This window comes from Pleurodeles waltl, chromosome 3_1 (assembly GCF_031143425.1).
Source record: "Pleurodeles waltl isolate 20211129_DDA chromosome 3_1, aPleWal1.hap1.20221129, whole genome shotgun sequence".
In the NCBI taxonomy this organism is placed as follows: domain Eukaryota; kingdom Metazoa; phylum Chordata; class Amphibia; order Caudata; family Salamandridae; genus Pleurodeles; species Pleurodeles waltl.
In genome coordinates, this window is record NC_090440.1 from 587,226,764 (window position 1) to 587,298,852 (window position 72,089).

Here is a 72,089-nt window from a genome sequence, read left to right on the forward strand (position 1 = left end):
CGAAACTGGACAAAGGAAAGGGGAGTGACCACTCCCCTGACCTGCACCTCCCCTGGGAGGTGCCCAGAGCTCCTCCAGTGTGCTCCAGACCTCTGCCATCTTAGAAACAGAGGTGCTGCTGGCACACTGGACTGCTCGGAGTGGCCGGGCCAGCAGGTGACATCAGAGACTCCTTCTGATAGGCTCCTTCAGGTGTTGCTAGCCTATCTTCTCTCCTAAGTAGCCAAACCCTCTTTTCTGGCTATTTAGGGTCTCTGCTTTGGGGATTTCCTTAGATAACGAATGCAAGAGCTCATCAGAGTTCCTCTGCATCTCTCTCTTCACCTTCTGCCAAGGAATCGACTGCTGACCACGCTGGAAGCCTGCAAAACTGCAACAAAGTAGCGAAGACGACTACTGCAACTCTGTAACGCTGATCCTGCCACCTTCTCGACTGTTTTCCTGGTGGTGCATGCTGTGGGGGTAGTCTGCCTCCTCTCTGCACTAGAAGCTCCGAAGAAATCTCCCGTGGGTCGACGGAATCGTCCCCCTGCAACCGCAGGCACCAAAGAACTGCATCACCGGTCCCCTGGGTCTCCTCTCAGCACAACGAGCGAGGTCCCTTGAATCCAGCAACTCTGTCCAAGTGACTCCCACAGTCCAGTGACTCTTCAGTCCAAGTTTGGTGGAGGTAAGGCCTTGCCTCCCCACGCCAGACTGCATTGCTGGGAACCGCGTCTTTTGCAGCTACTCCGGCTCCTGTGCACTTTCCGAGGGAATCCTTTGTGCACAGCCAAGCCTGGGTCCACGGCACTCTAACCTGCATTGCACAACCTCCTGAGTTGTCCTCCGGCGGCGTGGGACTCCTTTGTGCAACTTCGGGTGAGCACTGTTTCACTCCACTTTGTAGTGCCTGTTCTGGCACTTCTGCGGGTGCTGCCTGCTTCTGAGAGCGCTCTTTGTCTTCCTGGGTGCCCCCTCTGTCCCCTGACGCAATTGGCGACATCCTGGTCCCTCCTGGGCCACAGCAGTATCCAAAAACCCTAACCGCACGACTTGTAGCTAGCAAGGCTTGTTTGTGGTCTTTCTTCAGGAAAACACTTCTGCACGACTCTCCACGGCGTGGGACATCCATCCTCCAAAGGGGAAGTTTCTAGCCCTTGTCGTTCCTGCAGAATCCTCAGCTTCTACTGCCTAGTAGCAGCTTCTTTGCATCCACAGCTGGCATTTCCTGGGCATCTGCCCACTCTCAACTTGGTCGTGACTTTTGGACTTGGTCCCCTTGTTCCACAGGTACCCTCGTCTGGAAATCCATCGTTGTTGCATTGCTGGTTTTGGTCTTTCCTGCAGAATTCCCCTATCACGACTTCTGTGCTCTTTGGGGAACTTTAGTGCACTGCACTCACTTTTCAGGGTCTTGGGGAGGGCTATTTTTCTAACCCTCACTGTTTTCTTACAGTCCCAGCGACCCTCTACAAGGTCACATAGGTTTGGGGTCCATTCGTGGTTCGCATTCCACTTTTGGAGTATATGGTTTGTGTTGCCCCTATCCCTATGTGTCCCCATTGCATCCTATTGTAACTATACATTGTTTGCACTGTTTTCTAATACTATACTGCATATTTTTGGTATTGTGTACATATATTGTGTATATTTGCTATCCTCATACTGAGGGTACTCACTGAGATACTTTTGGCATATTGTCATAAAAAAAAGTACCTTTATTTTTAGTATATCTGTGTATTGTGTTTTCTTATGATATTGTGCATATGACACTAGTGGTACTGTAGGAGCTTCACTCGTCTCCTAGTTCAGCCTCAGCTGCTCTGCTAAGCTACCATTATCTATCAGCCTAAGCTGCTAGACACCCTATACACTAATAAGGGATACCTGGGCCTGGTGCAAGGTGTAAGTACCCCTTGGTACTCACTACAAGCCAGTCCAGCCTCCTACATTGGTTGTGCAGCGGTGGGATAAGTACTTTGTAACTACTTACCACTTTTGTCATTGTACTTTTCATAAGAGAAAAATATACAAAACAAGTTCAGTGTATGTACACCTAACCAAAAAGTTTTGCTTTTCTTTTCTCACTTCTTTTCTAAAGTGCTGAAAAGTACCTCTAAACTTCTCTAAAAAGTTCTTAAAAAGTGTAAAACGTTTTTTTTCTGTCTTTCCAAAAGTTCTGAAAAAGTTTTTTTTTCTCACTTTTTCTATCCCTTAAACACTTTCTAAAATGTCCAAGCTTGCTTATGATCACCTTAGCTGGAAAGGAGCAAGGAGTCTCTGCATAGAAAGAGGTTTAAGTGTAAGGAAGAATCCCTCTAGAGAACTGTTGGTTAATATGCTTGTTGAACAGGATAAGGCCAGAGGTGCCACTTCTGTTGAGAAATTAGCTGATGGTTCCCAATCTGACCCTGGGGCACCCCTAGCAAAAGATTTAGAGAAGAAACTTCCTAGCCTGCCCATTATCAGACAACCTAGCATAGCTGGTACTGATGTAGAGTCACACCATACTGATAGTGTTGTCTCACATCACAGTAAGAGTATTCCTTCTCATCATAGTAGAAGTGATGTTTCTGTTAGCCAAGCTGTTAGGGTGCCATCTGTTAGGGACAGGTCTCCTTCTGTTCATTCTCACCATACTTCTGTTTCAAGGCATGTCCCACCCACCCACCCTGATGACAGAGTGTTAGAAAGGGAGCTCAATAGATTGAGAGTGGAACAAACCAGACTGAAGCTCAAGAAGCAACAGCTGGATTTGGATAGACAGTCCTTAGAAGTGGAAAGAGAAAGACATAAATTGGGTTTAGAAACCCATGGTGGCAGCAGCAGTATTCCCCATAGTCATCCTGCAAAAGAGCATGATTCTAAGAATCTGCACAAGATAGTTCCCCCTTATAAGGAGGGGGATGACATTAACAAGTGGTTTGCTGCACTTGAGAGGGCCTGTGTTGTACAGGATGTCCCTCAAAGGCAGTGGGCTGCTATCCTATGGCTATCATTTAGTGGAAAGGGTAGGGATAGGCTCCTTACTGTGAAAGAAAGTGATGCCAATAATTTTGCAGTTCTTAAGAATGCACTCCTAGATGGTTATGGCTTAACCACTGAACAGTACAGGATGAAGTTCAGAGAAACCAAAAAGGAGTCTTCACAAGACTGGGTAGACTTTGTTGACCATTCAGTGAAGGCCTTGGAGGGGTGGTTACATGGCAGTAAAGTGACTGACTATGAAAGCCTATATAACATAATCCTGAGAGAGCATATTCTTAATAATTGTGTGTCTGATTTGTTGCACCAGTATCTAGTGGACTCAGATCTGACCTATCCCCAAGAATTGGGAAAGAAGGCAGACAAATGGGTCAGAACAAGAGTGAACAGAAAAGTTCATACAGGTGGTGACAAGGATGGCAAGAAGAAAGATGGTGAAAAATCTCAAGATAAGCATGGGGATAAGGGTAAAACCAAAGATCCCACTTCAAATCTTAAACACTCTTCAGAGGGTGGGGATAAAACAAATTCTTCCTCTTCTTCTCAACCCACACACATTAAAAAGCCTTGGTGCTTTGTGTGTAAAAACAGAGGCCATAGGCCAGGGGATGAGTCCTGTCCTCTAGATAGATGGGGTCATATCAATAAATGCATTGCTTCCTCACGGTAATGGTGCATCGTCAATTTGTTTTAGAAAGCACTTGTGCCAGCATGAAACTTTGAGAATTCCAAGCACAACTCCGCAACACATTCTAGAAAGGACTCCTCCACCCTGCCAAATATCAATACTCCAACTCAAATATATTCATAATCCACTTTTACTGCAAAGCTGATAACTGATGGACACGTGCATTGCAAACCACAGTTTTCTGTTAAATAAAGATAATGACTTGCTAGTGTGATATCAGTAAAACACTCAAAGACGTTCTTATGTATCATGCAGCACCATGCAATGAGAAATACATTGTAACAGGGAATTCTTAAAAAAGGAAATACTGGGGTCACGTGGCCAAAGTAATTTAAGGTAACACGCACACCACTACACTGTACAGCTCACATGACAGTATTCCACTATAAATCGATCTAATTCCTACATATTCAAAGTACATTTTTACTGTAAGGCTGACATCTAGTGGAAATTTGTCGCATAAACCACATTTATCTTTAAATCAGGACGATAGCCTCCCATTATGTCAAAGACAAATCCGGTGTGCTAAAGGTGACAAGCAAGTTCGAAGTCCACTCTCACTACGAAGAAAACATCCAAACGAAGAAAACATCCAGTGGAAGTGTGCATTCTGAGCCACGTTTCCTTTTAATGATAAGATAAGATAATTGCATGCTAGTATAATACAATTAAACACGGAGTAACAAGGGATGCTCGATTAGTGTTTGGACTCATCTAATTAGAAACACTCGTCCGTAAATATTTTTTTAAAAGGGGGGTCCAAGACCTGACCTCAATAATTAACAACACTAAAAAGCAATACTTTATATCCTAACTCACCACTGTAATCAGAACCATAGTTCACGTAGCCATGATAAGCCATACTGCCAGCTCTTCAAACGCTCAATGCGACGCCACAGGAAATTACCCTTACCATCAATTTCTCTCCCTTTTACCACGAAGCGCCTAGGTCACATGGCCACAGTCATTTAAAGTCACAAGCACGCCACTCATTATTACAAAATTCTAATTACTTTGCCAGGCTGTATCCCACTATAAAGAGAGCAGCCTGAAACCATTTGTGAAAAAGAAAAATAACAAATATGTAGGGGGAAAGATAAATAACTAAATAAAAAAAATAAACAGAATCGAACTCCATGATAGTCCAGTAAAATGCCACGGCCTTAGGGCTAGTCATTCCTCACTCCACAAGCTCCCTCTATTATTGCACCATTAAACCAGGTGACTAGCCAGAAAAATATAAGGGACCAACGTGCTCGATCGCTCCTTATTCACACGTCTGGTGACACAAACCGTATCAATACCAAATCATATATGACAGTTACTATCATACAAACACAAATTAACATAATCTTGGATATAAAAATAAGAATAAGAAAAATACCAAAGAATAAATGCACAAAAGATAATATAAGCAAGATCTAAAATCCGATTCCAACCCTCCATAAATTTCGTAAACTCATGTGCGATTTTGGACTTGTGGCACCCAATTTCACAGTGTAGATTAACCACTATTTGCTCTTTTAAGATATCCTAAACACATGTCTGGGAGATGCAGGACACAATTCCACAGTCCCAATTGTTAACCCAATAAGTGTCCAAGAATTGCCGGGAAACACCATTATTATTTGCATTTTCAGACTCATGCTGGGTCACTACCTTTATTTTTACTTACAGAAAAATTCACATGAAGCACCAATATGGAGACCTAATGTCAGGTCAACTCAACTTCCCATATCGCCCAATCTTACCTGGGGCAAAGGAGCTCAAAATCAAATTAGCATACATCCAAGCAGCTGCGTTGGTCATAAGATCCCACCACTGGCCATAGGATACTACAAGACTCACTATAACTGGGTTATCCCATGCACACCTGTTTACATCTGACTATCTCCATATGCTTATTTCGTGCCCCTCAGTTTTAGCCTCCCTTTGGGTCAACTCAGTGGAATTTCACCAGCAAAAATATACAATATTTACTCAAGCTAAGATGCAGTCCACAAACTTTTTTTATAGGAGTAAAGTTTCCAGGCCAACTTCAGTAAATTGTTGTGAATTTATGAAATCATAAATCTCAACTAATGCAAGGATGTATACCATGGGTGCAGTATTCTTACTAAGGTAAATAAATGGCATCAGCCAAGATCTATATCTTATACATATTTCTCTCCTTCAACCCACGGATCCCCATATATATGAGGTTAACTATGCATAGAATTTTCTATCACGGGGTATGACACGTAACTGCATATACACCATCCTTCCGGTCATTCTGCAGTATCATGATCTCAAATGTATCAGGTGGAGGTACTGCCCCATCACAGTGATTTATAGCGCTTCATTGTACTGTAGGGAGATAAACATATCATTCCCTCTTTCCTTTATGCAGCTCAGAATGTGTAGAAGGAAAGCAGCTTCGAGCACAGCAGCTTCAAGGTCATTTACCCATAACCATCCATATACGCATCTAACTGTGCTCAACATCCCCATAAATCCATCCAAGATATATATATATATATATATATATATATATATATATATATACACAAACTCATAGATAACATATACACAGAATGACCAATAATGTACCCATACACACAAACTGACCATCACCCATATTTGAACAAATACTCACTTTAGGAGGTAGGCCTGGCTTATAGTGGGTACCTTGTGGTACTTACACCCTGTGCCAGGTCCAGTGATCCCTTATTAGTAGAATAGAGGTTTATCTAGCAGCTTAGGCTGATAGAAGTAGCTATGGCAAAGCAGCTTACGCTGAACTAGGAGACATGCAAAGCTCCTACTATACCACTTAAATCATATAGCACAATATCATAAGAAAACACAATACTCAGAGTTACTGAAAATAAAGGTACTTTATTTTAGTGACAATATTCCAAAAGTATCTCAGAGGATACCCTCACTTAGGAGGTAAGTAATATACACAAATTATATGTACACAAACCCAAAAGTGGAATGCGAATTCCTTCATAAGGGCAAGTGGACCTCTTACGCCCAAAGAGGAGTTCAAAGGGGCTGAAGTCCACTCCTTTTTGGGGTGACTCCCTGTAAGCAAAAAGCAGGCAAGGTAACAGGACATCCCATCTCCTTCTGAGTTTTTCAAGGAGTCCAAATATCATACCTTTGAGAGTTTTATTAAACCTCTCAACCAGACCGTTTGTTTGTGGATGGTAAGGGGTGGTGAACTTGTAGGTTACACCACACTCCTTCCACATTGCTTTTAGGTATGCAGACATGAAGTTGCTACATCTGTCTGACACCACTTCCTTAGCAAAACCCACCCTGGAAAAGATTCCCAGGAAGGCCTTTGCCACTGCAGGAGCTGTAGTGGTCCTTAAGGGGATGGCTTCAGGATATCTTGTGGCATGGTCCACTACCACCAAGATAAACCTATTGCCTGAAGCAGTTGGAGGGTCAAGGGGGCCAACTATGTCACCCCTACCCTTTCAAAGGGCACCCCAACCACTGGAAGTGGAATTAGAGGGGCCTTTGGACTGCCACCAGTCTTGCCACTGGCTTGGCAGGTCACACAAGATTTACAAAAGTCTTTTGTGTCCTCTGACATATGAGGCTAGTGAAACAAGGGGACAATTCTTTCCCAAGTTTCCGTATGGCCCAAATGCCCAGCCAAAGGAATGTCATGAGCCAGGGTGAGAAGAAACTGTCTGTAATGCAAGGGAATGACCAATCTCCTGGCAGCTCCAGGTTTAGGGTCCCTTGACTCTGTGTACAAAAGGTTATCTTCCCAATATACCCTATGACTATCACTGACATCCCCATTCTGCTGTTTGACATCTTGCGGTTTCAAACCCTCTAATGTGAGACAGGTCTGCTGTGCCATACTCAGCTCTTCCCTGGCAGGCCCCCCTGCACCTAAAAGCTCAGCAGTGTCTGCTGCCAGCTCCTCTGGTGTAGGTTCTGCACAGGGAGAGGATTCCTCTTCCTCAAAAGGGGAATCTTCTGTAGAGAGAGGGATACTAGGCAGGGATTTACCCTTTCTACCCCTAGCTTTTGGGAGCACTTGGTCCATTGTTCCAGGATCCAAGTTTCCCTGTCCTTTTTGCTTCTTGGCTTGAGCCCTTGTCTAAGCAAAAATATGCCCAGGAAGGCCCAGCATTGCTGCATGAGCCTCCAGCTCCACTACTTCCCAAGCTGATGTTTCCAAATCATTGCCCAGTATGCAATCTACAGGTAATTCAGTGGCTACCACAACTTTCTTTGGACCAGTAAAGTTGAGATTCACAACAGCCATGGGGTGGCTAAGAGTGTTGTTATGAGCATCAGTCACTTGGTACTGCTGACCAAGTAGGTGTTGATCAGGGTGGACCAGTTTTTCTATCACCATAGTTACACTGGCTCCTGTGTCCCTGTAGGCCTCAACCTCAACACCGTTGATTAGGGGTAGTTGCTTGTACTTACCCATATTAAGGGGACAAGCTACCAAGGTGGCAAGGTGAATGCCACCATCAGAGACTAAAACAGCCTCTGTGGTCTCCCTAACAAGACCAACCCCAACTACATTGCCAATAGTGAGCCCAGCTACACCCTTGGATTGGCTATTAGTAGTAGACTTCCCACCACCACTGCTATTACTAGGGGCACTAAAGGTTGCAGTTGGGGTTGTGGTGGTGGGAGGTTTTTTTCTTTTTCTTTGGACAAGTGGCATCACTTGCCCAATGGCCTTTGACTTTACACAAATAACACCAAGGCTTTTTCTGATTGTTTGAAGAGGATTTGGACCCACCACCCCCAGAGGATTTTTGTGGGCCTTATGAAGACTCAGAGGGGGTGATTCCGACCCCGGCGGTCCTTGACCGCCAGGGCCGGGGTCGGCGGGAGCACCGCCAACAGGCTGGCGGTGCTCCTAAGGGCATTCTGACCGCGGCGGTATGGCCGCGGTCAGAAATGGAAAACCGGCGGTGTCCCGCCGGTTTTCCGCTGCCCTGAGGAATCCCCCATGGCGGCGCAGCTTGCTGCGCCGCCATGGGGGATTCTGACCCCCTCACCGCCATCCTGTTCCTGGCGGTTTCGACCGCCAGGAACAGGATGGCGGTGAGGGGTGTCGTGGGGCCCCTGGGGGCCCCTGCAGTGCCCATGCCAAAGGCATGGGCACTGCAGGGGCCCCCGTAAGAGGGCCCCACTTTGAATTTCAGTGTCTGCTTAGCAGACACTGAAATTCGCGACGGGTGCTACTGCACCCGTCGCACACCTTCCACTCCGCCGGCTCCATTCGGAGCCGGCTTCCTCGTAGAAGGATGTTTCCCACTGGGCTGGCGGGCGGCCTTTTGGCGGTCGCCCGCCAGCCCAGTGGGAAACCCAGAATGAGCGCCGCGGTCTTTTGACCGCGGTACGGTCTTCTGGCGGTTCCCGCTTGGCGGGCGGCTCCTGCCGCCCGCCAAGCTTGGAATGACCCCCAGAATGTTTACTTGTGTCCCCACCCTTCTCAGAAGACTTACCATCCTTCTTCTTGCCATCCTTGTCACCCTCTGTATGAACTTTTCTGTTCACCCTTGTTCTGACCCATTTGTCTGCCTTCTTTCCCAATTCATGGGGAGAGGTCAGATCAGAGTCTACTAGGTATTGGTGCAACAAGTCAGACACACAATTGTTAAGAATATGCTCTCTCAGAATAAGATTATACAGGCTTTCATAGTCAGAAACTTTACTGCCATGCAACCAACCTTCCAAGGCCTGGACAGTCCACAAAATCTGTCCAGTCTTGAGAGGACTCTTTTCTGGTGTCTCTGAACTTAATCCTGTATTGTTGAGTGATTAAGCCAAATCCATCCAAGAGTGCATCCTTCAAAACTAATTATTGGCATCACTTTCTCTAACAGTAAGGAGCCTATCCCTACCCTTTCCCGTGAAAGCCACAAAATAGCAGCCCACTGCCTTTGAGGGACCAACTGTACTATACAGGCCCTCTCAAGTGCAGCAAACCACTTATTAATGTCAACCCCCTCCTTGTAAGGGGGGACTATCTTATGCAGATTCCTGGAATCTTGCTCTCGAACAGGATTGCTATCGGTAATACTGCTGCTACCACCATGGGGAACTAACCCCAATCTCTGTCCTTCCCTCTCTATGTCTAAGGATTCCCTGTTTAAGGCCAGCTGTTGCTGTTTAATCTTCAGTCTGGTCTCTTCCAACCTCAGCTTTCTGAGTTCCCTTTCCATTAAGTTATCCTCAGGGTGGGAGGCTTGGGATTGTTTGGACACAGTGGAGAGAGACCTGTCCCTAACTGGCTGGACCCTAGTAACCTGGCCTCTAGGAGTGAAAGATGCCCTACTAATGTGTGACCCTCTAACACTACCATTGTCACTGAGTGGCCTGCTAGGGGGCAGGACTTTGTAAGAACCCTCCCCAGCATCTTCAGGGAACTCCTCTGAGTCTGACTGGGAAGCCTCCCCTTTTTCTACCCTCTCCTGAGATGGGCCAGACTGGTTCTGGTCATCCTGTAAGAGCAGGTTAAAGAGAAACTCTTTTGTTGGATTCTTACCTATGCTTAAACCTCTATCCAGGCAGAGACCCCTCAAACTCTTGTAGTTTAAACTTTCATAAGTTGCCTGAACAACTTTGGAAGTAGCCTCTACTGCAGACATGATAGAAAAAGGTTTAAGACAGAGAGAGAATTTTTTTTAGAACTTTTGAAAGTACAGAAACAAAACTTTTTCAAACTTTTGGAAAACTTTTAAAAGTTTTCAAAACCTTTCAGAAACGTAGTTAAAAGTTTTAGAGTAGAAAAGTAAACTGTTTTGGTTAAGTGTACATATACTGAACTATTTGGTATATGATTTTCTTATGAAAAGCACCAAATGACAAAGTGGTAAAGCAGTTACAAGTACTTATCCCACCGCTGCACCACCAATGTAGGAGGCTGGCCTGGCTTATAGAGGGTACCTTGTGGTACTTACACCCTGTGCCAGGTCCAGTGATCCCTTATTAGTAGAATAGAGGTGTTTCTAGCAGCTTAGGCTGATAGAAGGTAGCTATGGCAAAGTAGCTGAGGCTGAACTAGGAGACATGCAAAGCTCCTACTATACCACTTATATCATGTAGCACAATATCATAAGAAAACACAATACTCAGAGTTACTAAAAATAAAGGTACTTTATTTTAGTGACAATATGCCAAAAGTATCTCAGAGGATACCCTCACTTAGAAGGTAAGTAATATACACAAATTATATGTACACAAACCCAAAAGTGGAATGCGAATCACGAATGGACCCCAGGCCTATGGGAGGTTGTAGACAGTCGCTGGGACTGTAAGAAAACAGTAGGGGTGTCCAAGATACCCCACCCCAAGACCCTGAAAAGTAGGAATAAAGTTACCCTAATACCCCAGAAAGACACAATAGGCGTGATAGGGGATTCTGCAAGCACCAGCAACACACTGAAGACAGATTCCTGGACCTGAGGACCTGTAAAAGAAGGGTACCAAGTCCAAGAGTCACGAAAGTGTCCAGGGGGGGCAGGAGCCCAGAAAACCCCTGATGAAGGTGCAAGAGGGCTGCCCCTGGGTGGAAGAATCTGATGATTCTGTAACAACGAAAAGGGCTAGGAACTTCTCCTTTGGAAGGAATATGTCCCACGGCGTGCTGGAGGTTGCAGACGTGTTTCCAGGCAGAAATACCACAAACAAGCCTTGCTAGCTGCAAGAGTTGCGGTTGAGGATTTTGGGTGCTGCTGGGGCCCAGGAAGGACCAGGATGTGGCCCCTTGGAGGAGGAGACAGAGGGTGCACTCAGCAACTCAGAGAGCTGCTGCAGAAGCAGGCAGCACCCGCAGAAGTACCAGAGCAGGCACTTGGAAGATCTGAGGACAGCGGTCGACTCAGAGTCACAAAGGAGGGTCCCACGGTGTCGGAGTCCAACTCAGCGGGTTGAGCACTGCAGGACGGAGTGCTGGGGACCCAGGCTAGCCTGTGCACAAAGGAATCCTTGGAAAAGTGCACAGAAGCCGGAGCAGCTGCAAATCACGCAGTACACAGGTTTGCTGTCTGGCGTGGCGAGGCGAGGACTTACCTCCACCAACTTTGGACAGAAGGGCCACTAGACTGTGGGAGACACTTGGACACAGCTCCTGTGTTCCAGGGCCCACACTCGTCAGGATGAGAGGGGACTCAGAGGACCGGTGATGCAGAAGTTTGGTGCCTGCGTTAGCAGATGGAAGATTCCGTCGACCCACTGGAGATTTCTTCTTGGCTTCCAGTGCAGGGTGAAGGCAGACAGCCCTCAGAACATGCACCACCAGGAAACAGTTGAGAAAGCCGGCAGGATGAGGCGCTACAATGTTGCTGGTAGTCGTCTTGCTACTTTGTTGCAGTTTTGCAGGCATCCTGGAGCAGTCAGCGGTCGATCCTTGGCAGAAGTCGAATGTGAGCTCTTGCATTCGTTATCTGAGGAATAGCCCAGAGGAGAGACACTAAGGGGGTCATTCTGACCCTGGCGGTCCATGACCGCCATGGCGGAGGGCGGCAGAAGCACCACCAACAGGCTGGCGGTGCTTCCTGGGCGATTCTGACCGCAGCGGTAAAGCCGCGGTCAGAAAAGGGGAGCCGGCGGTTCCCCGCCGGTTTCCCGCTGGCCCAGGGTATCCGCCATGGCGGCGCAGCTTGCAGCACCGCCATGGGGATTCCGACCGCCTTCCCGCCAGCCTGTTTCTGGCGGTGTCCACCGCCAGAACCAGGATGCCGGGAACGGGTGCCATGGGGCCCCTGGGGGCCCCTGCACTGCCCATGCCACTGGCATGGGCAGTGCATGGGCCCCCTAACAGGGCCCCACAAAGATTTTCACTGTCTGCACCCGTCGCACCCGTCGCACCCCTGCAACTCCGCCGGCTCCATACCGAGCCGGCTTCATTGTTGAAGGGGCTTTCCCGCTGGGCCGGCCGGCCAGAATGGCCGCCGCGGTCTTTTGATCGCGGAGCGGTCTTTCGGCGGGAATGACCGCCTAAATATCCAGAAAAGGAGGTTTGGCTACCAAGAAAGGAGGTTTGGCTACCAAGAGAGGTAAGCACCTATCAGTAGGGGTCTCTGATGTCACCTGCTGGCACTGGCCACTCAGAGCAGTCCATTGTGCCCCAACACCTCTGAATCCAAGATGGCAGAGGTCTGGGACACACTGGAGGAGCTCTGGGCACCTCCCCTGGGAGGTACTGGTCAGGGGAGTGGTCACTCCCCTTTCCTTTGTCCAGTTTCGGGCCAGAGCAGGGCTGGGGGATCCCTGAACCGGTGTAGACTGGCTTATGCAGAGATGGGCACCATCTGTGCCCATCAAAGCATTTCCAGAGGCTGGGGGAGGCTACTCCTCCCTAGCCCTTCACACCTATTTCCAAATGGAGAGGGTGCAACACCCTCTATCAGAGGAAATCCTTTGTTCTGCCTTCCTGGGACTGGGCTGCCCAGACCCCAGGGGGGCAGAAACCTGTCTGAGGGTTGGCAGCAGCTGCAGTGGAGACCCCGGATATGCAGTTTGGCAGTACCCGGGTTCTGTGCTAGAGACCCGGGGATACATGGAATTGTCTCCCCAATACCAGAATGGTATTGATGTGACAATTCCATGATCCTAGACATGTTACATGGCCATGTTCGGAGTTACCATTGTGACCTATATGTAGTGCATGCATGTAATGGTGTCCCCGCACTCACAAAGTCCAGGAAATTTGCCCTGAACAATGTGGGGGCACCTTGGCTAGTGCCAGGGTGCCCACACACTAAGTAACTTGGCACCTAACATTCACCAAGTGAGGGTTAGACATACAGGTGACTTATAAGTTACTTATGTGCAGTGAAAAATGGCTGTGAAATAACGTGGACGTTATTTCACTCAGGCTGCAGTGGCAGTCCTGTGTAAGAATTGTCTGAGCTCCCTATAGGTGGCAAAAGAAATGCTGTAGCCCATAGGGATCTCCTGGAACCCCAATACCCTGGGTACCTAGGTACCATATGCAAGGGAATTATAAGGGTGTTCCATTGTGCCAATGAGAATTGGTGAAGATAGTCACTAGCCTGCAGTGAGAATTTGTGAAAAGCAGAGAGAGCATAAACACTGAGGTTTTGGTTAGCAGAGCCTCGGTGATACAGTTAGGCACCACACAGGGAACACATAGAGGGCATACATTATGAGCACTGGGGTCCTGCCTGGCAGGATCCCAGTGACACATGGGCAAAAACAAACATACATACAGTGAAAATGGGGGTAACATGCCAGGCAAGATGGTACTTTCCTACAGCCAGTGCCAGACTCTTCCAGTCCAGTACAGGGTGGAGCTCCCATTAAGCGAATCCCTGTAACTGGTGGCTTTCCCTGAGAAGACAATTGCAAGAGGTTATAGGAGTCCTGTAGGGAGATGGAATAGTGCAAGATTCAGGGTAAATGATATTTTAACAGCGCAGAGGATGCAAACCTGCAAAAAGATAACACTGGCAAGGAGATCCCACAATGAACAAAGTCAGAAAGAGGCTTGGTGAGAGGGTTTTTGACACAGGGAAACGCGGAGAGCCAAAGGAAGAGACCGGAGAGGTAACCCAGTGGGGCACTGATGAATAAATGGTAAGACATCCATAATCTGGGTCAACAATGGCTGGGGCCCAGAAGCAGAAGGGTGAACCCCTAGTTACAATATTGCTTCAAAAAATTATACAAACCCTATGAACTTCAAGAGAGCCAGATATCTATACAGGCAAGTTACTTAAAAGAAACCGAAAGTGCTGTCTGCTATCATAATATCCATCCTAAGAGGCACAGTGCCAGACATTAATTGGTTAGCCATAGCGCGGTGCAGATCTGGTTACAAGAAAATGAGAATTGCCCCATAAACACCTAAATAAAGAGCATGCTAAACAGAGTTTTTCACAGCATGAGTTACCTGATTTAAGGGTCTCTCTCTCAATGACAGTGGAATTCCTCAAAAAAAGAAGATACGGAAAGGTCTGTTACCATATCTGAAATTAAGATAACCAGCAGAGACCCAGAAACCTCACATGCTGGCACACCAGAGACCCAAGGCGAGCAAATAAATATAAACATTTATTCACAAACACAGTATTTCAAAATGTTTTTCAAGTGCTGAGACTTGATTTGAAGGCTGATTTAAATTCTGAAATAGAGACAAATATTTAGAGCTTGGGGCCCACCATAAGGGCTAAAATTGATTAAGTGGGAAAATAAGTAAATAGCCAACCCTAGAGTGGACAGCCCATTGAAACACTGGAAAAGGCCCAAAAGCAAGGGGGAAAATAAAACAGGGTCTTGAGAGGAGAAACTAGACGTCACAGTTCAGATGCTAGATCTTTAAAGTAGATGAAGAAGGGAGAACGTACATGCCAAGGGCCTGGATGAAGAACCAGAATGCCCTACCATAAAGGCGTTCATGAGGGGAAAGATCACATATCTACCGGAGGTATACATCAAATGGACATATCAAAATGCTAAACTCAGAGACATAGTGGTGAAATTCCATAATTTGAATTACAAATAGGAGATGCTGGCCTCTTCTAGTAAGTGAACAGATTATACCTTTCATTGACAAACCTGCCTATTTTTCAAGACCTCTCATAAATCATCCTCCAAAAAAGAGAATAATATAGCATAATATAGACTGATAATAGAAACATTAAGGGAAGAGAAGATCAGATATCTGTAATCCCATCCTTAGCCACTCACTAGCATATCTAGTAGGAGAGAGGAAGTGAACATTTTGAAAATAGATCCTCTTCTTGAAGGTCAAAAAGCAGTGACTTTTGGGGTAACCTCAAAGATACAAATCCCAAGAGAAAGGGAAACAAGTGTTAGATAGCAGAAGTAAAGACTGAGATGTGGCAGAAGTGGTCCCAAAAACAGGCAGAAATAAGTTGAGGACACGGAGTGATGGCTAACATTAAAATTCAGAAAGGCCACAATGGAGATAGTCTAGAAGAGAACAGTGATGGATGTAGGTCCATAGATTAGAAATGGTATCCTGACATTTAGGAATTTATTTCAGCAGGTAGTGGATGAGAAATGAAAAGCCTGGCAAGGAGGGTGGCACGGGTAAATGAAGAAGGATGTACTTTTTCCTCGATCCAAGGTTTGGTCATGGCAGAAACCCCAAATTTAAATGTATGCATGGCTGACTGGGCAGGGAAATTCAATCCTTGGTAGAGCTTATACTGCATAGTCGCTAGAAAGAAAGCTATATTTTAGGAGTGGAGCTTACCGAAACTGAATAAGAAAATACATAGAGTGAAATCGACCCTCGGCCAGACGAGACAAGATTAAAGTGTACACAGCAGTTATCACACACTAATACCACAGATAGACCTAGCAAATAAGGTGCACATTTGAGGGTTCAAATTTGAGCTCCTTCGCCATGGTGAAATACTCTCTTGTAATGCTTATTAAAGGGCTTAATGTCTCATATCAAGAAAGGAATGACAGAAGTTAAAGCCTATCAGCTAGATATACTATGCCTCCAGGAGACTCACTTACTTAGAGCTGACCAAGACAGAATGAAGCCTAAGTATTTTCCATTACCATTCTTTGCATCCAGTACTTGTAAACATAACAGAGTGGTAATATTTGGAGCGGACTCCTATTTAAAGTAGTGGAAGCCATAAGTGTTAAGGGAGTTAGATTGCTGTTAATGAGATCCCAGCTAGAGCAAAACCCTAACATCACAGTAACACTGTGTGCCCTAAATTCAGCACAGGGTACCTTTCTCTTATCCTTTCTCTCCACATTGGCAGGCAAAACAAAAGGTGACTGATCCAAACTGAAAACTTCAGTGAGTGACGGTAGGGCTGGCTGGATAGATCCAAGTCAGTAGGGGACGAGAGCTTTTTCCAAGAACGTTAAAAAGACCTTGCTGAAACTGGTGCCAAGGGACTGCTGGCGAGAATTACATCCAGAAGATAGTGACTATATTTTTTCCACACATCTACTACTCTACACCCCTACATATCTCATCCTAATGAACAACCTACTATTCTCATTAATAGAAAAGGCAAACATAGGCCCGATAATGCTCTTAAACCACTCTTCTAATGCAGTGAAGATGAATCCAGGTACATAACCAAGATGTGTGACCCAATGTATGATGCATCTGTGACTCCTAAGGGACCTTGTGTTGATGACAGAGTTCACCACACAATGTAATGTAATGTAATGTAACATGGATTGGTTGAGAGCTGCTTGTCACCCTTGAGGGTATACAGGTGTTGGAATATTTAATGAAAACTTGGAGGCTTCCACTGTGGGAATTTGATACACCCATAAGATGGTAATGAGGGAGAAGTGTTTTCCCTAATAGTTCATATCTGTAAAATAGGAGCCCAAGACCTACTAAAGCTAGAGTGACAAATGTAACAAGGTAAACGCACTTAATAGGGAACCCCCTTTCATGGCTAAATTAAGGAAACTAGGAACCTTGAGAGAACATTTAACATCCATATAACTACATGAAGCAGAGCTTTCACTTGACACCTTAATGTGTTGCTGAAAATAGATAGGCCCACACATTGCTAAACAACAGGAGATAACAAGAGAAAGAATATATTAGGGTGAGTAACCCACCCCCCAGTTCTCTTGTGTAGGATGATGAAGATAAAGCAGATGCCTTTAAAGAATGCTTTAAGTGCTCATACACCAGAGATTGTTACTGAGAAAGAAATCAGTTTCAATATCATAACAAAATTCACCTCTCAACAATTAAAAGGTATGCATTAGACCCATTTGTTTTCCTCAAATAAGAAAGAGTTAAGACATAGGATTGAAGACGTAAAAAACAAATAAAAAAAAATACAAATCCAGAGGACTGAATAACCTGCCTAGTAACTTCTACAAAGAATGAGATCTCCTGCAATGGGCTCCTACAGGCCAAATGCTTTCCTCAGTTTGGATGCTTAAATATGTTCTAAGAGCCTGATCTTAAGGCTTGATAAAATAATCCCATAAAAACCCTAGTGGATAAAGTTGGCTTTGTAGTTCCAAGACAGACAACCAATATTAGGACAGGCCACCTAATTGAAATGATTTGAGATAAACATTTCAACATTAGTGATCTCATTACACATGGAAAAGGTCTTTGATTGAGTGGAATGGTCTTTTTTCAAGCAAATTATGCACAAGATAATATCCAGGCCAAGATACTTATTGTTAGAAATGGGGTCTTTGGTTGGCTGTCAGGTTACCCTCTGTCTAAGCAAGGACCCTCACTCTAGTCAGGGTAAGTCACACACAATCCAAATTATCCTGTGCCCACCCTCTGGTAGCTTGGCACTGAGCAGTCAGGCTTAACTTAAAAGGCAATGTGTAAAGTATTTGTGCAATAAATCATACAATGACCCACACCACAAAAATACACCACACAGTGTTTAGAAAAATATATAATATTTATCTGGATAAATGCAGGTCAAAACGATCAAAGATGCAATAAGTAAATGTAGAGATATCACAGAAAATTGATATAAAGTGTCTTAAGTCTTTTAAAAGCAAACAAAGGGGGTCATTCTGACCTCGGCGGTAAAAGGCTCCTACCGCCGGTCAAAAGACCGCCATTCTACCGCCGCGGCCGCGGAAAGTCGCCACGGTCATTCTGACCAACAACTGCCAAGCCGCCAAAAACCCGACATCCACGGAAGGCCGCCTCATCAGCGGGCAGCGATAAACTGTAGATGACCAAACCTCCACCGCCACGCCAACACAAACACGCCCATGCCATTACGACCCACCAATCCACGCGGCGGTCTTTCAGCCGCGGTATTCCATTGGCGGTACACACCGCCGCGGTCAACATACACACCCAGGCTCCAAAACCCAGCCACATTGGACAATTTGAAATACACACACCTGATACACATACAAACACCACCCCCACACATCCAAGCAACTATAAAACACACACCCACATCACCCACAAACCCCCACTAGTTGGAAATCGGAGAGAAGGCGAGAGAGAGAGAGAGAGAGAACATCAATCGAAAACCCCAACACACACAGGAACCCAACATCATCAACCACACCACATCTACGCACACATCACCACACACCACCACTCACATCACTGCAAACACCACCCCACACCTCATCCACACCACCCCATGGCACCCCAAAGACCCCCCAGGTTTTCTGACCGAGAACTCCGGGTCATGGTGGAGGAAATCATAAGGGTAGAGCCCCAGCTCTTCGGCACACAGGTGCAACACACCACAATAGCCAGGAAGGCGGAGCTATGGCAGAGGATTGTCGACAGGGTCAACGCTGTGGGACAGCATCCCAGAAACCGGGAGAAGGTACGGTCGATGGTCTCCAGACACAACATCGCTGTGCAGAGGACTGGCGGCAGACCACCACCCACCCCTCCCGAATTCACAGCATGGGAGCAAGAGGTCCTCAACATCCTGCATCCTGCGGGCCTCGCTGGAGTAGGCGGAGGAATGGACTCTGGTAAGTCTAATCTCAACTACTTCACCCCCCCAACCACCAGCATGCCAACCCACCCCCCCACCCCCCAGCACACAGCCTCCCTGCCAATGTCTCACCAGCACAACCCACCCAACCCAAAACCAAACCCTGAATGCCAACACAAACCATGGACACCCATCACCTATGCATGACCACTGCACATACCCATCCCCCCCACAAACCACCCTCACAACTCCTGCCACAAGGGGATGCCAGCACTGGGGGACAAGGGCACCCACAAATCGCACACCATGGAACACACAGAAGCAATAACCATACTCTTTCACCCCTGCAGGGCCCGAACGCCAACACACCGGCCAGGAGGGTCCAGATATGTCCATACCACCCCCAGAACAGGCCCGCAGTGAGGACAGCAGCTCTGTCGACCTGGAACCTGATGACCAGCCCGGACCATCGGGGACCTCTGGACAGTCGGTTCCCCACACACAGACACAGGCCACAGCAGACCTAACCCCCTCTGGGAATATCAGCACCGCTCCCACCCAGCGGGCCCATGCCTCTGTCTCCAGGACAGGTCAATCAGCGGTGTGTCTGCCACTACAGGGCACCCAGGCTGACCCAACACCCCAACAACAGGGACCTGGGGGCAGTGGTAGCGGGCACACCGTCCAGGGGACAGAGGCCCGGGGAAACAGGGCAACTGGGAGGGCTGCAGTGCGACAGGGGGGGGAGGACAGGCCCAGGGAACCGACTCTCCAAGAGGCCCTCACCACCATCATGGGAGCATACCACCGCTCCCAGGAGACGATGGCGACGGTAATGGCCAGGTTCCAGGAGATCCAGGCACAGCAGGAGGAACGGTACATGGGGTACAGAGAGGAGCTCAGGAACATCGTCCAGGCCCTGAACCTAATAGTCACCACATTGCGGGACCATGTGGCACCCCAAAAGGCCCCTGTCCCCAGCCCGGACCAGGAACAGCCTACCACCTCCGCCGGCGCTAGTGGACAGGAGGCCCCCACACAACGACGGGCCACCAGAACCCCACCTCCTGCTGAAGATCAACCACCCCGCAAGAGGAGCCTGAGATCACAAAGGAAGACAGAGTAGGATGCCAAGACCCCCGCCAGCCTAAGATCCCCCCGGATGTCATTCCACTGTCCCACATCGTCACCCTGTCCAACCTTGAACTGCCCCTGCTCCATCCTTCCACAGGCATATGGACAATGCACCTGTGCGACCGAGAACTGGACTCTGACATGGACATCACTCCACCCCCACCCATCACCGTTTTACTATCATGGACCTATATGTAGCACTTTAAATAAATCACTTATTGCGCATAAAACACTCAGGAGTCTGCTTGTATTCTTAACAAATGTATTATGCATAACGGGTCAAAAATGTGCAGTTACTTTGTGATGACAACATACCAATGTCAAGTTGCTTTACTCCATTGCCGAACAAACCAGAAGTCACGCAGTGGGTCATACAGCTCTGAAAAGCCAAGGGAAAGTCACAATTCAGTTGAAAGGAACTGGGGGGAAACACAGAAAGTAGAGATGCAGGAGGCCAGAAGGAAATGTAAAATGACGTGGGGGATTCTTACCTGGGTGCTACTGAAAATACTGTTGTATGACCGTGTCCCTGTTGTCCGTGTCGTCCCCGTCGTCTTCCTCCTCTTCACTCTCCACAGCTGCTACGACACCACCATCTGGACCATCCTCCTGCAGAAAAGGCACCTGGCGTCGCAATGCAAGATTGTGAAGCATACAGCAGGCCACGATGATCTGGCATACCTTCTTTGGTGAGTACATGAGGGATCCCCCTGTCATATGCAGGCACCTAAACCTGGCCTTCAGGAGGCCGAAGGTCCTTTCTATGATCCTCCTAGATCGCCCATGGGCCTCATTGTACCGTTCCTCTGCCCTGGTCCGGGGATTCCTCACTGGGGTCAGTAGCCACGGCAGGTTGGGGTAACCAGAGTCAGCAATTAGCCACACACGGTGTCTCTGTAGCTGTTCCATCACATAGGGGATGCTGCTATTTCGCATAACATACGCGTCATGCACTGACCCAGGGAACTTGGAATTTACATGGGAGATGTACTGGTCAGCCAAACAGACCACCTGGACATTCATAGAATGGTAACTTTTCCTGTTTCTGTACACCTGCTCATCGTCTTTTGGGGGTACTAAGGCCACCTGGGTCCCATCAATGGCACCAATGATGTTGGGGATATGTCCAAGGGCATAGAAGTCAGCATTCACAGTGGCCAAATCACCCTCCTCAGGGAAAATTATGTAGCTCCGCATGTATTTCGTCAGGGCAGACAACACTCTGGACAAAATCTTAGAAAACATAGGCTGAGACATCCCTGATGACATGGCCACTGTTGTCTGAAAAGACCCACTTGCCAAGAAATGGAGGACTGACAAAACCTGCACCAGAGGGGGAATTCCTGTGGGTTGGCGGATGGGGGACATCAGTGCTGGCTCCAGCTGGGCACACAGTTCATGTATAGTGGCTCGGTCAAGTCGGTATCGAAGTATTATATGACGTTCCTCCATTGTCGACAGGTCCACCAGCGGTCGGTACACGGGAGGATTCATCCTTCTCCTCGCAAGTCCCAGCGGACGGTGCCTAGGAAGGACAACATGGAGCACAGAGTCAAACAACCCACAGGTACGTAACTACAGCTTGCACAGTACACGATTGTCAATGCATTGAATGGCTTGTATGAGTGGCAATGCAAGGCCTAGGCCTGTGTGACGCAGTAGTAATTAAGCCCTGTGGTCCCTTGTAATGGCGGCTGCCTGACCTGAGAAGTGTGACAATGGGATGTGAGGTCAATGCGCTGGCGTGACACACCATGGCGGTAGGCGGTCGAAGACCGCGGCGCAAAGCCGCATTGGTTAACATCGAACCCTATGGGTTTCACGGGCCAATGGCTAGCTGCGCCGGCGGTCGCGGAACGCACCGCGGCGGTACGCGCCGCCGCGGGCGTGACCGCCATTTTCTATCTGATTAATCACTCGAGACCTGATCATCCACAGGAGAGGACCTATACTGCAAGTGCTGCTGTGACCTCGGTCTGGGAGATAAAATGGCTGCTGCGACTGGGGAAAGGGCCCCTGCCTTCATGACAGAAGAGTTTGAGAAACTTGTGGATGGGGTCCTGCCCCAGTATGCGCTACTCTACGGTCCTCCAGACCAACAGGTAAGTACACTGTGTGCACGTTGCATGGGCTATGCCTGGGTTGTGTATGGTGGATGTAAGATGGTGGGGTGGGGAGCGAATGAGGAGTGCAAGGCACGACAGATGAGAGCATGTGCCACATGGCAAGGTTGGGGAGGGGGGGGCCAATCGCATCTATCATGCGGAAAATTGATGATATTTCAATTTCCACCCTGTACATGTCAAATAGGTCAGCGCCCATCAGAAGATCGACATTTGGCGTGCCATCGCCAAGGAAGTCCGGAACCTGGGGGTCCACAACAGACGGGGCACCCACTGCCGCAAGAGGTGGGAGGACATCCGCCGCGGGACCAGGAAGACCGCCGAGTCACTGCTGGAGATGGCCTCCCAACCTAGGAGGGGTGCCAGTCGTACCCTGACCCCCCTGATGTCCCGGATCCTGGCGGTGGCCTACCCCGATTTGGATGGGCGCGTGAGGACATCACAGCAGACACAAGGGGGTGAGTACCAGCACATTCTGCTATCTTTACGCGCAGTGGAGGCGTCTGGGTGGGGGAGGAGGGCTGTGGGTGACATTAGGCCAGGGCGCCTTCTGTAGTGTAGTCCCCTCCTTTAGGCATGGCCCTGTGCCCCCGCCCCCAACCTCTGTACGGTGCCAGGTACAGCTAGCCATGGTCCTGCATCACCCATGTGCGCGTTTGTTGTCCCTAGACCTGTTGGCCCAGTCACAAGTACTCAGTAGTGTACCCCGATTGCGCGGCTTAGTGCATGAGGCTCCTGTGTCTGTCCTCTCCGCCAACGGTGTTGACAATGCATGTACTCAACCTTTTATTATGTCTCCCCCCACCCTTTTCCTTTATCTTCTTGTGCATGTGTGCTTCAGCATCATCAGGCGGAGGAGACTTGGCACCGGAGCACGAGGGAGCTGCGACTCACAAGGCCCCGGTGGGCCATGGCACAGACACCGAGGCCACCAGTGATACGGAGGGCGAGGGGAGCTTCACAACGGGGAGCCGTGGTGAAACCAGCGACGCCGACACGTCCTCGGAAGGGAGCTCCCTAGCGGTGGTGGCAACATCCGTGCCCCCCGCCTCTACAGGTACAGCCGCCACCCAGCGCACCAGCTCCGCCCTCCCAGCAGCCCCTCAGCCTACGCTCCGTGCCCGCTCGCCCAAGAAGGCGGGCGTCTCCGTCGCCCCAGGCACCTCAGGCCCTGCCACTATTACCCCTGCTGCCCTCAGTGAGGAGGTCATTGACCTCCTGAGGACCATCATTGTTGGGCAGACTACCCTTTTGAATGCCATCCAGGGGGTAGAGAGGGAGGTGCATCGTAGCAATGCATACCTGGAGGGCATTCATTCGGGTCAGTCTGCCCATCAACGATCGTTCAATTCTCTGGCCTCAGCACTGACGGCAGCCATTGTTCCTGTTTCCAGCCTCCCTCTTCTAACTGCCTCCACCCTGTCTCTGTCTCCTGTTCATCTGCCTATCCCATCCACACCATCAGACCAGCCTGCACACACCTCAACACCCAAGGGCAGCTCTTCCAGACATAAGCACCACAGATCACACAAACATTCACCCAAGCAACACCCAGATGCAGACATGCCAACAGCCACTACCACCTCTGTGTCCCCCACCTCCTCGTCTCCCTCCTCCCTCCCTGTGACGTCGCCACTCACACCTGCATGCACACCACCAACAGCCAGTACACCCATCACCAGCACACCCTCCATTACAGTCCGCACACGTGCAGTCACCACCCCCACTGCCGTTTACACGTCCCCTGTGTCCTCTCCCACTGTGTCTGTCACCCCCTCTTCCAAGACACACAAACGCAGGCAGCCACCCACCCAACAGCCAACCACTTCACGACAGCCTATAGTCCATGCACCTTCACCCAAGGACAGCACACCTGACTCTCCTACAACCACCTCCTCTTCCTCCACTCCCATAACCACTGCACCTACCTTTTACCTTGGTCCTAAAAAGTGTTACCTCTCCAATCTTGACCTCTTTCCCTCACCTGACCCACCCCCTCCATCTGCTAAGAGTCCCAAGAGCACCTCAGCCACCACCAGCCCGGGTTCACGTGTCAGCGTAGTCCATGGATTTTGGAGTCCCCCCTTTGCCAGCAGTGAGACATCGGTCAGCAGCAAGGGGACAGCCAGCCCCCCCCTGGAAAGAGGACCCGGAAAGTGAGGGGCCGCCGCGGGAGGAGTGCCACGGCTGCCCCCAAGGACCAAAGTTCGGACACTTCACCTGCCACAACATCCAGGGGAGGCAAGGCCCAGAGAGCCACAGCGAAGGAGGGCAAGGGCAGCAGGGCGGAGAAGTCAGGCAGCAGGAGCGCGGACCAGGAGGGCCCCACAAGCCCCATCCCGGGTGTGAGGGAGGACACCCAAGGGCTCAGGACACCGTCACCGAAGGGTCCAGCAACTGCACGGTCGGAGGGCGACTGAGCAGGGAGTCCTGCCCAGGTCAGACTCCCTGGAATTACAGGACAAACACCGCTGAAGAGTGCCCCGCCGTGCAGGAAGGCACCGCTGAAGAGGGCCCCGCCGTCCTGAAAGGCACCGCTGAAGAGGGCCCTGCTGTGCAGGAAGGCACCGCTGAAGAGGGCCCCGCAGTGCAGGAAGGCACCGCTGAAGAGGGCCCCGCCGTCCTGAAAGGCACCGCTGAAGAGGGCCCCGCCGTGCAGGGAGGCACCGCTGAAGAGGGCCCGCCGTCCTGAAAGGCACCGCTGAAGAGGGCCCCGCCGTGCAGGGAGGCACCGCTGAAGAGGGCCCCGCCGTCCTGAAAGGCACCGCTGAAGAGGGCCCCGCCAAGACAGGCCCCGCTCCGCTGGGCCCCGCCGTCTCAAGCACCGCTCCGCTGGGCCCTTCCTGTCAAGAACCGCTCCGCTGGGCCCTTCCTGTCAAGCACCGCTCCGCTGGGCCCCGCCGTCTCAAGCACCGCTCCGCTGGGCCCTTCCTGTCAAGCACCGCTCCGCTGGGCCCTTCCTGTCAAGCACCGCTCCGCTGGGCCCTTCCTGTCAAGCACCGCTCCGCTGGGCCCTTCATCTCAGGCACCGCTCCGCTGGGCCCCGCCGTCTCAAGCACCGCTCCGCTGGGCCCTTCCTGTCAAGCACCGCTCCGCTGGGCCCTTCCTGTCAAGCACCGCTCCGCTGGGCCCCGCCGTCTCATGCACCGCTCTGCTGGGCCCTTCCTGTCAAGCACCGCTCCGCTGGGCCCTTCCTGTCAAGCACCGCTCCGCTGGGCCCTTGGGGTGGGTGTGATGCGTATGTGTGTGCCCGTAACCCTTCCTCCTCCCCTCTCCCCTGTGTCGTAGGTGCGGTACTCACCGTTGTCGTCTGCGCCGGAGTTCGTACTCGTGGTAGATGAGCAGGTAGACGAGAGCGGGTAGGATGTGTAATTTGGGCTCCATGCTGTCCTCCGTCCTCGTGGAGTGTATAGAGGTGAGCGTTTTCCCGTTCGTAGTCTGTTTCCGCCGTGTTTTTATCGGCGGGGCTCCCGCCCCGGATGAGGTGGCGGATTGTTGAGTTGTGATAGGGTGGGCGGTACTTTGTCTGCCGCCTGCCTGTTGGTGGTGACCGCCGCGTTGTTTGTCTGTCCCACCGTGGCGGTCGGAGTGGTAAAGTGGCGGGCTGTGTTGGCGGTTCCCGCCAGGGTCAGAATTCCATTTTTTTAACCGCCAGCCTGTTGGCGGGTTGGCCGCCGCTTTATCACCGACCGCCAGGGTCAGAATGACCCCCAAAGTCTCTTTCAAGCACAAAGTACCTGGTTCACCTGAAAAATCTCCAAAGGGCTGCAGAGGAGGAGAAGCGTGGAAACAAAGGGGTGTGCGTTGATTTCTTGGGCCGCACACGGCGATGCGTCATTTAGTTTCCACGCAGGGACGGCTGTGCGTCGATTTCCGGTGCTCGGTCGTGGATCCTCTTCAGGTTGCGGGGATTTCAGACGCCACGAGGACGGTGCATGGATTTCCTGCACTGGCAGGATGAAGTCACAGGAGCTGCGGCGAACCGGTGGGCGCTACACACTGCAGGCGCTGCGTCAATTCCTCTCTGGAAGTCGGGCTGCGTCGTTCCGGCTCGGCTATGCATCGATCCAGTGGGCCGTGAATCGAATTTCCAGTCGTTATGCTGGTGCTGCATAATTCTTCTCATTGCGAAGTTGGGCTGCTTCGTTTCGGTTCGGTGTGCGGTGAAATTTTCACTGCGGGCTGGCTGTGCGTCAAATTTCACTGCACAAGGAGTCCTTCTTGAAGAGATGAAGTGTTTTTGGTCCTGAGACTTCAGGGAACAGGAGGCAAGCTCTATCCAAGCCCTTGGAGAGCAATTCTCACCACAGCCAGAGAGCAGCAAGTCAGCAGGGCAGCAGCAAGTCAGCAGGGCAACAGCAGGGCAGCAGTCCTTCACAGAAAGCAGTCAGGTGAGTTCTTTGGTCAGCCAGGCAGTTCTTCTTGGAAGGATGCAGGTTCTGGTTACAAGTTTCTTCTTTCTTCTCCAGTAAGTGTCTGAGTTGGTAGGGGCAGAGGCCCTGTTTATATACCCAATTGTGCCTTTGAAGTGGGGGACACTTCAAAGAGTGGCTTAAAAGTGCACCAGGTCCCCTTTCAGTTCAATCCTGTCTGCCAGGGTCCCAGTAGGGGGTGTGGCAGTCCTTTGTGTGAGAGCAGGCCAGGAAGGCCCATTCAAAATGCAGATGTATGCAAGTGATGCTGAGTATCCTGTGTTTGGGATGTGTCTAAGTGAATGCACAAGGAGCTGTCAACTAAACCCAGCCAGATGTGGATTGTAAGGCACAGAATGATTTACGTGCAGAGAAAAGCTCACTTTCTAAAAGTGGCATTTCTAAAATAGTAATATTAAATCCAACTTCACCAGTCAGCAGGCTTTTGTATCACCATTTTGGCCATACTAAATATTACCTTCCTACTCCTTTCAGATCAGCAGCTACCACTCAATGTGTGAGGGCAGTCCCAATGTTAGCCTATGAAGGGAGCAGGCCTCACAGCAGTGTAAAAACGGATTTAGGAGTTTTACACTACCAGGACATGTAACTACATAGGTACATGTCCTTCCTTTTGCCTACACAGCACCCTGCCCTATGGGTTGCCTAGGGCATACCTTAGGGGTGTCTTATATGTAGAAAAAAGGGAGTTTTAGGCCTGGCAAGTACTTTTAAATGCCAAGTCGAATTGGCAGTGAAACTGCACACACAGGCCTTGCAATGGCAGGCCTGAGACAAGGTTAAGGGGCTACTTAAGTGGGTGGCACAATCAGTGCTGCAGGCCCACTAGTAGCATTTAATCTACAGGCCCTGGGCACACATAGTGTGCTGTGCTAGGGACTTATAAGTACATTAAATAGTCCAATTTGGTAGGATCCAATGTTACCATGTTTAAAGGGAGAGAGCATATGCACTTTAGCACTGGTTAGTAGTGGTAAAGTGCTCAGAATCTAAAAACCAGCAAAAACAGTGTCCAAAAAGTGGAGGGAGGCAGGCAAAAGGTTAGGGGTGACCACCCTAAGGCTGTCAGGTCTAACAATTATCCATGGTTATGGTATTATATATCCAATTTCCAGGATCTTGTTAATCAGAATCCCATCCAAGCCGTTCAAAGTGGAATGGGATAAACAAACAGTTGTCCTTTGTTGCCTCCGCTATTAGCTGTAAGCCATTAACCACTGGCAGAACACATTAAACAGGCAGCAGACATCCATGGTATACCTTTTGGAGAGGAAACTTATGAACATTCCCTATAGACAGATAATATTTTAAGGCCGGCACCACACATGGGCATCCATTGTTACTGCACCATCCTTCATAGAAAAAAATGGAGACAGGAACTCTCACTGTACATGTTGGGTGGGTTGGACACCCACAGGGGTTGGGTGTAGGCAGCTTACAGCTGTGCGTGTCTGTAAGCTTTGCTTAGAGGGGCAGTTGGGTGAATATGATAAAAAACCCTTAGAAATTAATTGAAAAAAAAGACAAAGGTTAAAGTTTCGTTATAGGTGGGTATAGTAATAAGATCTTACCTTACGTTAAAAAATCCTCAGAATTTCCCTGAAGGTGAAAGTGATGTTCTAGTTAGATATGGTAATAAGATTTTACCTAACATTAAAGGAATCCTTTGAAAATTACTGACAAAAACACAAGTTAAAGTGACATTATAGTTAGTTGTTGAAGTAACACAAAACCCCAGATTTTATAATTTAAAAAAAGACTGAAATTCACAACTTGTACCTCACTAAGCTACCTATGCCTTGCACCCCGACATGCGCAGCTAACGACCTAATTCGGACAACCCTATAACCACACTAAGGATGCAAATTTGTAAATTAAACAGGAAGTCTACACATTGCTTCTGCAAAGGATTGTTATTGCAGAGTTCATACTTTGTTGCTTAAAACTTAGAATGCAACAAATCAATCCACCCAACTATTCCTTGTGAAAAAAATAAAGAACTACCCAGAACGTATATTCCTAATGGAAATTAATAATTACTATAAGCAGAAACAGTGCCCATCAAGAGAAAATGTCGAAAGTCTCTTGCATGGCAGAAATTAAATAAACACAACTGAAACAGAATGGAAAGAATTGGAAGCCAAACGTAAATGTCACCTAAAATACTGATCTCGCGAATGCCCTTGCCTCCTTCCAGTCTGTGGTTCCTTTTAAAAACAAGCTCGATTCGGCTCTTAACTTTGATTTCCTTGAAGATCAACAAACGGCAGATTTTATTACGGAGGAATTATTGGAAAAACTGGAAAAAGTTAGAGTTGCAGACCCAGATGGAATAGTGGCTAAAATCTGTAAAACACGTTTCAAATACCAGCTTCTTTCTATAGAGTACGTGCAGACGCTAATGGTACTGGCAGGATCCCGCTGCCATGGCAGAAGGCTTCAGTAGTTCTATTCATGCTGTCATCCAGTATCATTTTTAAATAGCGGATGCTCCTTTTTCAGGCAATGCCCAGTATTTTCTCATGTTCCTACGTATTAGAAAAAAAACAAATTAATATTATTATAAATGTATACTGAATGTTCCTTCCAATTGATATGTCTTAATGTGAAAGTTTGCCTTCACTCTATAAAATGTACACAAGGAGGTGGTGATGGAGTAACAGTGCTCTCTGCTTGCTCTGCGCCCAATCTTGACAATCAATCATCCTCTGCTGGTGCAGGGTCTCGATTCCCGATTTGTCTGCTCCGCCAGTTGCTGACACTGACAGGGAGGGGCCTGCTGAAAGACCTCCTGGTCAAATAAGACCCAGAGAAACCAGGCGCACTGAAGAAAATGTAAGTAGTCTAAAGAAATCGTGAGCTTCTTAGTGTCAGAGATTGCCTGGGACCTCCTGGGCCCCTTGCTGAAAGATGAGCAAAATCAATCCCTGGCAAGGTAATGAGCAGAGACCCCACAGTGCCCCTTCAACCACGAGAGAGACTCTTCTTTGATAAAGAGACTTTCCAAATGCACACAGAGCGTTGGAGCACAGGAAGAAACAGCAGGACTTAACTCGAGGCCTAACAAGGTACCACTGATGCTAAAGGAGCTTCTCCCTCTAACATTAAATATCAGACTTTACCACACATACTTTTACTATGCTAGACCTTACCACACTTTTTTTTACAATGATTGACTTTACCACGTGTTTTGATATTATCAGTGCTTTAAATGGGCCGGTACTCTCCGGTACTGAGTACCGGCACTTTTTTATTTTGAGAGGGAGAGTACCGGCACATCTCAAGAAAAACGTAATACTTTTAATTGGAGAGTACCGGCACTTCTCAGAAACAAGCAGGTACTCTGGTATAGAGTACCTGCACTTCTATTTTTCCATTTAAAGCACTGGATATTATCCAATGTATTTTACATTGCAACACTAATCCTTACAGTTCATAATCTCATTATCACTCAAACATATAAAATATTGTTAAAAACAGTTTAGAATATGATTTGTTGTTTTTAAAATGAAAGTAACACTTTAATAATGTTTATTTTTTAGCTTAACAAAATTAACAATATACTATCCGCAACCGAGATTGCTGCTATTTTATTCTATTACGTTCAAAACGAAAAAATACAATAAATCCTTAAAACCAACAAAAAAGTGTCAGTCATAAGACAATTTAAAATTCATTTTACTTTCGGAAACTTGTGTGTATTTTTAAAAAAATACTCTATTTAAGCTACATGCATTAAAAAGTCAACAAGAGTTCATTTTGTCACCACCTATTCATCAAAACACATAACTAGAACATTTGGTACACTAAACAGCAGTACTAGAAAGTAAGCTAAACACTAAACAATAAAATAGTAAAGTTTATTTATTTTCTAAATATATTTCCAAGAAAACTGTTCTCAGTAGCTGACATCTCAAAAGTGATAAACAACCTCACAGTATCAATTGGGTGACACATTCAATTGTATTTCTCAAGTTATTTATATTACTTTGATTTAAAGTGCCCATGGAAGCCCAGCCTTGCTGATCATGAGTCCACTTTCCACCAGCCTTTCCATAGTGGTTTAACTGCCATGAAAAGGCTGGCAGAAAGCCAGTGCTGGGGGCCACGGGGCCCTGCACACGCCCATGGCATGAGCAGTGCATGGGCCCCCTTCCAACACCGTCAGAATGCCGACTGTCAGAAAGTGCGTGTTCCAAGGGTGTTTTTGTGCTATGGCATTGGCCTCTGCTTCCTTAAGGGGGTCAAGCCTAATGCTGTGGCACTGTTTCCTCCGGGCTGACTGACAGAAACGTTGTGCAAGTTATAGTTACCTTAGGGCACTAGTTATAGTTACTTGAGGTAACTCTAACTGTAACTGGTGAATTTCTATGGTTTGTACTTTTAAAATGTGAGCCTAACTATAACGTCCCTGTAACCTTTGGGTTTTTAAGTGAATTTCTATGTTTTTTTTAATGTACAGTAATTATATTACTATGCGTAAATCCAACCGCCACAGTGCGCGGTTGTGGTTGGTCACAAAGCCTGGCCTGTGGCCAGGCCCTTAGGCCAACCCCGTATAAGTACCCGACATTACACCATACATGGCCTCCACCCATGCGCAGCAAAGGTTGCCTGCAAGACGTGGCCTGCAGCCAGAACCTGCGGCCAGCCCAGCCTTAACCACCCAACCCCATGATGTACACGGCCCTTTGGGTGTGCATGGCTGGAGTTGACCACGGCATCTCTGGGTGTGAGAGGGCTATCTGGTGGTGAGAGTGGATGTGAGTGTCTGGGTGTGAGAGTGCATAGATCAGTGTTTTAGTGGGTATGTCAGTGTGTGCACAGGTCTTTGAATAGGTGCATGAGGCTGTCAGTGGGTGTGTGAGAGTCTGAGTGGGTGTGTGAGGGTCTGACAGGGGCTGTGAGTGGGTGCACGAGTGTCTGAGTGGGTGTGTGAGTGGGAGAAATTGATTGAGAGACAGAGAGAGAGAAAGTGAGAGGGAGAGAGATAGCAGGTTTTTTAGGCTTTGATGTATGACGTACTTAGAATGAGATCGTTCTGTGCGAGTTAAAAATAAATCTGTAATTTTTAATAATTCAAATAATTTCTCCTGAAAAAAAAGGGGGGGGGGAGCGAGTCCTTCTGGACTTGAAACCTGAATGCACAGTGTGAAGGTCTGCAACTTTCACACTGAGCTATTGCTTTCTTTATTTCCCCCTTTTTTTAAGCCCTTTATGGGCTATCTGCGACCATCAGGAAGCTCTCAAGGTCTTCCCTGCAGCCCCTACATATTTATTTATTTATTTTTAAATTTAGCAAAATGCCCTTTATGAGCTATCTGGCACCGCGGGTTAAGCCTTACCTTGCAGTGTCATTGTTCAGCAAGCAAGGACCTGCTTTTAACAGTAGCTCCCTGCGTGCTGAAGCATTTCATCTCTGTTCCCTGCATCCGTGCAGGGGACAGAGATGAAAGCTTTGATTTTTGACAGTGGGCCCTGTTTGGCAGGTCCTGCTGTCAAAAACCGAAGTGTCTGCTGTGGCTTAGCTGCAGCTGCAAAGCTGAAGCCAAGCCACAGCAAACAGCTATGTCATGGGGTGGGCACTCTGAAACAGCAGGAGACAGCCCTGGGGGGCGCGGTTCCCAGGACCATCAGTGGCTCCATGAGGGGCTCCCCGCGGCCCAGGGCTAATAGGGGTCTGAAATGGACCCCATTACATTATGTACTGTGTGTCCCAGGGAGGTGGTGATCCTCGGGCTGTGGGCGGGGCAGGAGTACCCCCACTTCCCTCCCCCCCCCATAATAAGAAAAGAGTGCCTCCGGGACCTGGCCCTCCCTGGGGCTTTTTAAAAAAGATTTTACCATTGTTTTGTGACAACATTGTGATTCTGTGGTAAAAATTAAAAAGGAAAATGCTTTTTAGCCCTAGGGAGGTCCAGGAGCCAAGGGGTAAGGCCCTTTTGTTTTTTTAATTGTTTTTTGATTGGACTCAACTCAAGCCGAGCCCCAAGATGGCTGCCAACACTTCCTTGTTTGAAAGGTTAGCAGCCAGTCAGATCTCAGCACGAGATCGGGAGGGGTCACGAATCCTTTGCATCCCTATGTATACAAATTTGAATTTCCTTAAATTTCTCAAAACTACTGAACGGATTTACACCAAATAACAAAAAGGGTTGTTTCTTGACCAAGAGCTACCTTTCTGCCAAATTTGGTGTAATTCCATCCAGTGGTTTTTGTGCTATTGCTGTTCAATTTTCCCTATGCGAGTTAACATTGCAAACACTTAAAATTTCACCCCTCCTTTATCTCAGGCCCCACTTCAGTGATCACCCCAAAGCTTTCCAGACAGCATCTCACCTGACTGTTGAATTGTTTTGGACATTTTTTGAAGATTCGTCAAGCGGCGCCAAAGTCATAGAAACTAGGTCCTAACAATGACTACCTAGTGGCGACCTCCACTAGGTAATATTAGCTATACATACTGTAATGCTATTTGAGTATTGACCACTGATGTCGTGTCACACTGCTTTGACCTGGCTTAGCTGCTATTTTCACTTTAGTGGTCACTGGTTACAGACTCCATTTTGTATTCAGTCTAGACTCCATTTTGCATTCAGCTTAGTTTTGCCTCCACTCCACGTTAAAGTATTTTTCCGTGCAAACATGTTATGCAATGTGTTTCTACTTCTATGTGTTTTTCTTCTCACCGAAGAGCCAGGGCTGGTACACGACATGTAGGAGGTGAGCAGTTAGTACGATAAGGCTGTAACAAGCTAGTGTTTGTCATAGGCAAGAGAACAGTTTGACCTTGAAAGGCTTTTCTCGGAACGATGTCCAGCTCCCAACACATTCCTGTCAAGGTTTACCTAAACAAGCCAGCATTTTTTATATTTCCATCTGAGAGGGAGGGCTTTCTAGAAAGTTCTCTTGTGATTGTTTAAGATATAGAAAGATGGCTCTGCTCAGTAGCGATGAATTCCGAGACCTCGGTCAGGATTGGACGTCAAATACCTGACATTTTCTCGTGAGGGTGAGGATCACTTTCTCGCAGTTGAACAGGGGTCGTCTTCTTGCTGGCATGAGAAAGATGAAGCGTCTGGCAGGCCCTACTACGGTGATGAATTTGTATTAATTATTTGCTTTACGTTGCATAGAAAAATATATCTATATATAGATTGAAAAAGTTTTATGCATAGTCTCACGTTGTTGTTGCACATTTTGGAAGTACACTTTTTACTAATCAAACCTTCCTTCACGAACCTTGCAAAAAGCTATAATAAATGTCTTCTTCAGATTAAGAAGTGCATTCCAGAGAATCTTTTTGACTCCTTTCAATGTGTATATCTTGGCTCAGTCGAAAGTAAAGCAAAACACTTTTGCATGAGTCGGCAAGGGAGGGTTTGTAGGTCAAAAGTGTACATTTAAAAGTGAAAATATGTTTGGTAGGAAAACTATAGCATCTGCTTCTAAGAACGTGTGTGAAAAGAATGTTTCTCAAATTCCTGGATGGCGTAGTGCACCTTATGATGAGTTAGCTAGTGAATTTTCACATTCAGCTGGGATGAATTTTTGAATGAAGCGGAACCAGTTGATGTTTTGACCTGCTTCAGGAAAGTACCGATTGAAGGGAATGATCTTTCAGTTCTTGGCAGACGAGGGTGGATACTTTTGTCTGCCTACAGAAAAATACATGATAAATATAAGTTAGAAAAAGTAAATGAGCAGCTGAAAAAGCAACTTGTGGATTCAAAGAATAGTGTTACTATGTTGTCTTGCCAAAATAAATTCTTACAAGGTAAGGCAGACACGTATCAAACCATTGCAGAATGAGCTGCGATCAAAATAGCACAACACAGATCCCGTAAACGTAGAGGAAGAATAAATCAGAAGAAAGTTCATTTAGTCATTGCTAATGCTGGTTTGGATTGGTGCCCAGATTCGTCTTGGACGGATGGTATTTGAACAGGCAGTAAGTCATCAAACTCTAGTAGAGAGGAGAGTGAAAAAGGTGGGGGACAGGGGAATCTACATGAACAGAATGTGGTGCGTGCGCAACCTATTTTTAGATAAGAAGTGCAACACTCACCACAAGATCCAGCAGGAGTTGCATTACATGCTTTAGAAGATTACACTCAGCAAGAAGTAAATGACATAATGGACCGTTTTAAACAGAGAACAGGGGAGTTCCTGTTTGCTTGGGTTGTGAGGCTGTTTGAAACCGGTGCTTCTGGTGTTATGTTAGATATTGGGGACTCTCGCAAGTTCTGTACTTTAAGTTCTGATCCAGTAATACAGGAACAGTTTAGAGGTTTTCAAGGAAACCACCAGACTACTATGTTACAACTAGTGGTTGAGGGATGTAATTGAAAATACCCCACTGATGCAGAGTGCCCTCCTAATGAGAAACCATGGTATACATTACGTGATGCAATGCAGAGAATTAAGGAAGAGGCAATGAAATCTGCTATTTTCCTGGGCACTGCACACCAATAGTTAGATGGACAGCTTACTGTGCCAATGAGAAATAAAATAATTTGTCTTGCTCCACCTGCCTATAAGCAAATAATTATGACTTTATTAATCAACCAGACAGGGCAGGCTTTGAAAGACGTGCTAGAAGCCGTCAGAGAGTTAGGTGAATTAGGAATTTGGGATAAACCTGAGAGATCTTCAAAGTCTGAGGGTCACACAGATAACAACCAAGTGTCCAGAAAAGACATGTTTATGGCACTACTTAAAGATGGTGTCAAAAAAGAACAGATTGATGGGATAGATACCAAAGGCTTGTGGGAAATGTACCGTAAACGGGGCTTAGATCGAAAGGAAGGCAGCAGAAAGATAAGCAAGCAAGATAACAAGCATGAAACACAGAGTCAGTCACAGATATCAGGGGAAGGAAAAGAAAGGGAGAAAAATATTTCATAAGTTTGAATGGGGTGAAGAGCAGCAACGTGCTTTTGATTTAGCAGAGGAAGCAATTCAACAGGCCTTAGACTTGTGGTCAGTTCATGATGGAGACATTGAGTAACTTGTAACTGTTCAGGGACAATATGCAAATTGGAGTATGTGGCAAAAACAGGGAAGGACGATGGTGCCCCTGGGGTCTTGGACAAGAAAGCTACCTGACTCTGGGGAGCGCTATACTCCTTTTGAAAAACAGCTTTTGGCCTGTTATTGGGCTTTAGTGGATATTGAGCAAATAACGCTGGGTCATAATGTGTTTCGGAGACCCGAGATCCAAATTATGCATTGGGTGATGAGTTCACCTAAATCTCACTGTATAGGACATGCACAAGAGGCTAGCACCATGCGCTACATATGGTACATACAAGACAGGGCCCGAGTAGGACCAGCAGGCACTGCAGCCCTACATGAACAGGTGTCACAAGCCCTTTTACAGGATGAGGAGAGGGTGCAGGAGGTACCACAGGTAAAAGAGTCACCAGTAAGATGGAGTGCGCCATTTGAATCCTTGTCCCCTGAGGATAAGAAACATGTTTGGCTCACGGATGATTCATCCAAATATGTGGGTACCAAAAGGCATTGGAAAGCAGTATCGTACAATCCAGTTTCCTAAAAGTTGCTGATCACCACAGGAGAAGGAAAAAGTAGCCAATATGCAGAATTGTATGCTGTGTATCAGGCTCTAAAGCAAGAGTTGCCTGGGACTTGTCACATTTACACTGATTCCTATTCTACTGCCAATGGGTTAGCCACCTGGCTTCCCACATGGCATACACATAACTGGTTCATTCACTCAGAGGAAATGTGGGGCAAAGAGTTGTGGCAGGACATTTGGGAGATATTAGAACAAAGTAAAGTCACAGTTTATCATGTGCATGCTCATTGCCCCATTGACTCATTAGAACGATGGTTCAGTTCCCTTGCAGACGATAAAGCCACAATTTCAGAGACAGAAGTGGCAATACCGGATTCTGACTTAGTGGGGATGGCTAAATGGGCGCACCAAAAATATGAACACCTGGGAGAAAAAGCCACTTACAGGTGGGCAGAGTTTAGAGGGATGCACATTCCCCTAGACTTGATAAAAACTGTGATTTTGCAATGTCCTATTTGTCAGAACACACAACAGAGATCTGTCCCGCAAACAGTTAAAGGTCAGTTGGGGAGAGGAAAGTTACCAGGACAGATATGGCAAATTGATTACATTGGACCACTACTGATTAGTCGCGGGTATCAATACGCCTGCACCATAGTGGACAGTTATTCTGGATACTTGATTGCTGTCCCTTGCAAACGTGCTGCTCAGCACAATACTTTCAGAACTCTGGATTTGTTAATGTTATACTATTGAGTACCACTCCAGATCCAGAGTGCCAATGGGTCACACTTCAAAGGCAAATTGGTACAAGATTACTGTTCTCAGCACAATATTGAGTGGATATATCATATTCCTTATTATCCACAGGCCTCAGGACTGATTGAGAGAATGAATGGGTTACTGAAAGCTCAATTGCGAAAGTTATCTGATGGAACTTTGAAAAACTGGAGAGAGCATCTAAATGAAGCCCTCCAGATTCTGAACAATAGACCATTAGCAAATGCTGAAACACCTTTGATGCGAATGTTAACTTCAGCTTTGCAAATACGACCACATGTGGCCACTAATACCATCACATACTGGGAAATAAAACCCGGAGAGTTAGCTCCTTACAGAGCCACACCTGAAGCTGCAGGTCTTGACTTACATGCTTTACAGGCTTACAGATTAAAACCCAGAGACATAGCGTGGTGTGAAACAGGTGTTGGAGTATAGATTCCCCCAGAGCATTTTGGGTTGATTGCTCCCAGATCTGGATTGGCCCTCAAAGGTATTCAGGTTTTAGGGGGAGTGATTGATGCAGATTATCAACGAGAAATCAAAGTTATTCTGTTAAATATCAGAGAAATTGACTTATTCATTCAAATTGGAGACAGAATTGCCCAACTTGTCATAATTCCAGTGTATGGAGGATTGGTAAGGAAGGGGACCGCCCCAGCCCTTCTTACTGTATGTGGGGAGGGAGGCTTTGGTTCCACTGATAAAAACCCTGGTGCTAAAGTATGGGTTGAATCCCCAAATGGCCCTCCAGAACCTGCAGAAATTATAGCAAAGGGCCCCAACAATGTTTTGTTGATAATGAAACCAGGACAGGAAAAATGGGAACATATTCCAGCTGATAAATGTTATTTGCGAGAATGATCATTCCTGCTTCTTTTAAAGGTCATACGACAGCTTGTTAGTGCCGCGAGTGTTCCGTGTGGTCTCCTTTTGGGCGTGTGGGGTCGGGAGGGACCCAACACCCCCAATCTCAACTTGATTGATCGACCACGTCGTGCAACACCTTTACTGCATCTGAATGACACCATTTGGATTCATTTGGCGCAGACCGTGTTCAACAGATCCGATTTTTGCAGGGGCGCCATGCGAAGCACTGTGGATGTTTTGTCAACATGTTTGATCGCCATACCAACGCCAACCAGCATCTTGTTAGAAATTTTTTATGCTGCTAATCATGACAAAGACATGCAAGAACATGATGTTGAAACCCACTTCAGTCCCTATGAGTATTGCAGGGACTGTCAGGAAACAACCAATGAAAAGTGGGATATTCTCACCCAATTTAATCACCTACAAACATTACTCCTGGTGACATGTATTACTACATGTCTTGTAATTCTCGTGACATCGGAAAATGCATTCAATTGCGCTTAGAAAAGAAAACATCAACTCCGCAAAATTTACCTTGGGAACACAAAGTTTTGTGCTTTTACCGAATGGACAGGCATTGCAAAAATATGTTGAATCACGTGGTTTGCCATCATCGAATGACTTCCGCCAGTCACATTAAACATGTCAAGCTACCAGTTGGCTGGCTGTTTTCGTGTGGAAACGTAACTATCACTTACATTCCAGCTAACATAACGGGCGGGCTGTGTACTTTTACAGGCCTGGGGCCCATGATGTTTCCATCTAACACAATACATACACGCTATCCCAGAGATGTTATGCAATTAGATGCACAGTGTGACTCAGATATCCAACTATTATCCAGATAAGAGTGTCTAAGCTTAAGTCTTTCCATAGTAGGCGTGCCTGGTTTAACTGTATACAACACCAAGCTAATCAATAAATTAGCGTGTCTAATAGTTAAAAATATGAATCATATTTCTATTGCTTTATCTGAATGTTTACTAGATGTGCCTGGTACTAGGAAAGCTGCATTACAAAACAGAGCTGCTATTGACTATCTTTTGCTAAAGCACAATCATGGCTGTAGTGAATTTGAAGGCATGTGTTTCAATCTTTCTGACCACTCTAAGGGCCAGATGTATCAAAGGGTTTGCGCCTCGCAAACAGCAAAAAACGCCGTTTGCGAGGTGCAAAAGCCTCTTTGCTATGCAGAAATTCATTTTGCGAGTCGGATCCGACTCGCAAAATGCATTTCCGACTCGCAAATAGGAAGGGGTGTTCCCTTCCTATTTGCGACTCGCAATGCAATTCAATTCCATTTGCGACCGCAAAAGCGGTCGCAAATGGAATTGCAGTTACTATCCACCTGAAGTGGATGGTAACCCAGTTGCAAACGGGAAGGGGTCCCCATGGGACCCCTTCCCCTTTGTGACTAGAAAAAATAATAATTTTTCAGGGCAGGCAGTGGTCCAATGGACCACTACCTGCCCTGAAAAAAACCGAAACTAAAGGTTTCGTTTTTTATTTCCAAGTGCAGCTCGTTTTCCTTTAAGGAAAACGGGCTGCAGATGGAAAAAAAAAAACTGCTTTATTTAAAAGCAGTCACGGACATGGTGGTCTGCTGACTCCAGCAGGCCACCATCCCCGTGAGTGCCCATACTCGCAATGGGGTCGCAAACTGCGACCCACCTCATTAATATTAATGAGGTGGGTCTTTGCAACCCCATTGTGAGTTGCAGAAGGTATCTGAGACACCTTTCTGCATTCCAAATTGCGAGTTGCAATTTGCGAGTCACACGGACTCGCAAATTGCAAGTCGCAATTTGGCTTCTACCTACATCTGGCCCTAAATCAATCCAAGCCCACATTGATACACTACAAACATTAGTGAAAAGGGTAAAACAGGGTATAGATCAGGGATTGTGGGACTGGTTATTTCAATGGTTACCTGATTTTGGACAATTACTTAAGTTTTTGGTGGAATTTGTGCAGCATTAGTTGTTATTATATAATTATGCTGCTGTGTACAATGTATTCCTAATTTGCTTGCAATATTTAGACCGAAAAAAGTTGTTTTTAAACCTGTAGGCTACACAACACAATGGTCAAAGGGTGGAATGTAATGTTATTTGAGTATTGACCACTGATGTTGTGTCACACTGCTTTGCACCTGGTTTAGCTGCCTATTGTCACTTTAGTGGTCACTGGTTACAGATTCCATTTTGTATTCAGTCTAGACTCCATTTTGCGTTCAGCTTAGCTGTGCCTCCACATTAAAGTATTTTTCCGTGCAAACATGTTATGCAATTTATTTTTCTACGTCTATGTGTTTTTCTTCTCACCGAAGAGACAGGGCTGGTAAACGACATGTAGGAGGTGAGCAGTTAGTACGATAAGGCTGTAGCAAGCTAGTGGTTATCATAGGCAAGAGAACAGTTTGACCTTGAAAGGCATATCTTGGAACGATGGCCAGCTCCCAACACATTCCTGTCAAGGTTTATTTAAACAAGCCAGCATTTTTTATATTTCTATCTGTGAGGGAGGGCTTTCTGGAAAGTTCTCTCATGATTGTTTCAGCTATAAAAAGATGACTCTGCTCAGTAGCGATGAATTCCGAGACCTCGGTCAAGATTGGACGTCAAATGCCTGATATTTTCCAGTGAGGGTGAGGATCTTTTTCTTGCACTTGAACAGGGGTCCTCTTCTTGTTGCCATGAGAAAGATGAAGCATCTGGCAGGCCCTACTACGATGATGAATTTTTATTAATTATTTGCTTTGCATTACATATGAATATATATCTATATATCAATATAGAAGTGTTTGCATCCTTGCATGTATATATTTGCTGTTTATAGATTGAAGACTTTTTATACATAGACTCACATTGTTGTTGCACATTTTGGAAGTACACTTTTAACTAATCAAACCTTCCTTCACGAACCGTGCAAAAAGCTATAATAAATGTAGTCTTCAGATTAAGAAGTGCATTCCAGAGAATCTTTTCGACTCCTTTCAATGTGTATATCTTGGCTCATTCGAAAGTAAAGCAAACACATACACACATATATACACATATATACAGATATAGATATATATATATATATATATATATATATATATATATATATATATATATATATATACAGGGAGTGCAGAATTATTAGGCAAGTTGTATTTTTGAGGATTAATTTTATTATTGAACAACAACCATGTTCTCAATGAACCCAAAAAACTCATTAATATCAAAGCTGAATATTTTTGGAAGTAGTTTTTAGTTTGTTTTTAGTTTTAGCTATGTTAGGGGGATATCTGTGTGTGCAGGTGACTTTTACTGTGCATAATTATTAGGCAACTTAACAAAAAAAAATATATACCCATTTCAATTATTTATTATTACCAGTGAAACCAATATAACATCTCAACATTCACAAATATACATTTCTGACATTCAAAAACAAAACAAAAACAAATCAGTGACCAATATAGCCACCTTTCTTTGCAAGGACACTCAAAAGCCTGCCATCCATGGATTCTGTCAGTGTTTTGATCTGTTCACCATCAACATTGCGTGCAGCAGCAACCACAGCCTCCCAGACACTGTTCAGAGAGGTGTACTGTTTTCCCTCCTTGTAAATCTCACATTTGATGATGGACCACAGGTTCTCAATGGGGTTCAGATCAGGTGAACAAGGAGGCCATGTCATTAGATTTCCTTCTTTTATACCCTTTCTTGCCAGCCACGCTGTGGAGTACTTGGACGCGTGTGATGGAGCATTGTCCTGCATGAAAATCATGTTTTTCTTGAAGGATGCAGACTTCTTCCTGTACCACTGCTTGAAGAAGGTGTCTTCCAGGAACTGGCAGTAGGACTGGGAGTTGAGCTTGACTCCATCCTCAACCCGAAAAGGCCCCACAAGCTCATCTTTGATGATACCAGCCCAAACCAGTACTCCACCTCCACCTTGCTGGCGTCTGAGTCGGACTGGAGCTCTCTGCCCTTTACCAATCCAGCCACGGGCCCATCCATCTGGCCCATCAAGACTCACTCTCATTTCATCAGTCCATAAAACCTTAGAAAAATCAGTCTTGAGATATTTCTTGGCCCAGTCTTGACGTTTCAGCTTGTGTGCTTGTTCAGTGGTGGTCGTCTTTCAGCCTTTCTTACCTTGGCCATGTCTCTGAGTATTGCACACCTTGTGCTTTTGGGCACTCCAGTGATGTTGCAGCTCTGAAATATGGCCAAACTGGTGGCAAGTGGCATCGTGGCAGCTGCACGCTTGACTTTTCTCAGTTCATGGGCAGTTATTTTGCGTCTTGGTTTTTCCACACGCTTCTTGCGACCCTGTTGACTATTTTGAATGAAACGCTTGATTGTTCGATGATCACGCTTCAGAAGCTTTGCAATTTTAAGAGTGCTGCATCCCTCTGCAAGATATCTCACTATTTTTGACTTTTCTGAGCCTGTCAAGTCCTTCTTTTGACCCATTTTGCCAAAGGAAAGGAAGTTGCCTAATAATTATGCACACCTGATATAGGGTGTTGATGTCATTAGACCACACCACTTCTCATTACAGAGATGCACATCACCTAATATGCTTAATTGGTAGTAGGCTTTCGAGCCTATACAGCTTGGAGTAAGACAACATGCATAAAGAGGATGATGTGGTCAAAATACTCATTTGCCTAATAATTCTGCACTCCCTTTATAGATAGGCACACTCAGCTTCAAGTATTCTGATTGGAGGTGTGCTTATTATTTTTCATCTCAGCGTGGGAACAATAGGTAAGTGAAAATGTATAACAGATTTTCCTGCAACTGCCTCCGATGAACCCTGTGGTTAAGTTCTGAGGGAGGTGTCAAACATTTCCCTATACATGTACATGGGGTTATACCTGCCACCCCAAATATCAAATGTTTCATTAGCCATAAAAAAAAGCAAGCAAAGTTTAACCATTTCAACCCAAAAAATTCAGGGCCTCATTACAAGTTTGGAAGTCGGACCGCTAGACCGCCATGTTGGTGGTCCAGAAAAGACCACCATGTTGGCAGTCTTTCAAACCGCCTTATTACGAGTTATACAGGCAAGACAACCAACCAAAAAAGGCAGACTGGCAGCAGTGCGGAGGCCTGGGAATAGGCGGTCCGACCTTCTGTTCCGACTGCACCACAACCAACCACTGACCGTATTACAAGTCTAAAGCTGCAGTGGTGGACACCCAGGCGGTCAGCCAATGGCAGTCTGAACCACAGCAGTTCAGGGTCAGCAAAGTAATACACAAAGGCACATTGGAGGGATTTGAAAACAACACAACTGACACACATTGCCATACTGAGCACACTTGTAAAGGACATAAAACACACCCCTTTACACATCACAATCCTTTCCATTTACACTGCAACACACTGACACTAGAGTGAACTATTTACTGCACAGATACTAGGCACCTCATTTTCCTCACCATCTCTTTTCACACCCAGCATCCACTTCTGTCCAGTCACAACCCTTTGCACCTCCCCTCTTTAGTAACTCACTGTCATATTTTTATTTTTTTATTTTTCACCATGTCACTTTCCAAAAATCCACATTTTTCTGAGGATGAGTTGAGAATTATGGTGCCTGAAATCATAGGAGTAGAGCCACAATTGTATGGAGCACAAGCCCAACACGCTCCTTTCAGTAGAAAATTTGTAATGTGGGACAGGATAGTCGAAAAAGTAAATGTTGTAGGCACCACCCTGTGCACAAAGGAGGACATTAGGGAGAGGTAAAACAACCTCAAGGGCAAGGTCTGTTCCCTGGTCTCCAGGCACCAGCTTTAGGCCAAGAAGACTGGCGGTGGTCCTCCCACATCCCCATTACAACTCCATCCCTGGGAGGAAAAGGCCTTGGCCACCCTGCATCCTGAGGGCTTGACAGGAATACCTAGGGGAGTGGAGTCTGGTAAGTCACAACACTAAAAATGTCACCAAAATGCTGTGTTCTGCATGCTCATAGCTCACCTTTTGCAACGTTTACTATCACCCCAATCACCATCCCAGTATTCACCCGTCCAAAGACCCCTGTTTGGCAACTCACAATTGAAGTGTGCTCATCAGGGGAGATAGCATGTGTATAGTGTGTGTGGTATAGGGACTGACTACAACTCTCAGCAGGCACTGCTACTGTTACCCAAACCACCAGCCCACTGTTTCCTTCAACACATACTCTTGTTTGTTAACTCCCAATTGAAGTGTAATCATCTGGTGGATAACATTTCTTAAGTGCGTGTAGTACAGGGACTGGCATGACTACAACTCCCTATTCTCCAAATACTCCTGTTTCTGAACTCACAATTGAAGTGCACTCACATGGGAGGATACTATGGGCTAACTGATGGGAAGTAGATGGAGTAACATGAAGGTAAAGCCCAATTGCCCTGATTTCTCCAAAACCAAACACCAGCCCAGTGTTCAGTTGTCCAAATACACCTGTTAGTGAACTCTCAAATGAAGTTTACTCACCTGGGAGGATACTATTTGTCAAGTGAGTGTAGTAGAGAGAGTGACATGACTGCAGAGCTCAATAGGCACTGTTTCTGTAACCCCAAACATCAGACCAGTGTTCACTTGTTCATATACTCTTGTTTATCAACTCACAAATGAAGTGTACTCACCTGGGAGGACAACATATGGATGGTGTGTGTAGTAAAGGGACTGGCATGAATGCAAATCCCAGGAGGCTCTGATACTACTACTACAACCACCAGCACAGTGCCCTCCTCTTACAATACCCTTGTTTGGTAACTCCAGAATTAAGTTTAATCAATACAAGTATAGTGTGGGTAGTAGAAGTGACCTGACTGCAACTCTCAAGAGGCACTGTTTCCATAAGCCCAATGTAGTGTTCCCTTGTCCAAAATCCCCTGTTTCTCAACTCACAAATGAAGTTTACTCACCTGAGGGGATGACTTTGGTCAAGTGTGTGAAGTACATAGAATAACCTCACTCCAACACAGAGGAGGCACTGTTACTCTGACTCCAAACACCAGAACAGTATACATTAGATCAAAGAGCCCAGTTTGGCAAACCACAACAAAAGTTTAATCAGATGTGAGGATCCTATTTGTAATGTGTGTGTAGCAGAGGGAGTGACCTGACTGCTAAGGCCAGTAGGCTCTGTATCCCTCACTCCAGACACAAGCCCAGGATCCATATGCCCAAATAGCCATGTCCGTGAAATACAATTGAAGTCCACTCCCCTGGGAGGATACCATATGGACAATGGTGGAAAGTAGAGGGAGTGACCAGAATGCAAAGCCCAATTGGCCCTGTTTACCTGTCTCCAACAACACAACCTGTTTCGTTTGCCCAAATCTATCTAGTAGAGAACTCCCAAATGAACTCCACACACCTGGGAGGACGAAAATTGTCAAGTGTGTGCAGTAGAGACAGTGACATGACTGTAAATCTCAGGAGGCACTGCTTCCTCAACTCTAAACACCACAACAGTAGTCACTTGCCTGTTAAGTCAGATTTGAGGTTTATTCATCTATGAGTGACCAGGATACAGCTCATGCCCAACTCTGAAGTGGGTCTGGCTAACTAGCTCCACCTTGACCTGATAACCCAAGATGTAACTAAGGTGGGTAAGGTGTCCTTCTTGTCCTCAACAACCAGTGAGCAAAACAATTATCCCAAAGGCCTCAAGATGCATCACCAGAATAGTATTGTCAGCAGACACATTAGCACTGCAGTAATCGCATGATGGCTCCTGTTACCTATACAACATACTCCTGGGTCTACCTGCATCACATTCGACTAGGCCTCAAAATGGACTAAAAAACTAGCTTGCCTAGCCATTGTTTAGCCTGGCCACCCCACTTCCCAAGGGACAATGTTTTGCTCATTTCAGCAGGCAAGGAGATCTGGCATGCTCCACAAAGCTCATTTCAATACAACCAATACCATGTGTACCTGTTCCAGTTGGATTACCCGCAAATCAAATATGTACAAGGTCTTTGCGAAATTTCACTGTACAATTTTGGAGGTAGATGTCACAATACATCTAGTAACATTGTATCTTTCACATCAACAGGTCAAACTGCCACTGGCCATAGAGAGGCCACTGAAGAGGCTGTCACCATCCCGATTGATGAAGCTCTCAGTGATGAAGGCACTCCTGGACATGTAGGTGATGGTTCTGGCCCATCTGGGCAATCTGGTCAGACACCAGCAGTGAGCCTCACTGTGGCCCCCACATCAACACTTCCCAGCCTGGATGCCTCTAAATCATAGGCTATCATGTGTCCCCCAACCTGTGTCCCTAGCACAGTGTCAACCATCTTGTGCCCCCTGGTCATGGATCCCGAGTGTCAACAAAATAGCTCTGACAAAGATGGTCCAGGGACCAGTGGGAGAGGGCACCATGTGGGAAGGAGACAGAGCTGTGGGGGTAGGGTATGTGGGAGAGATGCTGTGTGCCAGCGGGGTGAGGTCATTGGGGCTGCTGATGGCCATGAAACCATCATCCACGTCTTGGAGGTCTATCAGGAGTCCCAAGGCATGATGGAAATGAAGCAGCTGCGTACGGACTTCCATCGGGAAATGCATGAACAGTGGCAGGCTCATAAAACCAACATTGCCTCCCTAATAGAGGTTCTGAGGGACATTAACACCACCCTGAGCAGGGATCGACAACAACACTCTGCCCCTTCCCTTGGCACAACTATACCAGGCCCTTCTTCATCGGTACCAGCCATTGGAAGAGAGGCCCTGTCAGCGGAAGAACCCGCCCCAGACACCCCTGCCTCTGCAGTAGCAGATCCCCCCACACAAGTGCGGACGTACAGCTAAAAACCCAGGTGGTGCGTTTGGATGACAAGACACCCACCACTCCCAACACGTGACCTGGGCAGGCCAGTGCACAAGAGGCCTGAACTGCAGCTTTCTTTCGCTGCCTACAGCCCTGGTCTGAATTCAGGGGAAGGCCGGTGCACAAGAGGCCTGGGCAGGCTGGTGCACAAGAGGCCTGAAACTGCAGCTTTCCTTGCCTACGACCCTGGCTGTAGGCAGTGTAAGCTGCAGTTTCAGACATCTGTTGCACAAGTGTGCACAGTGAAAAAAATAATTGAGTACTTACCTGGGTCCTCGTTGTCAGCCGCGCTCTGCCTCTCTTTGCTCCCTTCTAGATCTGGTCTGGAGCTGGTGCCGGCAACAGCTCCATGTTGCCGGGCCAACACCGGGCAGAGAGTGCCCACTGCAGCCCAGTTATGGGCTACACAGTGCAGACGCAGACTGTCTGCTCTTGCGCTGTGTGGCCCATAACAAGGCTGCAGTGTGCACGTGAGAGCTCCGCTGGCAAGGCTTTCAGAGTTCTGGGCGAACTCCACACTCCAATCGGAGTGCCAAAAACTGTTAGCTCTGTCAGCAGAGCAGAGCTCTCTGTCCATCCTTAGTCTCTTCCTTGTGACTCATGTGTAATGTTTGAATTTGTACTCTGGCAGTTGCCTGTAGTGACTGTTTGCAGTGAGTCATTCTCATTGAGTGTGAATATATTAGTCCATTCATGCCTAAGGAGTTTACCCTTCAGAAGCCACATATGTGTGATATGTTTCATAGTGGCTCACATCACAGTATAGGTGCTAGAGCATGGGCTACTTGATGTCAGTAAGCTTGTTTAGTCATTGTAGGCTCTGAGTAGGGTAGTGGGTTAGTGTGCAGGAGTGCAGGAGGAAAAATCTAAGTCTGTAGTCATGTCCCTGTGCTTATTGGCTTGTATGTACCATACTTGGGGAGTATTGACAAATAGGAAAGTCCTAGCTTGATGTTACTGACATGTATGTTTTTGATGAAACTTGTGATCATGTTCATGATTTGTATTTTATATCCATGCAGGTCAAAGACCATCAAAAGAAGGGATTATCTGAGAGCCATCGCCTGGAAGGTGCAGACCCTGGGCGTCCACAGCGGGTGGAGCTCCCACTGCAGGAAAAGGTGGCAAGACCTGAGGCGCTGGGCCTGGAAGATCGCTGAGGTTCAGCTTGGGATGTCCTCCCAACATGGGCAAGGTGCATGTTGTACCATGACCCTCTTAATGGCCCGCATTCTGGTGGTGGCCTATCTGGAGCTTGATGGGCGTTTGAGGGCAGCACAGCAGCCACAAGGGGGTGCGTACAAGGTTATTCCTGCCTGTCACATTGCCAAGTGAATGAGTTAGGTTCTGACAGCTTCCCCTGACAATTAGGGATGAGCCATGTGTCACACAGTAGATGAATGATTCTCTGTGTAAACATGTCATGTGGTGCATAATGATGTGCCTTGCCTATTTGCCCAGGGATCTAGGACACAACTAGGTAGACTCCACTTGCTCTCCATGGATGACATATGATTGGGTACATTGATCAATCCAGTACTGTTTGTTCTTGTAGTGTGTATAATTTCTATACAACAGACCACTACTTCTCAATGTTAAAAGCCAAAGCTAATTAAGTGATGGATCACTGTCCTCAGCCACGTGTGTAGGTAGATGAGTATATCGGCTACTACCACCCAGAGGCCACTTGTCATCTGCGTATGATGGGTATTGATGCCTCATTACTTTCTGTAATGTGAAGATGACCAACATGCATGTGACAGAGCTTACATTTTTCTTTGGGTCAGCTATAGATCAATACTTTCCCTTGGTAAGTGGGAAATGTCCATTGACATGATTTATGTGCCATCACTGTTTTAATCATTCCTTGTGCCTGCATGTCAGCATGTGCCCCTTTCTCTTTGGAGAAACATTTGTAAGCTGTGGTTTCATGCATGGTATACCTATGTTGATGGGATGATGTCTGTATTCCCTCACATATATGTGCACGGCAAACTGTGTGTAGATTTCGACATTTACACTGTGGGTACATTTCATGTTGTACCTCGGACAGCAATGTGTCACCATTGTTTATTGACTGACACATTCCCTTATGTGTCATAGCATGTCATTTGGCACGTACAATTGCAGTACCAATAAAAGAAATCACAGGTAGGCCTAGAGGTTTGAGCCACAATGTGAAAATCTATGCCCTTGATGTGGCATCATGTGGAAAAGTGCACTGCACATGTGTAATAAGGTTGGTGACCTGACTGTTGGCCAGGATCATAGAGAGATTTGCAGTTATGTTGGAATCACATGTTTGGTTACATGCATTCATCCACAAACTGATATCTGGGGCTGCATGACCATAATGGAGACAATGATGTAGCTTTCATTTGGGCAACATGTTGAGGCCTTCTACCAGTACTTGCAAATAGCTGGGCCTCTCCATCATTCAAGGGACTAATGATGTCTACTGATGTGCTCGGAGTATGTCATTGTGAGGGGTACCAGTGGTGATTAGCCTGGGGCTTGCTGATTCATTGTGTTGTGGATTTTGAGGACATCTCTCCCAGACATGGGGGGTCATTCTGACCCCGGCGGTCTCAGACCGCCGGGGCCAGGGTCGGCGGGAGCACCGCCGACAGACCGGCGGTGCCCCGCAGGGCATTCTGACCGCGGCGCTTTGGCCGCGGTCAGTGCAGGAAAACCAGCGGTCTCCCGCCGGTTTTCCGCTGCCCGTCAGAATCCTCCAAGGCGGCGCAGCATGCTGCGCCGCCTTGGGGATTCTGACACCCCCTACCGCCATCCTGTTCCTGGCGGTTCGCCCGCCAGGAACAGGATGGCGGTAGGGGGTGTCGCGGGGCCCGTGGGGGCCCCTGCAGTGCCCATGCCAATGGCATGGGCACTGCAGGGGCCCCCGTAAGAGGGCCCCGCTTGTATTTCACTGTCTGCATAGCAGACAGTGAAATACGCGACGGGTGCAGTAGCACCCGTCGCACCTTCCCACTCCGCCGGCTCGATTACGAGCCGGCTTCATGGTGGGAAGGTCGTTTTCCCCTGGGCTGGCGGGCGGCCTTTTGAAGGCCGCCCGCCAGCCCAGGGGAAAACTCAAAATACCCGCCGCGGTATTTTGGCGGCTCCCGCCGGGCGCGCGGTGACCGCGCCCGGCAGGAGTCAGAATGACCCCCATGATGTCTACAGTGTCATTTCCATGCCACATGTGGCCTATCTGAGCAACATTAAAACTACCTCCATGACTCTATTGGTACAAATATCACTTGGTGGAGTGTGCATAGTGGAACTGCTTCCAGTGGACATACGTTTTTCCATGTCACCTTCTCCAGGGTACTGTACTTTTGTTAGCAACATGGCATGATTTTGGAGCATCATTTGTTATTGTTGGGTCATTATATATGTGACAAATAGATGTGTGCGTGACCTTGTGTGGGATCTGTGGGAATGCATTTGGCATTGGCCTACTATTGTATGACAACAGGTAACTGAGGTCTGCTCCATGGGTGAAAGCTTTGAGGATGATGGGCTCTCCTACTTGTTGAATGAATATTGTGATTGCACAACTTCAGCCATGTAATTGTGGTTATCTGAGACCCTGATTTTCATGCGGGCAACTGTTGACAGTTCAAATGGCATGCATACATATGGTATGGCAGATGTTTGGGCCACTTAGGTGGAGTTTGTTGCTGGGGCCTACTTGATATCATGGTAATGTTTGCTAATCTGAGCTGTTCAGATGTGATCAGGGCCGACTTTAGGGCGGTGCGGCTGCACCGGGTGCTGACCTGGAAAGGGTGGCGATGACCTCACAGGGGCGCTTTGTTTAGCAAAAACTTATGAAACTTGCAATTTAAAAGCACTTGCTGAAAAGTTCCTTGTACGTCCGGTCTTCAGGAAACAATTAAAATGTCAAGATAACTTGTTCTTAATGTTCCAGCTAGAGAGAGAGAGAGAGATGGAGTTTTGTCTTGCGGAAGCTTTGACTCACCACATAGTAGCGTAGAGGGTTAATATGCCTGATGCAAAGAACAGAACTGTATTTTATGTGGACAGCTGAGTGGATTGGTAATGTCCGCCTTTAAAAGCACTTCAAAACAAATGAAATGTGGCAAGGGAATCCGAGAAGGCGGTCATGGGGGTGGGGCATCAAAAAGAGTGTCGCACCGGTTGCCACCAGCGCTAAAGTCGGCCCTGAATGTGATTATGGGCTTCTGATTAATCTATTTCTCTTTGTATTTGCATCATCAGCACCGGCAAGTGAAGGAGACTGGGCACACCTGTAGGAAGTTGGCTCTGTATGTACTATTTCAAAGTAAGAAATAGCATGCACAGACTCCAAGGGTTCCCCTTAGAGGTAAGATAGTGGCAAAAAGAGATAATTCTAATGCTCTATTTTGTGGTAGTGTGGTCGAGCAGTAGGCTTATTAGAGGGTAGTGTTAAGCATTTGTTGTACACACACAGGCAATAAATGAGGAACACACACTCAAAAACAATTCTAGGCCAATAGGTTTTTGTATAGAAAAATATATTTTCTTAGTTTATTTTAAGAACCACAGGTTCAAGATTTACAATCAATACTTTAAATGAAAGGTATCATAGGAACTTTGAATCAGCAAAATAGCATGTACAGTTTTGTCAAAAATGGCAATAAGCTATTTTAAAACTAGACAGTGCAAATTTCAACAGTTCCTGGGGGAGGTAAGTATTTGTTAGTTTTGCAGCTAAGTAAACCACCTACAGGGTTCAAAGTTGGGTCCAAGGTAGCCCATCGTTGGGGGTTCAAGGCAACCCCAAAGTTACCACACCAGCAGCTCAGGGCCAGTCAGGTGCAGAGGTCAAAGTGGTGCCCAAAACACATAGGCTTCAATGGAGAAGGGGGTGCCCCGGTTCCAGTCTGCCAGCAGCTAAGTACCTTTGACTTCGGAGAGCAGAGCAGGGGGGTTTTGTAGGGCACCGGGGGGGGACACAAGTCAGCACAGAAAGTACACCTTCAGCGGCATGGGGGCGGTTGGGTGCAGTGTGCAAACAGATGTCGGGTTCGCAATTGGTTTCAATGGGAGACCCAGGGGTCTCTTAAGCGAAGCAGGCAGGCAAGGGGGGGGCTCCTTGGGGTAGCCACCACCTGGGCAAAGGAGAGGGCCACCTGGGGGTCGCGTCTGCACTGGAGGTCGGATCCTTCAGGTCCTGGGGTCTGCGGGTGCAGTGTCTTTACCAGGCGTCGGGTTCTTTGAAGCAGGCAGTCGTGGTCAGGGGGAGCCTCTGGGTTCCCTCTGCAAGCGTCACTGTGGGGGCTCAGGGCGGTCAACTCAGGCTACTCACAGGCTCGCAGTCGCTGGGGAGTCCTCCCTGTAGTGTTGTTTCTCCGCAGGTCGAGCCGGGGGCGTCGGGTGCAGAGTGGAAAGTCTCATGCTTCCGGCAGGAAACGTGGAGTCCTTTTAAAGTAGTTTCTTTGTTGCACGTTTTGGTTTTTTTGGAACAGGGGCGCTGTCCTTGGGACTTCTTGGTCCTTTTAGATGCAGGGTAGTCCTCTGAAGCTTCAGAGGTCGCTGGACCCTGGGGAGCACGTCGCTGTTGCAATTTGTCTCGAAGTCGGGAGACAGGCCGGTAGGGCTGGGTCCAAAGCAGTTGGTGTCTCCGTCTTCTCTGCAGGACTTCAGGTCAGCAGTCCTTCTTCATCTTAGGTTGCAGGAATCTATCTTCCTAGGTTCTGGGGGCCCCTAAATACTCAATTTAGGGGTGTGTTTAGGTCTGGGAGGTCAGTAGCCAATGGCTACTAGCCCTGAGGGTGGCTACACCCTCTCTGTGCCTCCTCCCTGAGGGGAGGGGGGCACATCCCTAATCCTATTGGGGGAATCCTCCTTCTGCAAGATGGAGGATTTCTAAAAGTCAGAGTCACCTCAGCTCAGGGCACCTTAGGGGTTGTCCTGACTGGCCAGTGACTCCTCCTTGTTTTTCTCATTATCTCCTATGGCCTTGCCGCCAAAAGTGGGGCCGTGGACGGAGGGGGCGGGCATCTCCACTAGCTGGGATGCCCTGTGGAGCTGTAACAAAGGGGGTGAGCCTTTGAGGCTCACCGCCAGGTGTTACAGTTCCTGCAGGGGGAGGTGAGAAGCACCTCCACCCAGTACAGGCTTTGTTCCTGGCCACAGAGTGACAAAGGCACTCTCCCCATGTGGCCAGCAACATGTCTGGGGTGTGGCAGGCTTGTATAACTAGTCAGCCCACACTGGAAGTCGGGTATGTTTTCAGGGGGCATCTCTAAGATGGCCTCTGGGGTGTATTTCACAATAAAATGTACACTGGCATCAGTGTGCATTTATTGCGCTGAGAAGTTTGATACCAAACTTCCCAGTTTTCAGTGTAGCCATTATGGTGCTGTGTAGTTCGTGTTTGACAGACTCCCAGACCATATACTCTTATGGCTACCCTGAACTTACAATGTCTAAGGTTTTGCTTAGACCCTGTAGGGGCATAGTGCTCATGCACCTATGCCCTCACCTATGGTATAGTGCACCCTGCCTTAGGGCTAGAAGGCCTGCTAGAGGGGTGACTTATCTATGCCATGGGCAGTGTGAGGTTGGCATGGCACCCTGACGGAAGTGCCATGTCGACTTATTCATTTTCTCCCCACCAGCGCACACAAGCTGGCAAGCAGTGTGTCTGTGCTGAGTGAGGGGTCCCCAGGGTGGCATAAGACGTGCTGCAGCCTTTAGAGACCTTCCCTGGCATCAGGGCCCTTGGTACCAGGGGTACCAGTTACAAGGGACTTACCTGGATGCCAGGGTGTGCCAATTGTGGAGACAAAGGTACAGTTTTAGGGAAAGAACACTGGTGTTGGGGCCTGGTTAGCAGGCCTCAGCACACTTTCAATTCATAACTTGGCATCAGCAAAGGCAAAAAGTCAGGGGGTAACCATGCCAAGGAGTCATTTCCTTACACACTCCCCTTCCCCCAAACGAAAGAGGATGAGACTAACCTTTCCCAAGAGAGTCTTAATTTTTCAAGTGGAAGAACCTGGAAAGGCCATCTGCATTGGCATGGGCAGTCCCAGGTCTGTGTTCCACTATAAAGTCCATTCCCTGTAGGGAGATGGACCACCTCAACAGTTTTGGATTTTCACCTTTCATTTGCATTAGCCATCTGAGAGGTCTGTGGTCAGTTTGAACTACAAAGTGAGTACCAAAAAGGTATGGTCTCAGCTTCTTCAGGGACCAAACCACAGCAAAGGCCTCCCTTTCAATGGCACTCCAACGCTGCTCCCTGGGGAGTAACGTCCTGCTAATGAAAGCAACAGGCTGGTCAAAGCCATCATCATTTGTTTGGGACAAAACTGCCCCTATCCCATGTTCAGAGGCATCAGTCTGCACAATGAACTGCTTGAAGTAATCTGGAGCTTTTAGAACTGGTGCTGTGCACATAGCTTGTTTCAGGGTGTCAAAGGCCTGTTGGCATTCTACAGTCCAGTTTTCCTTCTTGGGCATTTTCTTGGAGGTAAGTTCTGTGAGGGGTGTCACTATTGATCCATATCCCTTCACAAACCTCCTGTAGTACCCAGTCAAGCCAAGGAATGCCCTGACTTGAGTCTGGGTTTTTGGAGCTACCCAGTCCAGAATAGTCTGGATCTTGGGCTGGAGTGGCTGAACTTGGCCTCCACTTACAAGGTGTCCCAAGTAAACCACAGTTCCCTGCCCTATCTGACGTTTGGATGCCTTGATAGAGAGGCCTGCTGCTTGCAGGGCCTTCAAAACCTTCTTCAGGTGGACCAGGTGATCCTGCCAGCTGGAGCTAAAGACAGCAATATCGTCACGATAAGCTGCACTAAAGGACTCCAAGCCAGCAAGGACTTGATTCACCAACCTTTGGAAGGTGGCAGGTGCATTCTTTAAGCCAAAGGGCATTCCAGTAAACTGATAATGCCCATCTGGTGTGGAGAATGCTGTCTTTTCTTTTGCTCCTGGTGCCATTTTGATTTGCCAGTACCCTGCTGTCAAGTCAAAGGTACTTAAGTATCTGGTAGCACCTAGTTTGTAAATCAATTCATCTGCCCTTGGAATGGGGTGGACATCTGTCTTGGTGACAGAATTAAGTCCTCTGTAATCCACACAAAACCTCATCTCTCTCTTTCCATCCTTTGTATGAGGTTTGGGGACTAAGACCACTGGGCTAGCCCAGGGGCTGTCAGAGTGCTCAATGACTGCCAGTTCCAGCATCTTGTGGACTTTCACTTTGATGCTTTCCTTAACTTGGTCAGACTGTCTGAAAATTGTGTTTTTAGCAGGCATGCTGTCTCCTGTGTCCACATCATAGGTACACAGGTGTGTCTGACCAGGGGTTAGGGAAAAGAGCTCTGCAAACTGTTGTAAGACTTTCTTACAGTCAGATTGCTATTGGCCAGAGAGGGTGTCTGAGTAGATCACTCCATCTACTGAGCCATCTTTAGGGTCTGTGGAGAGGAGATCAGGGAGAGGTTCACTCTCAGCTTCCTGGTCCTCATCTGTTACCGTCAACAGATTCATATCTGCCCTGTCATGAAAGAGCTTGAGGCGATTCACATGGATCACCCTTTTGGGGGTCCTGCTAGTGCCTAGGTCTACCAGGTAGGTGACCTGACTCTTTCTCTCTAGCACTGGGTAAGGGCCACTCCATCTATCCTGAAGTGTCCTGGGAGCCACAGGCTCCAGAACCCAGACTTTCTGCCCTGGCTGAAATTCAACCATAGCAGCATTTTGGTCATACCACATCTTCTGGAGTTGTTGGCTGGCCTCACGGTTTTTACTTGCCTTTTCCATGTACTCTGCCATCCTGGAACGTAGGCCTAGTACATAGTCCACTATATCTTGTTTAGGCTCATGAAGAGGTCTCTCCCAGCCTTCTTTTACAAGAGCTAGTGGTCCCCTGACAGGATGGCCAAACAGAAGTTCAAAGGGGGAAAACCCTACTCTCTTCTGAGGCACCTCTCTGTAGGCGAAAAGCAGACATGGCACGAAGACATCCCATCTCCTTTTGAGCTTTTCAAGGAGCCCCATGATCATGCCTTTCAATGTCTTGTTAAATCTTTATACAAGACCATTGGTTTGTGGATGGTATGGTGTGGTGAATTTGTAAGTCACCCCACACTCATTCCACATGTGCTTCAGGTATGCTGACATGAAGTTGGTACCCATGTCAGACACCACCTCCTTAGGAAATCCCACTCTGGTAAAGATACCTATGAGTGCTTTAGCTACTGCAGGGACAGTAGTGGACCTAAAGGGAATTGCTTCAGGGTACCTAGTGGCATGATCCACTACCACTAGGATATACTGGTTCCCTGAGGCTGTGGGAGGTTCAAGTGGGCCCACTATGTCCACACCCACTCTTTCAAAGGGGACCCCCACCACTGGAAGTGGAATGAGAGGGGCCTTTGGATGTCCACCTGTCTTACCACTGGCTTGACAGGTGGCACAGGAGACACAGAACTCCTTTACCTTCTGGGACATGTTGGGCCAATAGAAATGGTTAACTAACCTTTCCCAAGTCTTGGTTTGTCCCAAATGCCCAGCAAGTGGAATATCATGAGCTAAGGTCAGAACAAACTTCCTAAACTCCTGAGGCACTACCACTCTCCTAGTGGCACCAGGTTTGGGATCTCTTGCCTCAGTGTAGAGGAGTCCATCTTCCCAATAGATTCTATGGTTAACTAACCTTTCCCAAGTCTTGGTTTGTCCCAAATGCCCAGCAAGTGGAATATCATGAGCTAAGGTCAGAACAAACTTCCTAAACTCCTGATGGACTACCACTCTCCTAGTGGCACCAGGTTTGGGATCTCTTGCCTCAGTGTAGAGGAGTCCATCTTCCCAATAGACTCTATGTGTTCCAGTGATTTTTCCTTTGGTCTCTTCAGCAGCTTGCTGCCTAAGGCCTTCAAGAGAGGGACATGTTTCTTGCCCCTTACACAACTGTTCCCTTGTGGGTCCCCCAGGCCTAAGAGCTCAACCTGATAAGGTTCTTACTCCATGGGCTCAGTTCCCTCAGAGGGCAGAACTTCTTCCTGGGAATAGAGGTTCTCTTTCTTTTGTTGTGTTGAAGCTGGTTCCCCAGTCTTCTTTCCTTTTCTCTTGGAGGGTTGGGCCATTATTCCAGGCTCTAACACCATTTTTTCACCCTGAGCCTTGCACTGTGCCCTTGTCTTGACACACACCAGTTCATGGATACCCAGAATGGCTGCATGGGTTTTCAGTTCTACCTCAGCCCATGCTGAGGACTCCAGGTCATTTCCAAGCAAACAGTCTACAGGGATATTTGAGGAGACCACTACCTTTTTAAGGCCATTGACCCCTCCCCACTCTAAAGTTACCATAGCCATTGGATGTACGTCAGTCTGATTGTCAGCGTTGGTGACTGGATAGGTTTGTCCAGCCAGGTATTGACCAGGGAAAACCAGTTTCTCTGTCACCATGGTGACACTGGCACCTGTATCCCTCAGGCCTTCTGCACTAATCCCATTAATTACGAATTGCTGCCTGTATTTTTGCATATTAGGGGACCAGGCAGCCAGTGTGGCTAAGTCCACCCCACCCTCAGAGACTAATGTAGCTTCAGTGTGAACCCTGATTTGCTCTGGGCACACTGTTGATCCCACCTGGAGAATGGTTATTCCAGTGCTAACTGGAGTAGAGTTTGAAGTGAAACCTTTCTTGGGACAGGCCTTGTCTCCAGTTTGGTGTCCCTGCCGATTACAGCTACGACACCAGGCCTTTTTGGGATCAAAGTTTTTACCCTTGTACCCAAAATTTGGTTGTGAAGAGGCTTTGGACCCTCCCTCCTGATCAGGTTTTTGGGGCCCTATAGAAGACTCTTTACTTTTACCCTTGGATGTCTCAACACTCTTCCCCTGGGGAGTCTTTGTGACCCCTTTGTTTTGGTCACCCCCTGTGGAAGTCTTGGTCACCCTAGTCTTGACCCAATGGTCCGCCTGCTTTCCCAATTCTTGGGGAGAAATTGGTCCTATGTCTACCAGATGCTGATGCAGTTTATCATTGAAACAATTACTTAACAGGTGTTCTTTCACAAATAAATTGCACAGCCCATCATAATCATTTACACCACTGCCATGAATCCAACCATCCAGTGTTTTGACTGAGAAGTCAACAAAATCAACCCAGGTCTAGCTCGAGGATTTTTGAGCCCCCCTGAACCTAATCCTGTACTCCTCAGTTGAGAATCCAAAGCCCTCAATCAGGGCAGCCTTCATGAGGTCATAGGATTCTGCATCTTTTCCAGAGAGTGTGACGGAGTCTATCCCTACACTTTCCAGTGAACATTTCCCAAAGGAGAGCACCCCAGTGAGATTTGTTTACTTTTCTGGTTGCACAAGCTCTCTCAAAAGCTGTGAACCATTTGGTGATGTCATCACCATCTTCATATGTAGTTACTATCCCTTTAGGGATTTTTAGCATGTCAGGAGAATCTCTGACCCTATTTATATTACTGCCACCATTGATGGGACCTAAGCCCATCTCTTGTCTTTCCCTTTCTATGGCTAGGATCTGTCTTTCCAAAGCCAATCTTTTGGCCAACCTGGATAGCAGGCGGTCATCTTCATTGAGGCTGTCCTCAATGCTTCCAGAGTTGCTGGACTCTCCTGTGAGAGAAGCAGCATCTCTGACTATCACTTCTGGAGTCAGGGTTGGAGGAACCCTGGTCTCCCTATCTAGGGTTGGAGGTGGGAATTCCTCCAACTCACTAGTGTCCCCCTCTGTGAGGCCATCATCAGAGGGGTTGTTTTTAGCAAACTCTGCCAAGAGCTCCTGGAGCTGTACTTTGGTAGGGTTTGAACCAGTCTTTATCTTTTTGATTTTACAGAGAAACCTTAACTCTGACATCCTAAGATGCAGGTAAGGGGTGAGGTTGAGTTCCATCACATTCTCTTCTGTAGTAGACATTTTGTTTCTAAAAGTTGGAATACTTTTTAAGAATCTAAAACTATCTCTAGAACTTAATTCAAACTTTTACAAAACTTTTAAACTCTAAATGAAATGCTAACAGGGACTAACACAAGGCCCTAGCAGGACTTTTAAAAATTTAGAAAAATAGCTCAAATTTCAAAAATCAGTTTCTAATGACAATTTTTGGAATTTAGTCGTGTGATCAGGTATTGGCTGAGTAGTCCAGCAAATGCAAAGTCTTGTACCCCACCGCTGATCCACCAATGTAGGAAGTTGGCTCTGTATGTACTATTTCAAAGTAAGAAATAGCATGCACAGAGTCCAAGGGTTCCCCTTAGAGGTATGATAGTGGCAAAAAGAGATAATTTGAATGCTCTATTTTGTGGTAATGTGGTCGAGCAGTAGGCTCATCAGAGGGTAGTGTTAAGCGTTTGTTGTACACACACAGGCAATAAATGAGGAACACACACTCAAAGACAATTCCAGGCCAATAGGTTTTTGTATAGAAAAATATATTTTCTTAGTTTTTTTTAAGAACCACAGGTTCAAGATTTACAATCAATACTTTAAATGAAAGGCATTTCACTCAGGTATCATAGGAACTTTGAATCAGCAAAATAGCATGTACAGTTTTGGCAAAAATGGCAATAAGCTATTTTAAAACTAGACACAGTGCAAATTTCAACCGTTCCTGGGGGAGGTAAGTATTTGTTAGTTTTGCAGGTAAGTAAACCACCTACAGGGTTTAAAGTTGGGTCCAAGGTAGCCCACCGTTGGGGGTTGAAGGCAACCAAAGTTACCACACCAGCAGCTCAGGGCCGGTCAGGTGCAGAGGTCAAAGAGCCCAAAACAAATAGGCTTCAATGGAGAAGTGGGTGCCCTGGTTCCAGTCTGCCAGCAGGTAGGTACCCGTGACTTCGGAGGGCAGACCAGGGGGGTTTTGTAGGGCACCGGGGGGGACAAAATTCAGCACAGAAAGTACACCCTCAGCGGCACAGGGGCGGCCGGGTCCAGTGTGCAAACAGACGTCGGGTTCGCAATAGGTTTCAATGGGAGACCCAGGGGTTTCTTCAGCGAAGCAGGCAGGCAAGGGGCCGGCTCCTTGGGGTAGCCACCACCTGGGCAAGGGAGAGGGCCACCAGGTGGTCGCGTCTGCACTGGAGGTCGGATCCTTCAGGTCCTGGGGGCTGCGGGTGCAGTGTCTTTACCAGGCGTTGGGTTCTTTGAAGCAGGTAGTAGCGGTCAGGGGTAGCCTCTGGATTCCCTCTCAGGCGTCGCTGTGGGAGCTCAGGGGGGTCAACTCTGGCTACTCCCGGGCTCGCAGTCGCCGGGGAGTCCTCCCTGTAGTGTTGTTTCTCCGCAGGTCGAGCCGGGGCGTCGGGTGCAGAGTGGAAAGTCTCACGCTTCCGGCGGGAAACATGGAGTCCTTTTAAAGTAGTTTCTTTGTTGCAAGTTTTGGTTTCTTTGGAACAGGGGCGCTGTCCTCAGGAGTTCTTGGTCCTTTTAGATGCAGGGTAGTCCTCTGAGGCTTCAGAGGTCACTGGACCCTGGGGAGCGCGTCGCTGTTGCAATTTTTCTCGAAGTGGGGAGACAGGCCGGTAGGGCTGGGGCCAAAGCAGTTGGTGTCTCCGTCTTCTCTGCAGGGTTTCAGGTCAGCAGTCCTTCTTCGTCTTAGGTTGCAGGAATCTATCTTCCTAGGTTCTGGGGGCCCCTAAATACTCAATTTAGGGGTGTGTTTAGGTCTGGGAGGTCAGTAGCCAATGGCTACTAGCCCTGAGGGTGGCTAAACCTCTTTGTGCCTGCTCCCTGAGGGGAGGGGGGGCACATCCCTAATCCTATTGGGGGAATCCTCCATCTGCAAGATGGAGGATTTCTAAAAGTCAGAGTCACCTCAGCTCAGGGCACCTTAGGGGTTGTCCTGAGTAACTCCTCCTTGTTTTTCTTATTATCTCCTCCGGCCTTGCCGCCAAAAGTGGGGCAGTGGCTGGAGGGGGCAGGCATCTCCACTAGCTGGGATGCCCTGTGGCGCTGTAACAAAGGGGTTGAGACTTTGAGGCTCACCGCCAGGTGTTACAGTTCCTGCAGGGGGAGGTGAGAAGCACCTCCACCCAGTACAGGCTTTGTTCCTGGCCACAGAGTGACAAAGGAACTCCCCACATGTGGCCAGCAACATGTCTGGTGTGTGGCAGGCTGGTAAAACTAGTCAGCCCACACTGGAAGTCGGGTATGTTTTCAGGGGGCATCTCTAAGATGCCCTCTGGGGTGTATTTCACAATAAAATGTACACTGGCATCAGTGTGCATTTATTGTGCTGAGAAGTTTGATACCAAACTTCCCAGTTTTCAGTGTAGCCATTATGGTGCTGTGGAGTTCGTGTTTGACAGACTCCCAGACCATATACTCTTATGGCTACCCTGCACTTACAATGTCTAAGGTTTTGCTTAGACCCTGTAGGGGCATAGTGCTCATGCACCTATGCCCTCACCTATGGTATAGTGCACCCTGCCTTAGGGCTGTAAGGCCTGCTAGAGGGGTGACTTATCTATGCCATGGGCAGTGTGAGGTTGGCATGGCACCCTGAGGGGAGTGCCATGTTGACTTATTCATTTTCTCCCCACCAGCACACACAAGCTGGCAAGCAGTGTGTTTGTGCTGAGTGAGGGGTCCCCAGGGTAGCATAAGACATGCTGCAGCCCTTAGAGACATTCCCTGGCATCAGGGCCCTTGGTACCAGGGGTACCAGTTACAAGGGACTTACCTGGATGCCAGGGTGTGCCAATTGTGGAGACAAAGGTACAGTTTTAGGGAAAGAACACTGGTGTTGGGGCCTGGTTAGCAGGCCTCAGCACACTTTCAATTCATAACTTGGCATCAGCAAAGGCAAAAAGTCAGGGGGTAACCATGCCAAGGAGGCATTTCCTTACAACACAGAGTGGGGAAGCATAGTGACACAGGACTTCAAATCAAGACACCACCAACACAGAGGGGCCCAGTGGCCTGGAGGGCGAGGGGAGTGCCACAGTAGAGACCAAAACATCCTCTTCATCATTGAATTCTTCCTCCAGTGGAAACTACCTATTGTTGGCAGACCCATCAGGGCATCACCCTAAACCATCTTTGTCCACCTCACCCCTGTTCTAACACCGCCCTCCCTGTTGCTTCCCACCCAGTTTGCCATGCCCGCTCACCCAAAAGCGTGGGCGTCTCCTTTGCCACAGGCACCTCCACCCATCTCCTCATCTCCTGTTACACCTGCTGCCCTCAATGATGAGGCCACTGACCTCCTGAAAAGTACCTCTGTGGGTCAGTCAGCTATTGTGAATGCCATCCAGGGATTCGTAACCCAACTCCAACAAACAAATGCATTCCTTGAAGGCATTCATGGTGCAGTGGCTGGCCTTCAGAGATCTTTTCAGGCTCTGACCTCCTCACTGACAGCAGCCTCCCTGTCCCCCACCTTCTGTCCCCCTCCTTCTCCCTCTTCCCAATCCAAATCCTCCCTTCCTCTACTTACCCAAAGACAGACAGATCTGCACACATCCACCTCAACACACAAGAGCAGCACACACAGACACAAGCACCCATCACACCAATCATACCTGTAGACACCACTCCAAAAGATACCCAGACATTCACCACAAGTACCATACCAGCAGACACCACCCAACACACAGAAATCCACCACATCCAGCACACCCGCAGTCACCACTCCAACAGACACACACACATCCACCACCCCATTCCCCAGCACCTCCACCTCCCAGACACCCAAGACACAAAAACGCACTCACTCACCTACCCAACAGACACCAACCAAACACAAGCATACCTCCCAAAAGCACGCACTCACAACAACCACACCTACATAGCAGACAACCACTCCCTCAACCTCCAAATCCCCACCCTTTTCTGCTGACCATCCTCATGTCCCTAAGAAAGTTTTTACGTTTGATCTTAACCTTTCCCCTGTTCCTTCCACCCCGTCCCAAACTCAAGGGTCACCCACTTGCCTCCCATACTCTCCCTTCCACCTCCAAGTCCTCCTCTGCCACCCTGCAAGCACCCAGACCCCCCCAAGAAGAATTCAACCCCTCCGAAAAGGCAGACCACCCATCACAAACCCAAAAACACCAAATCTAACCCCCCGAAGGATGATCTCTGAGGTGCCTGCCTGCCAACTTGATGTCCCTTCCTGTGGAGTTTACCTGACAGGAGTCAAGTGTGGGCACAGTGATGTGCATTGCCCTTTGAGTATGGACTGGCCAATTGCCTTGGATATTTTAAAGGTCATATTAATAAACCAAAATATTTGTTTTTTTGGTTACACATTTGTCCTGCAATTCATTTTCTACCTTCATGCTGTTCCTGGGTAACTTCTGTTGTGTGCCTACAGTTGTGTGTGTTTCAGCCTGCTTGCTAATCCATTTGCTGTTGCTTGAAGTATCTAAGTTTGTAGGCAGTGCTGCTGTCCCCCAAGACAAGTTTACATGTTGAGTGTATGGATATGTGGATGTAAATCCAGTGGTTGTCATGGCAATGTATACTGTTTGTATTTCATCTTGTTTTGTCCAATGTGAGCAAATATGGTGTTAGACTTGTCCCCGCAATATGGATTATGTATTTATCTGATGTGTGTCAGCTTGAGTTTTGTTTATGCTTACTTGGAGTGTGTTCTGTTGTGCTACCCATGTTTGCATTAGACAGTTCATGTGTCCATTTAGCTGTGTGTAACTTGAAGCTAGTTCATGTAGAGGTATGTCGAATGCATTTGGGAGTTGTATGTGCTTTGCTGACTTGCACTTCCACATTGTGCAGCTAGGCATGTCATTTGGGTCTAGTATTTTGTCCCAGAGACACCTGACGGGTCAGTTAATGCACAATAGTTGTTAAATGGGCAGTTGCAAGGTGATGTGTCCCAGTGTAGCCTCCTTTCCTGGGTGTTCCTGCTGGTCCCATCCCAATTGTTTGCATAGTGAGGTTTGTATATTTGTCTCTCTATGTATTGTGCATCCCATTGCCCTTCAAATGTGTTGCAATGTGTGTAATATGTGTGTCCATTGCAGGGCTGTTTACTGGGAGTGTTGTTTGTGTTCCATACCAAATCCATACAAATGTGTGATGAATGTGACAACAGTCCATGTGAGGAATATAAGTGTGCGAGTTGTGTTTGTATACGTGATGTTGGTGTGTTGTTGTGTAAGACAATGTTGTGTACATTTCACCGTCTTGTGCCTGGGATAAGTGGATGTGTGTTTTTGTGTAGTATTGTGGTGCAATGTGAGTGACCTGCCAAAGGGGGGTTGTTGTGACTGGGCACGTGTCCTTCTTTGTGTATAATTCCAAGCCAGGACACAATGACACACTTACTAGCTGCCTGTAGCGTGACCCCCATCTCATGTGAATGACGGTGCAACGATCTATTGGTATGGTTAATGGGACAGGCAAGTGTGAGTACGTACAGTTGGTGGTGCTCATGGCGGCACTGATTTTGTGCACCTTTGAGGATCATCAGCAGTGCCAGAACGTATATGATGGGCTCCATGGCTGCACAGGATGTGTAAGGCTGCCTGCAGGTGAGTGTGTATTTTTATAATCCCCGTTCCTGCCTGCTGGGACATGATGGTTAGACCGCCATAGTCACACTGGCTGTGTGCAACCTCATAATGTTTGTGCTGCCTGGCAGTGCAGGCGGAACCGCAGCGTTCTTTGTTCAATAGGCCAGCATGACTGGTAATCTGGTAGTCCGTCCGCCACCCCAACGGCTGTTTGACTGCCAACCCAGCCACGGCGGTCCACAGACCGCCAAACTCATAATGAGGCCCTTAGTGACAGATTCCTACCTCACTGACCGATGCCTATATTCACAAACCTTTCCTATTTTATAACATACATCCCACAAGGAGGATACTAGCATTTGCTACCTTCCAGAATCTACTTACCGTAGAAAATAGTGGATGATGGATGGCACATTTAAGTTAACCCCACTTCGTTCAACCAAATAGATACTATACACACTATACAAGGGATACACTTATATAAAACACAATTAAGGAAAAAAAAACTAAAAACAAAAGCCTTGAAAAGCTAATAATTTATTTCAAATTAGCCATGTAAAAAATTTAACAGTTGTAAACAATTAGGAAGATTTACCCCAAGAGTAAATTAAAGGGATTGTTTTCATTCTTCTCAGGTAATTTGCAAAAGCAATCTAAAAAAACTCCCTTGCATTTCCTTACACATCTGATAGCACACCACAGTTTGAAATGAAATAAATGAATTGCGTTAGCTTTTGTCCTTCCTCTCATGTACACAATCACTTTACAGCCAGAGTATTTTTTACCCTATTAAGAGCGATTATACCCACTTTTAAATACCTTTAAAGAAACATGGATCGGCCATCTAAACAGGTCACACGTCAGAGATGGGCAGCAAAATTCCACATTGAATGGTGGAACTGCTACCAGACCTGCTTAGAGCTAAGAGCAAAGTAAGTAATAATGTTTTGAGGGTTGGCCTACCTCCTCATATGGCTCAAATGTAAAAGCTCACCCTAACAAAGTTTCCAAGAATTGAGAGAAGAGTAATCTTTTGCAAATACTCTGCAGTCATTGAACCAAAGAAATGAATGAACAGGTCCTTACAAAAGTGCAATAATTTGGCACGCTATAGAACTGACTACTTGGAAAATATTACATAGATTTTACAATACTAACATTATTAACTGGCATGCAATTTTACCTTTCTGTCTTAAAAACATTTCCACAGTTTCTAAATGCCAACATTTGCATTTTTTCAAATTACCTGAAGAAGTCTTTTTTTTCAAATGACAGTTTTTTAAGAACCACCTATAGCACTAAATAATATTCCATTGAGAATCCATGTTTAGACCCTTAAAAAAACAAAACAAAATACTAAAAAAACACTCTTGGAAAGGTAAAACCAAATGTATATTTAGATTGTTCTGTTTTAAAGGAGAACCTAACTAATAAGAGAGAAATAAATGTTAAGAATCTTAAAAAAAAAGAACATGCTGACTCCCAACTGCTTAACAAATAAAGGGGGTCATTACGACCCTGGCGGTCATGGACCGCCAGGGCCGGGGACCGCGGATGCCCCTCCAACAGGCTGGCGATGCATCCAGGCCAATTCTGACTGCGGCGGTAAAGCCGCGGTCAGAAAAGGGAAACCGGCGGTTTCCCGCCGGTTTTCCCCTGGCCTGAGGAATCCTCCATGGCGGCGCTGCAGGCAGCGCCGCCATGGGGATTCCGACCCCCTTACCGCCAGCCTGGTTCTGGCGGTTTTGACCGCCAGAACCTGGTTGGCAGTAACGGGTGTCGTGGGGCCCCTGGGGGCCCCTGCAGTGGCCAATGGCATGGGCACTGCAGGGGCCCCCTAACAGGGCCCCACCAAGATTTTCAGTGTCTGCGTAGCAGAGACTGAAAATCGCGACAGGTGCAACTGCACCCGTCGCACCCTTTCCACTCCGCCGGCTCCATTCGGAGCCAGCATCCTCGTGGAAGGGGGTTTCCCGCTGGGCTGGCGGGCGGCCTTCTGGCGGTCACCCGCCAGCCCAGCGGGACTCAGAATTACCGCGGCGGTCTTCTGACGGCGGTACTTTGGCGGGCGGCCTCCGCCGCCCGCCAAAGTCAGAATGAGGCCCAAAGTAACAAGTATTTGGAATGCAGTGGGTCTCGCATTTACTTGAGTTAGAGCTATTAGTGCTGTAAATTCCTAACTGGACTTTTTTGCCACATAAATTGAAAATGAAAAGAAACAGTTGATAGAAGCAAGCCGATTCAAAGTGCCAGCGTAAGCGCGGGAGTTATTGGCTCCCTGCCTGAATGTCTAGAAAGGATCGCGGCTGGGATTAAAGGCAAACCGAAACTGGAGGAGGGGCCATCACACGCTGTAACAGGAGGAAGTGTGACATACTGTGATGGCCAACAGAAACGTTCACTTAGTTAAATCTCCTGGGGAGGGAACTCAGCACACAAAGGAGGGACATTTCACAAAATGCCCCAATAAAATGAAGTGTTTAAAACAAGCACAACAAAGAATGAATATCAAGAGTGGGCGTGGTGAAAAGCCCACAGAGAGTTTACAATAGGCTAGAGCGCTTGCACGCTCGACCCTAAAAATAAAACAAAGGATCTTACCACCAGTCCACTGCAGCAGCAAGACGGAGTACTCCTGTGAGCAGCCAGCCTCCCCGCCCACTGTTGTGAGTTTCCAGCAGAGTTGGTGGTTTCACAGATGTGAAGTCATGACAGCAGTACGTTTTGCTTCTGGAAACGAGCCTGAAACCAATGCTTCTTAAACTGTAGTGCTTCCAGAATGCAGATACTGCCATACAAGTAAGTTTTGTGCCACTGGTGAACATCCCTATGTCATTGACTGTCATTCTAGCGAGTGTTGTTCCACTTCCTGGACACGGATGCCCCATAATGTAATACCAGCCAGTCAGGCACAATTATTTTCTTCATTAATGTTTTGCAGTGTGACATAGAGCAAACCCGACTCGAAAGTATTGGAGTGCTTTACAGTTGCACCAGTAGCATAACACAATGGGCACAATCACCCTCTGCTCAACATTTAGACTAATTTACTGCCTTTCCATCGACTCGCACATGGCGGTGTCCCTGCCAAGAAAAGGTCAGTGAAATGGCAGATCATGATTAGCCTCTGACGGGCTGGCCGGAACCCACCCGCACACAAGACTGACTTGTGCTGCCACTGCCTGTGGTGCACCAGAACGTCCTAGCGCAACCACCAATGAGCCGTGTGCTTCAGGAGCAACGCGGGAAGGAGGAGGGATAAGAAGGTCGGCGTCAGCCGAGGAAAGCGAGGAGGAAGACGGTGCAAGAGAAAACGGAAAAGAAGAAGGACGAGACGGCAAGAAGAGGGAGGACGAGGCAACCCATCGAGACGAGAGGATTTTGATGTCGGGAGAGTGGTTTTTTCCCAACCGAAGAGGAGAGGTCAACATAGTGGCAGACGGAGGCCTGAACACCGCGGCAGCCCGGGAAGACGGAGCACAGGATCCCGCCACGCTTCTGGAGAAGCATGGCATAACCAGGTGTGAGGGAAAACTGCCTTGAGGGAAGGGAGGACGGGAGGGTGAAAGACAGAAGGGTACACAAGACACCACACTGGGGAAGTACTGTCTGATATCACTGGAAAAAGGTGGGGTGGGGCAAAAAGGGCACTGCATATGATAAAAGTACCTAAATGAATAACAGAGTAACAAGGTCACAAGTAAAAGGTAGGAGAAAGTACACCTTCAGAAAACAGAGCCCCAGAAGCAGGAAGAGAGACCAGAAAGAGGAAGACAGGAAAATATTGAGACAGAATCCCTGGCAGAAAGGGAAAGAAAAGAGAAAAAAACAGCAGACCAAGAAAACATAGGATAAGAAAGGAAAGACACCAGGAAAGAAAGAACAAAGCAGAAGAAGGAAAGTCAGAAGGAGATAGAGAAGGGGAAAACACAAAAAGGGTGGAATAAGCCACTTACTGATATCTCTCTGTTTCTCTTCGCATGCACTTCCCGGGAGACCTACGAGATGGAGGGAAACGAGAAGAAGAGTAAGAGCCAGGATCCTGCATAGCACCATCAATCAAAGACAAGAAGAAGCAAAGAGGAGAAAACAGCAACCACAAAGGCACAATTCCAATTAATATCCAATAAATACCACTTATCTGCCTGACGACCGACTCCTGTGTGATTAGTGCCCCTAATTTCGCTACATAGCCCTACAGTAAGTTTGGCGGGAACCCCTCCATGGGCTGGCTGTGCCTCTACGGCCGCCATCATGGGAGCAGAAGTATTGGCGGAGGCAGTGGTCTTGTGGCCATGTTCCCACACACTTCATAATCAGCTATCAGACAACCAAGGAGGTGGACTGCCGAAAAGGTGACGGCGGGACACATCCCGCTATCATCGTAATCAGTCCCAGAGTCTCTTTCAAATTTGATGGTTAAGTAAGAATGTGTCCTCCATAAAAAAAAAAATCATATTAAAATCACTGGGCTAAAAACAATGTTTGAAAAAATAAAAATAAACTCCAAAATGCAGTTCAACATATCTTTGACAACCTGTAGGGGGAACTGTTATTTACACAACACAAACAAAAGTTCCTACCTCTCTGATGTAGCAACATGCATTCCTCTATGACCACAACCCTCCACCGATTAATAAATCAACATAAAAACAAAAAGAAAGTAAAAAAATTGTGCAATCAGAAATAAAAAAGGGCAAACTCTCCCATATAAACTAATGTAAAAGTGTGAGAAGGTACATTGTTTAACATTTTTTAAATTATTTCCAATTTATTTTAGGTAGTTTTATTTTTTATTGTTTCATATAAATATTTTGAATGTAATATCTTATTACATGTTACTGTCAATAAAATAAACTTTAATGCTATTTTTAGCAAAAAATATATATTTTTAAATAATAAGGGTAATGTTTTGTGAATGTTTACTTCCTACAGTTTATTTATACATTTTATTTTATATTTTTCTAAAATCGAGAATGCATAATTATTCTGAATTTTTTAGTATTCATTAACAAATCTACATCGTATTATGTGGCATAGATTTTAAATTACTCCCCACCGTGGGCTCCCATACTCTTTAGATCCTGTTCCTAAAACTAAATTTCAATATTGTTTTGAAAATATCTTCTTATTTTAAATAAAAAATGCAACTAGGGTATTAAAAATATATGTTTCTTTAAGAAAAATAAGTTACTCTGGGTCCTATACCTCCTACATCCTGTCCCTAAAACTAACTGTTTTAAAAAAAAAAAAAGTTTTTATTTTTTAAATAACGCTTGAATATTACTTTATTATGGATACTCAATGTCTGCTCACACAATTGTACATTACTCCCAAACCTTTCTCTTTTATTTTTTACTATTTTTTAGGGAAAATTTTTACTGTTTTTAATCGTACTGTTAGGTTTACCTTGGTCTTGGTGATTTTTTTTTTCAAGTTAGGTTTTCGGTTTTAGGCTATAAAGGGATCGTAATATGGCGAACTGAATGTCTGTCATGTTTGTGACTGAGTAACCAGATTATTCCAACCGCCAGAGTAGTAATGAGGCCCTACGACATTATCACATAAGGACTCATTTAGAGTTTTGCATTTATTCTTAAAAATCTTTTTCTCTTGGCCTTGGTTCCCTTTTAAAAAAAATTAGACAAAAAAAATACAATATATTTCTTAATTACTATGGGCCTGATTTAGAGTTTTGCAGCTGGAGTTACTCGGTCACAAATATGGCAGATATCCCATTTGCCGTATTACAAAACATTTATAGCGGAATACCCTGACCGCCAAAGCCACGGAGAGGAGGCAGCCTTCATACCAGCCTCCACCCCCTGGTCATAATCTGAAGTTTCCGCCCGGTCAGACTGACAGGAACAGTGCTAGGGCATTGGCCTCGGCTCCCTCAAGGGAGGCCAATACTGTAGCACACCAGCACCTTCAGACAGTGCACAATCCGAGGGTGCTGGGCAGGGAGGCCCCTGTTCTGTGTTCCCTCTGTGGCCCCCTGCACTGTTTCCACCAGCCTTTCCATTCCTGCCATGGCTGACTACGAGTCTGCCTGCCCTCCATCGGTCCTTCGGTGGTCCCCTTACGGTGCAGCGGTCAGACCGTCACCGTGGGGGCTGACTGTCCTAATGAGGGCCCAAATCTTAATTTTGTTGATTTTTATTGTGATCCTGTCATTGTCATTTATCTTATTTTTTTTAAAAATCAATGTACTATAAATTACATAAGAAATCCAATTGAAATGTGTCACTTAATGGATATTGTGAGGTTATGTATCACTTTTAAGGTGTCTGTCACTGGGAGCAGTTTTCTTGAAAATAAATAAACTTTGCTATTTTATTATTTACTGTACTCGCTAGTACATCTGTTTGGTGTACTAAATTTTATACTTATGTGTTTTAATAAATAGGTGGTTCTCTCTTCTGTTTCAGTTGTCATCAGAAGAGTGGTGACAAAATGGATGGTTGTTGACATTTGTGCATTTAGCTTAAATACAGTATTTTGTATACGTTACTGAAAGTAAAGTTAATTTTAAAAAGTAATTGTGACTGAAACTTTTTTTATGTTTTTAAGGATTTAGGGCCTAATTACGACCTTGGCGGATGGGCTGCTACGTCACAAAAGTAATGGATATCCCACGCGTCGTTTTACAAGTTCCATAGGATATAATGGAACTTGTAATAAGGCGGACGGGACAGACGTCACTTTTGTGACGTAGGTGCCTATCCGCCAAGGTCGTGATCAGGCCCTTATTGTCTGATTAGGAATTTGAAGGACGGATACACCCGTCCACCAAGCTCCCGATGGGGTGGTTGCCACTGCGCTGGCAACCTCCCCGCCGCCCCATTACAATCTTCTCACTGGGCTGCCCGGCCCAAGGTTTCCGCCACGGGCATAGGCAGTGCAGTGGCTCCTCTTTGACCCCCCGCATTTGTTCTCTGCCATCCTTTTTATGGCGGTTCAGAAAACAAAGTTGTAATCAGCAGGGCGGCTCTGACTTCAGCGCCGCCATGGCTGATTACAGCCTGCACCGCCGTTAGCCCGTCTGGAACAGTCCGCCAACCTTGTAATGTAATCAAATTTTTGTGTATTGTCCTGGCTAGTATTAAATGACTTTAATAATACATTTTTAAATTAGTCACAAACCTATCTTTTTTTAATTTTGTTTTAATTTTGGAGGGGTAACACACCACCCTTCCATTTTTTTATTAAAATAAACTTAAACTTGTACTTATTACCAGACTTATCATGTGTGTGTGTGTGTGTGGGATGGGCTAAACACCCTCAACCCTCTTCCCTGAAGTTCCTCAAACCCCCTCCCTAAATATAAATAATACTTACCATTATTATTAATGATATACTCACCTTATGCATGGTAAAGACTTGAGGAGTAAAGCCGTGGATATTCAATTCTTGCATTGTAAAATGCCATGTTAGTTAAAGGCTGCTTGCCAAATTTATCATGTAGTAAATATTGTGTGGATAGATAACTTGCAAAAAGAGAAGACTCTGGGCCCAGATGACTTTAATGCAGTGTTCTTGTAAGTGCTTCGACTGCAGGGGCTTGCCATAACAAAGAGAGGTGCAGTGGGGGTCAACACTGCTTATGGTATTGTTGGGGGTCCTGTGGTGGGCTTTGGCTGCAAACCTTGAATCTTCCTCCTCACCAAAGTGAGTCCATCAGTCAATTCATCTGGAGAGTGGCTCAGCTCAGTAGCAAGTGTTTGCCCAATGAGATACCATGGCATTCCGTAAACACAAGAAAAGCTGCAGTTTGAAACATTTGTTCACGAAAGCAGTGACTAAGAAACAGGATGGCCCA